The 71,365-nt window shown below is 47.1% G+C and overlaps 4 protein-coding genes across 10 annotated transcripts; 2 read left to right on the top strand and 2 right to left on the bottom strand.

The window, feature by feature from the left end:
- Positions 1-37,040: 37,040 nt before the first annotated feature.
- LOC109757950 (uncharacterized) lies at positions 37,041-42,809 on the bottom strand. Of its 7 annotated transcripts, none has more exons than XR_002231696.3 (7): positions 42,187-42,809; positions 42,011-42,107; positions 41,501-41,615; positions 41,313-41,405; positions 40,855-40,983; positions 38,716-38,810; positions 37,041-37,425 (listed from the first exon to the last, which is right to left on the bottom strand). XR_002231696.3 is itself a non-coding variant. In XM_040389079.2 (5 exons), exons 2-5 carry the CDS (start codon positions 42,038-42,040, stop codon positions 37,290-37,292), a joined length of 390 nt encoding a protein of 129 aa, XP_040245013.1. In that variant the 5' UTR covers positions 42,041-42,107; positions 42,187-42,809; the 3' UTR covers positions 37,041-37,289. The 7 variants fall into 7 exon arrangements, 1 of the variants encoding a protein (XP_040245013.1); XR_002231695.3 differs by having other exon boundaries at positions 41,501-41,612; XR_012184336.1 differs by lacking the exon at positions 41,313-41,405 and having other exon boundaries at positions 41,464-41,615.
- Positions 42,810-43,037: 228 nt separating this feature from the next.
- Positions 43,038-45,280, top strand: LOC109758008 (auxin-binding protein 4). The gene is made up of 5 exons (XM_020316856.3): positions 43,038-43,328; positions 43,752-43,858; positions 44,051-44,251; positions 44,382-44,449; positions 44,974-45,280. The coding sequence occupies exons 1-5, from the start codon at positions 43,187-43,189 to the stop codon at positions 45,074-45,076; spliced, it is 621 nt and encodes a 206-aa protein (XP_020172445.1). The 5' UTR covers positions 43,038-43,186; the 3' UTR covers positions 45,077-45,280.
- Positions 45,281-46,170: 890 nt separating this feature from the next.
- LOC109757996 (NAC transcription factor NAM-1) lies at positions 46,171-47,445 on the top strand. Its single transcript, XM_020316847.4, has 2 exons — positions 46,171-46,839; positions 46,964-47,445. The coding sequence occupies exons 1-2, from the start codon at positions 46,306-46,308 to the stop codon at positions 47,225-47,227; spliced, it is 798 nt and encodes a 265-aa protein (XP_020172436.1). The 5' UTR covers positions 46,171-46,305; the 3' UTR covers positions 47,228-47,445.
- A 3,293-nt stretch (positions 47,446-50,738) lies between these two features.
- Positions 50,739-57,364, bottom strand: LOC109757940 (uncharacterized). The gene is made up of 5 exons (XM_020316788.4): positions 56,567-57,364; positions 53,779-53,985; positions 53,141-53,170; positions 51,947-53,059; positions 50,739-51,514 (listed from the first exon to the last, which is right to left on the bottom strand). Exons 1-5 carry the CDS (start codon positions 57,059-57,061, stop codon positions 50,963-50,965), a joined length of 2,397 nt encoding a protein of 798 aa, XP_020172377.1. The 5' UTR covers positions 57,062-57,364; the 3' UTR covers positions 50,739-50,962.
- Between the last annotated feature and the right edge of the window lie 14,001 nt (positions 57,365-71,365).

Here is a 71,365-nt window from a genome sequence, read left to right as displayed (position 1 = left end):
TCTCTTACCGATCTACCGCTCTCATTTTGGGGCTATGCTTTAGAGACTGCCGCATTCACTTTAAATAGGGCTCCGTCGAAATCCGTTGAGACGACACCGTATGAATTATGGTTTGGGAAGAAACCTAAGCTGTGGTTTCTAAAAGTTTGGGGATGCGATGCTTATGTCAAGAAACTTCAACCTGAAAAGCTCGAACCCAAGTCGGAAAAATGCGTCTTCATAGGATACCCCAAGGAAACTATTGGGTATACCTTCTACCTCATATCCGAAGGCAAGATCTTTGTTGCCAAGAACGGGTCCTTTCTGGACAAAGAGTTTCTCTCGAAAGAATTGAGTGGGAGGAAAGTGGAACTTGATGAGGTGATAGTCACCCCTTCCGAACCGGAGAGTAGCGCAGCGCGGGAAGATGTTCCTGTGGTGCCTACACCGACTGGGGAGGAAGTTAATGATGATGATCATGAAGCTACGGATCAAGTTACTACTGAACTTCGTAGGTCCACAAGGACACGTTCTGCACCAGAGTGGTACGGCAACCCTGTCCTGGAAATCATGTTGTTAGACAACGGTGAACCTTCGAACTATGAAGAAGCGATGGCGGGCCCGGATTCCGACAAATGGCTAGAAGCCATGAAATCTGAGATAGGATCCATGTATGAAAATGAAGTATGGACTTTGACTGACTTGCCCGATGATCGGCGAGCCATAGAAAATAAATGGATCTTTAAGAAGAAGACAGACGCGGATGGTAATGTGACCATCTATAAGGCTCGACTTGTCGCTAAGGGTTATCGACAAGTTCAAGGGGTTGACTACGATGAGACTTTCTCACCCGTAGCGAAGCTGAAGTCCGTCCGAATCATGTTAGCAATTGCCGCATACTATGATTATGAGATATGGCAAATGGACGTCAAAACGGCATTCCTTAACGGATTTCTTAAGGAAGAATTGTATATGATGCAGCCGGAAGGTTTTGTCGATCCTAAGAATGCTAACAAGGTATGCAAGCTCCAGCGCTCCATCTATGGGCTGGTGCAAGCATCTCGGAGTTGGAACATTCGTTTTGATGAGATGATCAAGGCGTTTGGGTTTACACAGACTTATGGAGAAGCCTGTGTTTACAAGAAAGTGAGTGGGAGCTCTGTAGCATTTCTCTTATTGTATGTGGATGACATACTGTTGATGGGAAATGATATAGAATTCTTGGAAAGTATAAAGGCCTATTTGAATAAGTGTTTTTCAATGAAGGACCTTGGAGAAGCTGCTTATATATTAGGCATCAAGATTTATAGAGATAGATCAAGACGCCTCATTGGTCTTTCACAGAGTACATACCTTGACAAGATATTGAAGAAGTTCAATATGGATCAGTCCAAGAAGGGGTTCTTGCCTGTATTGCAAGGTGTGCAATTGAGCACGGCTCAATGCCCGACCACGGCAGAAGATAGAGAAAAGATGAGTGTCATCCCCTATGCCTCGGCCATAGGGTCTATTATGTATGCCATGCTGTGTACCAGACCTGATGTAAACCTTGCCGTAAGTTTGGTAGGAAGGTACCAAAGTAATCCCGGCATGGAACACTGGACAGCGGTCAAGAATATCCTGAAGTACCTGAAGAGGACTAAGGATATGTTTCTCGTTTATGGAGGTGACGAAGAGCTCGTTGTAAAGGGTTACGTCGACGCTAGCTTCGACACAGATCTGGATGACTCGAAGTCACAAACCGGATACGTGTATATTTTGAATGGAGGGGCAGTAAGCTGGTGCAGTTGCAAGCAAAGCGTCGTGGCGGGATCTACATGTGAAGCGGAGTACATGGCAGCCTCAGAGGCAGCGCAAGAAGCAATCTAGATGAAGGAGTTCATTACCGACCTAGGGGTGATTCCCAATGCGTCGGGCCCGATGACTCTCTTCTGTGACAACACTGGAGCTATTGCCCTTGCGAAGGAGCCCAGGTTTCACAGGAAGACCAGGCTTATCAAGCGTCGCTTCAACTCCATGCGTGAAAGTGTTCAAAATGGAGACATAGATATTTGTAAAGTACATAAGGACCTGAATGTAGCAGATCCGTTGACTAAACCTCTCCCTAGAGCAAAACATGATCAACACCAGGACGCTATGGGTGTTCGATTCATCACAATGTAACTAGATTATTGACTCTAGTGCAAGTGGGAGACTATTGGAAATATGCCCTAGAGGCAATAATAAATGGTTATTATTATATTTCTTTGTTCATGCTATAATTGTGTTATCCGGAAATCGTAATACATGTGTGAATACATAGACCACAACGTGTCCCTAGTAAGCCTCTAGTTGACTAGCTCGTTGATCAACAGATAGTCATGGTTTCCTGACTATGGACATTGGATGTCATTGATAACGGGATCACATCATTAGGAGAATGATGTGATGGACAAGACCCAATCCTAAGCGTAGCATAAAAGATCGTGTAGTTCGTTTGCTAGAGCTTTTCCAATGTCAAGTATCATTTCCTTAGACCATGAGATCGTGCAACTCCCGGATACCGTAGGAGTACTTTGGGTGTGCCAAACGTCACAACGTAACTGGGTGACTATAAAGGTACACTACGGGTATCTCTGAAAGTGTCTGTTGAGTTGGCACGGATCGAGACTGGGATTTGTCACTCCGTATGACAGAGAGGTATCTCTGGGCCCACTCGTTAATGCATCATCATAATGAGCTCAATGTGACTAAGGATTTAGCCACGGGATCATGCATTACGGTACGAGTAAAGAGACTTGCCGGTAACGAGATTGAACAAGGTATTGGGATACCGACGATCGAATCTCGGGCAAGTAGCATACCGATTGACAAAGGGAATTGTATACGGGATTGATTGAATCCTCGACATCGTGGTTCATCCGATGAGATCATCGTGGAACATGTGGGAGCCAACATGGGTATCCAGATCCCGCTGTTGGTTATTGACCGGAGAGGCGTCTCGGTCATGTCTGCATGTCTCCCGAACCCGTAGGGTCTACACACTTAAGGTTCGGTGACGCTAGGGTTGTAGAGATATTAGTATGCGGAAACCCGAAAGTTGTTCGGAGTCCCGGATGAGATCCCGGATGTCACGAGGAGTTCCGGAATGGTCCGGAGGTGAAGAATTATATATAGGAAGTCCAGTTTCGGCCACCGGGAAAGTTTCGGGGGTTATCGGTATTGTACCGGGACCACCGGAAGGGTCCCGGGGGTCCACCGGGTGGGGCCACCTATCCCGGAGGGCCCCATGGGCTGAAGTGGGAAGGGAACCAGCCCTTAGTGGGCTGGGGCGCCCCCCCTTGGGCCTTCCCCTGCGCCTAGGGTTGGAAACCGTAGGGGTGGGGGGCGCCCCACTTGGCTTGGGGGGGAAGCCACCCCCCTTCCCCCTTGGCCGGCGCCCCCCCCCCCATGTAGATGGGTTCGAGGGCCGGCGCCCCCACTCCAGGGGGCCTTTAAATAGTGGGGGGAGGGAGGGCAGCTGCACCACAGCCCCTGGCGCCTCCCTCTCCCCCTGCAACACCTCTCCCTCTCGCAGAAGCTTGGCGAAGCCCTGCCGAGATCCCCGCTACTTCCACCACCACGTCGTCGTGCTGCTGGATCTCCATCAACCTCTCCTTCCCCCTTGCTGGATCAAGAAGGAGGAGACATCGCTGCTCCGTACGTGTGTTGAACGCGGAGGTGCCGTCCGTTCGGCACTCGGTCATCGGTGATTTGAATCACGGCGAGTACGACTCCATCAACCCCGTTCATTAGAACGCTTCCGCTCGCGATCTACAAGGGTATGTAGATGCACTCCTTTCCCCTCGTTGCTAGTATACTCCATAGATGGATCTTGGTGATGCGTAGGAAATTTTAAAATTCTGCTACGATCCCCAACACCATGCACCACGTGCATCCGCAATATCCGTGGCACACCTGGCCTGCGACATATCTGTAACCGAGATAGTCGTGCGCCGTCGTGATCAGCGCGGCTCTCATGTAGAAATACTCGCCTTTGTTGGTGTCCCATATCTTGGCCGGTGTTTTCCATAACATGTCTAACTCCTTTTGAAGTAGCCCCAGATACATATTAATATTATTTCCCGGTTGTTTCGGCCCTTGAATCAGCATGCTCATGTGTATGTACTTCGACTTCATGCACAACCAGGGGGAGGTTGTACATCCATACAAACGTGGGCCATGTGCTATGTTTGGTGTTCTGGTTGCCAAACGGATTCATGCCATTGGTACACGCGCCAAGCACTATGTTCCTTGCATCACATGCGAAATATCGATATTCACCATTGAACGCTCTTCACTGGCTTGCGTCTGCGGGGTGTCTTAGCTTCGGATCATCTCCATCGTCGTGCTTTTTCCTCACCGCGTGCCAACGCATGAGCTTTGCTTCCTCGGGATCTACAAAATAGCGTTGTAGACGAGCAGTGATCGGTAAGTACCATACAACTTTCTGGGGAGATTTCTTTCCGGACTTCTTGTATCAAGAAGCATTGAAAACCGAACAGCTATTTTTTCCGCGTGCTCCTTCCGATAAATGATGCAATCGTTGATGCATGCATGGTATCTAACGTGCGGCAGATCAAGAGGGCACATGATCTTCTTGGCCTCATCCACACTAGTAGGGCATAGATTCCCCGCGGTAAGAACAACTTGAGAAGCTCATCGAGGCTAGTGTTGGTCCATATGTTTTTAGCCTTCGTCTTCAGAAGTTCGAGCGTGAAACTCAAGCGGGTCACCTCGGGATCGCAACCATCATACAATGGAGTGTTCGAGTCTACCACCAGTTGCTCCAGCTTAGCCTCCTCTCTAGAAGAAGCTCTATCAGTACTCATCTCCTTGCGAAGTAGGTCTCGAACAAGAGGGTCCCGCACGATTGAACTTAGTAGCGATGAAGTCTGCGACGTGTAGTCCATGTTTTCTCCCCCGCCATGTCCGGCCTCTTCTCCACCGCCATGTCCGGCCTCTTCTCCGCTGCCCCGTCGGCGTCCTCATCATCATCTTCTTCTTCTTCTTCTTCAATTATCCACCGAGTATAGCCATCCATGAAACTAGTCATGAGCAGGTGCGCCATCAAACGACCATCCTCATAGGGGTCAAGCCAAACTCCTCCTTTGCATCTTCGACGCGGACATAAAATCTTTGTCTGGTTATTTTCATTCATGTCCTGCACTGCCGATCGCAACCACCTTTCCACCATCGTTCCACTGACCATCATGAACGCCTGCATGGTAATAATAAATAAATTGATTATAAAAATACATGCATGCATCAAAGTCATACAAAAATTCGGCATGGCCTTCCCAAAAAATAGGACATATAGAGTTTGTCCGAAATTCGCCGAAGCGGAAATAAATCGACATTTCGGCAAAACATAGGCAACTCAAGCACAATTTGGCGGCAACCCATGCCACACTCACAATTTCCATCATATCGCCCGATTATGTCATGTCGCACACATAAACATATTTCCATTCTTGCAAAAGCACAAATTTTTAATCACCTATCTCGAGATCGAGCGCGGTGATGATGATGTCGATCAGTGTCGCCACACACCTAGCTAGGGAATGATCAAAACTGGACAAAGCTTACTTCTTGACATGGCTAGATCTAGTTAGGGAGGTACATAGGTCACTTCATTAAATGGGTAGATCTACCTAGCTAGTTGGGGAAGGAGGTGACTCTAACTAGTGGAGGGGGAGAGAAAGGAGTTGCATTAATGGAGGTGGTGTAGTTAGCTAGGAGCATTAAAGAGAGAGAAAGGGAGGTAGAAGAAAGAGAGTAATGGGGAGAGAAGTGATGAGGAAGAAGCAAAGTGAGGGAGAGAGGAGGTGGGAGTTAGGCGAAAGTGAAAGTAAGAGAGGATGGGGGAGGGGTAGGAAAAGGTGGATGTTGCACATTAGCAGCAGCGAGGGTTGGGAAACCGTGTTGATGCTAAAAGCGTAGCAGTAGCGCGCTCCTGCAACGAGCGCTACTACTATGTGGGGCCCGCCATGTGGCACGACTCAAACTTAGCAGTAGCGCTCTCCCCAGAAAATGCGCTACTGCTATCTACTTAGCAGTAGTGCGTGTTTAGGAAGCGTGCTACTACTATACCTAGCCTGTCGGCAACAGCGTGGCAATTATAGTAGTAGCGCCTTTTCCTGGGCCGTGCTACTGCTATGTAGATAGCAATAGCACCTTATTTTAACCAGCGCTACTGATAATCCTCTGTGTATAAGGTTTTCCCTAGTAGTGCCTACAGGAAATGGACCAAAAATGTAAGATTATGTTCACAAACCCCGAGGACTTGATGCCTCCCAGCCGTATTTTCTTGAGTTGATGAAGTCACAAATTCTAGCACCAAACAATTCCATGATGAAATGTTAAAAGGAAAGATGTCGATATTTCATGATGACACTCATCAAGTTGTGGCGCATGTGGAGCTGCTGCAGCATTGGCCACCACCACTAGTAGGTTGGGCAACCCTGTTGGAAGAAATAGGCATGCGCCCCACTATATTAATATAGCAAACACCCGATACAACCAACGATAGGTGCTGGGGCAGAAGCAGCACAGTCACGCCCAAAAGAAACGAAAGAGAAAATACAAAAGGAACAAATGCCGACAACAGCAAATCAATGAAAATGAAGAAGCCTCGTGACCGCTGCGCCCATCGGAGATCTCCCACCAAGATCCTAGACTCTGAAGTGTTGGTACCAATCAACACCTCCAAGAAGGGACGCGACGATCACGATGTTGCTGCCAAGGGTTTGCCCGGTACACGGTGAGTAGAAAGGAAGGGTAGCACCCGACGCCCTCCAGGAAGGTCCGGCGGCACCCTCAGGCGCCACTACGCAGGTGTCGGCCAGGCTGATAGGGATTCCTCCTGATCCCAACCTTCACCTCGGGTGCTCCGGAGCACGCCACCATATCGTCCACCACCCTGCGCCAACACGATCTTGAAGCTCCCCATGCAGTCTCACCACGGCATCGCGAAATGGGGCCTGCACAATGAAGAAGAGGAGCCGGGACTAGGAGCAGCAGCACCATCGGCACACGGGAGGGCCCAACCTCCACCGTCAACGACGGTAACTGACCGGACGCAACAGTAGGAGCATACCAAGCCCGTGGACCCAGGCCCAGCCGAGCCCTGTGTTGGGGAACGCAGTAATTTCAAAAAAAATCCTACGCACACGCAAGATCCATCTAGGTGATGCATAGCAACAAGAGGGGAGAGTGTTGTCCACGTACCCTCGTAGACCGAAAGCGGAAGCGTTATGACAACGCGGTTGATGTAGTCGTACGTCTTCACGATCCGACCGATCCTAGTACCAAAAGTACGGCACCTCCGCGATCTGCACACGTTCAGCTCGGTGACGTCCCACGAACTCTAGATCCAGCTGAGCGTCGAGGGAGAGCTTCGTCAGCATGACGGCGTGATGATGATGATGATGAACTTACCGACGCAGGGCTTCGCCTAAGCACTACGACAATATGACCGAGGAGGAAATCTGTGGAGGGGGTCACCGCACACGGCTAAGAAATCAACTTGTGTGTCTATGGGGTGCCCCCCTCCCCCGTATATAAAGGAGTGGAGGAGGGGAGGGCCGGCCCTATCTATGGCGCGCCCAAGGGGAGTCCTACTCCCACCGGGAGTAGGATTCCCCCCCCCCCTTCCCTAGTTGGAGTAGGAGAGGAAGGAAGGAGGAGAGAGGGAGAAGGAAAGGGAGGTCGGCCCCCACCCCAATTCGGATTGGGCTTGGGGGGCGCCCCCACCTTGGCCGCCTCCTCCTCTCTCCCAATAAGGCCCATATACTCCCCAGGGGGTTCCGGTAACCCCCCGGTACTCCGGTAAATGCCCGAACTCACCCGGAACCATTCCGATGTCCAAACATAGGCTTCCAATATATCGATTTTTATGTCTTGACCATTTCAAGACTCCCCGTAATGTTCGTGATCACATCCAGGACTCCGAACAAACTTCGGTACATCAAAACACATAAACGCATAATACCGATCGTCACCGAACGTTAAGCGTGCGGACCCTACGGGTTCGAGAACTATGTAGACATGACCAAGACTTATCTCCGGTCAATAACCAATAGCGGAACCTGGATGCTCATATTGGTTCCTACATATTCTACGAAGATCTTTATCGGTCAAACCGCATAACAACATACGTTGTTCCCTTTGTCATCGGTATGTTACTTGCCCGAGATTTGATCGTCGGTATCTCAATACCTAGTTCAATCTCGTTACTGGCAAGCCTCTTTACTCGTTCCGTAATGCATCATCCTGCAAGTAACTCATTAGTCACATTGCCTGCAAGGCTTATAGTGATGTGCATTACCGAGAGGGCCCACAGAAACCTCTCCGACAATCGGAGTGACAAATCTAATCTCGATCTATGCCAACTCAACAAACACCATCGGAGACACCTATAGAGCATCTTTATAATCACCCAGTTACGTTGTGCCGTTTGATAGCACATTAAGTGTTCCTCCAGTATTCGCGAGTTATATAATCTCATAGTCATAGGAACATGTATAAGTCATGAAGAAAGCAACAGCAACAAACTAAACGATCATCGTGCTAAGCTAACGGATGGGTCAAGTCAATCACATCATTCTCTAATGATGTGATCCCGTTCATCAAATGACAACTCATGTCTATGGCTAGGAAACTTAACCATCTTTGATTCAACGAGCTAGTCAAGTAGAGGCATACTAGTGACACACTGTTTGTCTATGTATTCACACATGTACTAAGTTTCCGGTTAATACAATTCTAGCATGAATAATAAACATTTATCATGATATAAGAAAATATAAATAACAACTTTATTATTGCCTCTAGGGCATATTTCCTTCAGTCTCCCCCTTGCACTAGAGTCAATAATCTAGATTACACAGTAATGATTCTAACACCCATGGAGTCTTGGTGATGATCATGTTTTGCTCGTGAGAGAGGCTTAGTCAACGGGTCTGCAACATTCAGATCCGTATGTATCTTGCAAATCTCTATTTCTCCCTCCTTGACTTGATCGCGGATGAAATTGAAGCGTGTCTTGATGTGCTTGGTTCTCTTGTGAAATCTGGATTCCTTTACCAAGGCAATTGCACCAGTATTGTCACAAAAGATTTTCATTGGACCCGATGGACTAGGTATGACACCTAGATCGGATATGAACTCCTTCATCCAGACTCCTTCATTTGCTGCTTCCGGAGCAGCTATGTACTCCGCTTCACACGTAGATCCCGCCACGACGCTTTGCTTAGAACTGCACCAACTTACAGCTCCATCGTTCAATATAAATATGTATCCGGTTTGTGACTTAGAGTCATCTGGATCAGTGTCAAAGCTTGCATCGACGTAACCATTTACGACAAGTTCTTTGTCACCTCCATAAACGAGAAACATATCCTTAGTCCTTTTCAGGTATTTCAGGATGTTCTTGACCGTTGTCCAGTGATCCACTCCTGGATTACTTTGGTACCTCCCTGCTAAACTAATAGCAAGGCACACATCAGGTCTGGTACACAGCATTGCATACACGATATAACCTATGGCTGAAGCATAGGGAATGACTTTCATTTTCTCTCTATCTTCTGCAGTGGTTGGGCATTGAGTCTAACTCAACTTCACACCTTGTAACACAGGTAAGAACCCTTTCTTTGCTTGATCCATTTTGAACTTCTTCAAAACTTTATCAAGGTATGTGTTTTGTGAAAGTCCAATTAAGCGTCTTGATCTATCTCTATAGATCTTGATGCCCAATATATAAGCAGCTTCACCGAGGTCTTTCATTGAAAAACTCTTATTCAAGTATCCTTTTATGCTATCCAGAAATTCTATATCATTTCCAATCAACAATATGTCATCCACATATAATATTAGAAATGCTACAGAGCACCCACTCACTTTCTTGTAAATACAGGCTTCTCCAAAAGTCTGTATAAACCATATGCTTTGATCACACTATCAAAACATTTATTCCAACTCCGAGATGCTTGCACCAGTCCATAAATGGATCGCTGGAGCTTGCACACTTTGTTAGCATCCTTTGGATTGATAAAACCTTCGGGTTGCATCATATACAACTCTTCTTCCAGAAAACCATTCAGGAATGCAGTCTTTACATCCATTTTCCAAATTTCATAATCATAAAATGCAGCAATTACTAACATGATTCGGACGGACTTAAGCATCGCTACGGGTGAGAAGGTCTCATCATAGTCAACTCCTTGGACTTGTCGAAAACCTTTCGCAACAAGTCGAGCTTTGTAGACAGTAACATTACCGTCAGCGTTAGTCTTCTTCTTGAAAATCCACTTATTCTCGATGGCTTGCCGATCATCGGGCAAGTCAACCAAAGTCCACACTTTGTTCTCATACATGGATCCCATCTCAGATTTCATGACCTCAAGCCATTTCACGGAATCTGGGCTCATCATCGCTTCCTCATAGTTCGTAGGTTCGTCATGGTCAAGTAACATGACCTCCAGAACCGGATTACTGTACCACTCTGGTGCGGATCTTACTCTGGTTGACCTACGAGGTTCAGTAGTAACTTGATCTGAAGTTAGATGATCATCATCATTAGCTTCCTCACTAATTGGTGTAGTAGTCACAGGAACTGATTTCTGTGATAAACTACTTTCCAATAAGGGAGTAGGTACAGTTACCTCATCAAGTTCTACTTTCCTCCCGCTCACTTCTTTCGAGAGAAACTCCTTCTCTAGAAAGGATCCATTTTTAGCAACGAATGTCCTACCTTCGGATCTGTGATAGAAGGTGTACCCAACAGTCTCCTTTGGGTATCCTATGAAGACACATTTCTCCAATTTGGGTTCGAGCTTATTAGGTTGAAGATTTTTCACATAAGCATCGCAGCCCCAAACTTTAAGAAATGACAACTTGGGTTTCTCGCCAAACCACAGTTCATAAGGTGTCATCTCAACGTATTTAGATGGTGCCCTATTTAACGTGAATGCAGCCGTCTCCAAAGCGTAACCCCAAAACGATAGCGGCAAATCAGTAAGAGACATCATAGATCACACCATATCTAATAAAGTGTGGTTACGACGTTCGGACACACCATTACGCTGTGGTGTTCCGGGTGGCGTGAGTTGCGAAACTATTCCGCATTGTTTCAAATGAAGACCAAACTCGTAACTCAAATATTCTCCTCCACGATCAGATCGTAGAAACTTTATTTTCTTGTTACAATGATTTTCCACTTCACTCTGAAATTCTTTGAACTTTTCAAATGTTTCAGACTTATGTTTCATCAAGTAGATATATCCATATCTGCTCAAATCATCTGTGAAGGTCAGAAAATAACGATACCCGCCGCGAGCCTCAATGTTCATCGGACCACATACATCAGTATGTATGATTTCCAACAAATCTGTTGCTCGCTCCATTGTTCCGGAGAACGGAGTTTTAGTCATCTTGCCCATGAGGCATGGTTCGCAAGTACCAAGTGATTCATAATCAAGTGATTCCAAAAGTCCATCAGAATGGAGTTTCTTCATGCGCTTTACACCAATATGACCCAAACGGCGGTGCCACAAATAAGTTGCACTATCATTATCAACTCTGCATCTTTTGGCTTCAATATTATGAATATGTGTGTCACTACTATCGAGATTCAACAAAAATAGACCACTCTTCAAGGGTGCATGACCATAAAAGATATTACTCATATAAATAGAACAACCATTATTCTCGGATTTAAATGAATAACCGTCTCGCGTCAAACAAGATCCAGATATAATGTTCATGCTTAACGCTGGCACCAAATAACAATTATTCAGGTCTAAAAGTAATCCCGAAGGTAGATGTAGAGGTAGCGTGCCGACGGCAATCACATCGACTTCGGAACCATTTCCCACGCGCATCGTCACCTCATCCTTAGCCAATCTTCGCTTAATCCGTAGTCCCTGTTTCGAGTTGCAAATATTAGCAACAGAACCAGTATCAAATACCCAGGTACTACTGCGAGCATTAGTAAGGTACACATCAATAACATGTATATCACATATACCTTTATTCACCTTGCCATCCTTCTTATCCGCCAAATACTTGGGGCAGTTCCACTTCCAGTGACTAGTCCCTTTGCAGTAGAAGCACTCAGTCTCAGGCTTAGGTCCAGACTTGGGCTTCTTCACTTGAGCAGCAACTTGCTTGCCGTTCTTCTTGACGTTCCCCTTCTTCCATTTACCCTTTTTATTGAAACTGGTGGTCTTGTTGACCATCAACACTTGATGATCCTTCTTGATTTCTACCTCCGCAGCCTTTAGCATTGCGAAGAGCTCGGGAAACGTCTTATCCATCCCTTGCATGTTATAGTTCATCACGAAGCTTTTGTAGCTTGGTGGCGGTGATTGAAGAACTCTGTCAATGACACTATCAACTGGAAGATTAACTCCCACCTGAGTCAAGTGATTATGATACCCAGACATTTTGAGTATATGCTCACTGATAGAACTATTCTCCTCCATTTTGCAGCTATAGAACTTATTGGAGATTTCATATCTCTCAATTCGGGCATTTGCTTGAAATATTAACTTCAACTCCTGGAACATCTCATATGCTCCATGACGTTCAAAACGATGTTGAAGTCTCGGTTCTAAGCCGTAAAGCATGGCACACTGAACTATCGGGTAGTCATCAGCTTTGCTCTGCCAGGCGTTCACAACTGGCTTGCACCCGTTGTATGTGAACGTAGAGCTTATCACACCCGATCATCACGTGGTGTCTCGGCACGACGAACTTTCGCAACGGTGCATGCTCAGGGAGAACACTTGTACCTTGAAATTTAGTGAGAGATCATCTTATAATGCTACCGCCGAACTAAGCAAAATAAGATGCATAAAGGATAGACATCACATGCAATCAATATAAGTGATATGATATGTCCATCATCACCTTGTGCCTTTGATCTCCATCTCCAAAGCACCTTCATGATCACCATCGTCATCGGCGCGACACCTTGATCTCCATCGTAGCATCGTTGTCGTCTCGCCAACTATTGCTTCTACGACTATCGCTACCGCTTAGTGATAAAGTAAAAACAATTACAGGGCGATTGCATTGCATACAATAAAGCGACAACCATATGGCTCCTGCCAGTTGTCGATAACTCCGTTACAAAACATGATCATCTCATACAATAAAATTTAGCATCATGTCTTGACCATATCACATCATAACAAGCCCTGCAAAAACAAGTTAGACGTCCTCTACTTTGTTGTTGCAAGTTTTACGTGGCCGCTACGAGCTGAGCAAGAACCGTTCTTACCTACGCATCAAAACCACAACGATTTTTTGTCAAGTGTGTTGTTTTAATCTTCAACAAGGACCGGGCGTAGTCACACTCGATTCAACTAAAGTTGGAGAAACTAACACCCGCCAGCCACCTGTGTGCAAAGCACGTCGGTAGAACCAGTCTCGTGTAAGCATACGCGTAATGTCGGTTCGGGCCGCTTCATCCAACAATACCGCCGAATCAAAGTACGACATGTTGGTAAGCAGTATGACTATTATCACCCACAACTCTTTGTGTTCTACTTGTGCATATAACATCTACGCATAGACCTGGCTCGGATGCCACTGTTGGGGAACGCAGTAATTTCAAAAAAATTCCTACGCACATGCAAGATCCGTCTAGGTGATGCATAGCAATGAGAGGGGAGAGTGTTCTCCACGTACCCTCGTAGACCGAAAGCGGAAGCGTTATGACAACGCGGTTCATGTAGTCGTACGTCTTCACGATCCGACCGATCCTAGTACCGAAAGTACGGCACCTCCGCGATCTGCACACGTTCAGCTCGGTGACATCCCACGAACTCTAGATCCAGCTGAGTGTCGAGGGAGAGCTTCGTCAGCGCGACGGCGTGATGACGGTGATGATGAAGTTACCGACGCAGGGCTTCGCCTAAGCACTACGACAATATGACCGAGGTGGAAATCTGTGGAGGGGGGCACCGCACACGGCTAAGAAATCAACTTGTGTGTCTATGGGGTGCCCCCTCCCCCGTATATAAAGGAGTGGAGGAGGGGAGGGTCGGCCCTCTCTATGGCGCGCCCAAGGGGAGTCCTACTCCCACTAGGAGTAGGATTCCCCCCTTCCCTAGTTGGAGTAGGAGAGGAAGGAAGGAGGAGAGAGGGAGAAGGAAAGGGGGGCCGGCCCCCACCCCAATTTGGATTGGGCTTGGGGGGAGCCCCCCCCCCCACCTTGGATGCCTCCTCCTCTCTCCCACTAAGGCCCAATAAGGCCCATATACTCCCCGGGGGGTTCCGGTAACCCCCCCAGTACTCCGGTAAATGCCCGAACTCACCTGGAACCATTCTGATGTCCAAACATAGGCTTCCAATATATCGATCTTTATGTCTCAACAATTTCGAGACTCCTCGTCATATCCGTGATCACATCTGGGACTCCGAACAAACTTCGGTACATCAAAACACATAAACTCATAATATTGATCATCACCGAACGTTAAGCGTGCAGACCCTACGGGTTCGAGAACTATGTAGACATGACCGAGACTTATCTCCGGTTAATAACCAATAGCGGAACCTGGATGCTCATATTGGTTCCTACATATTCTACGAAGATCTTTATCGATCAAACCGCATAACAACATATGTTGTTCCCTTTGTCATCGGTATGTTACTTGCCCGAGATTCGATCGTCGGTATCTCAATACCTAGTTCAATCTCGTTACCGGCAAGTCTCTTTACTCGTTCCATAATGCATCATCCCGCAACTAACTCATTAGTCACATTGCTTGCAAGGCTTATAGTGATGTGCATTATCGAGAGGGCCCAGAGACACCTCTCCGACAATCGGAGTGACAAATCCTAATCTCAATCTATGCCAACTCAACAAACACCATCGGAGACACCTTAGAGCATCTTTATAATCACCCAGTGACGTTGCGACGTTTGATAGCACACTAAGTGTTCCTCCGGTATTCGGGAGTTGCATAATCTCATAGTCATAGGAACATGTATAAGTCATGAAGAAAGCAACATGTATAAGTCATGAAGAAAGCAATCACTAAACGATCATCGTGCTAAGCTAACGGATGGGTCAAGTCAATCACATCATTCTCTAATGATGTGATCCCGTTAATCAAATGACAACTCATGTCTATGGCTAGGAAACTTAACCATCCTTGATTCAACGAGCTAGTCAATTAGAGGCATACTAGTGACACACTGTTTGTCTATGTATTCACACATGTACTAAGTTTCCGGTTAATACAATTCTAGCATGAATAATAAACATTTATCATGATATAAGGAAATATAAATAACAACTTTATTATTGCCTCTAGGGCATATTTCCTTCACCCTGAGATGACCGTAAAGCTCACGTCGTCGCGCTGCAGAAAGCACGTCGTCGGCGTCGCCGCCCCCAGTCTGAGCTGCTCCTCCTCCTCAATGCGTAAAAGACATCAAAGCCGAGCCGGAGCCAGCCCACTAGGACAAAGATGGGGCCCTAAGGGCCCAGAACTGGGTCGGGGGCGCGCCGCCGGCCATCTCGCGCCACCAATCCGCCCCGTTGCCAAGGAGCGGTGCTGCCACCTCACCAGCCGCCAGGTCGCCGAGCTGCCGCCAAGCCGAGCCTCATCGTCGTCGTCCCCTGCCCCGGGAAGGAGTGCCGCGCGTGGGTAAAGGAGGTTCCGCCGTCGCCGACACCACCTGGGCCAGATCCGGGGGCGCCCATAGGCGATGGCAGGGGGGAGGGGGTGTCGTGGAATTGTCACGGCAGATGTCCTCAGGTTAGGACTTAGTCGTGGAGCCATCGCAATTGGGAAGCTTGAAGGGGTTAAGTGGGACAAGGAACACGAGGGTTTATACTGGTTCGGCCCCTTACGGTGAAGGTAAAAGCCTACGTCCAGTTGAGGTGGTATTAATCAGGGTTTCGATAACCAGGGAGCTAAACAGCTATGCCCGGCTCTCGATCAGATTGTTGTCGCCCCTAAACCGCCGCCGGGTCGTCCCTTTCTATAGGGAGGTTGGCACCCAGCGGCCCATAGAGTCCCGGCCGGCTCATAATAGTGTCCGGCTCGGACTCTAAACAATACTTGCCTTACACTACAAGTCTACTATAACAATGATGATAACTATGGGCAATAAGCCATCGCCGGGTCTCAGCCCATCTCTGGCCCATTATCTTGAAACTTAGCTCCGGGCTTCTGGCAATGACCCTTAGTGTAACCCGGCCCTCCTGGCGGGTGACTCCCAGGTCTATATCCTCAACATTAGGCCCCAGATTGACTTGAGCCGGCTCATGTCAATCTTCAACTCTGCCGACATAAAAATCTCCGGCTTACCGTTCGTGTGAAGGCCATAACCTGGAGTGACGTCATTCTCCGGACTCCGGATAATCCGCCGTGACGTCATCCTCCATTAAGTCCGTTTTTTACTCCGCCAGATCCACAACGGATCTCTGCTTTTACTGTCTTTGTGAAAATCGAGGCGCCGTGAGGGGGAGATAACCACGCCGTGGTCTCCTTGAATCTCGCGCCCACTTATGACTTACCTTATAAATAGGCCGGCCCGGCACTCTCTTCTCACACTCTCATTCTTCTTCCTCGCGCTGTCGTTCCTCTGCCCGAGCTTCTGCCGCCGCCGCCGCCGTCGCGCCCCTGATCTTCATCGACCCGGCCGCTGCATCACCCTGACCCAGACCAGATAACGGCGGCGACCTTCGCTCTTCCTCAACTCCGGTGAGTCTTCTCTGCCTTGCTAGAACTGATCTGTGGTAGGGTTCCTCCCGTTCTTCGTGTTCGTCACCTTTGCCCAGAAACTCGGCAGTCCTCGTCACCACTGTAGTCGGTTGATCTTTATCCTTGCGTAAAACCACTGCGGTAGACGTTCGGAACTCATTTCATCTGCAAGAAATCCTCTTTTTACTGCATAAGAACTGTGTTCAACCTCAAGAACTTCTCCTGCCTCTGTTTTTTAGGTCTAGAAAATTTTCTCTGCTCCGACTATTTTGATCCAAAAAAGTTACGGTAGTATGTGAAACCTGTTTACCACACTTAGTAAAAACGCAACCATTGAATCTCGGCGGCTTACATGTCCGGTTTAAAGAGAACCATGCTCTGTAAAATCCTCCGACTTAACTGCAGTAAGCCGTAGATGACCAACTTAACCTAAAAGCCCCGACAGCTTAGATAACCCACCATATCAATATATATCATTAGTCCCCTTCATAAGCCGTCACTATAGTTTGAATGATAATCCCCGGCTTATAATTAACCCGGACACTTTTCTCTTCCTCATAGACCACCAACCGTCACCATGCCTCCCAAGGCTCCCATCACTTGCAACTGGATGAAATCCAACGTCACCGAAGAGACCCTGGCCAACTTTGTTAAGTCCGGATATCTGCCCAAGAAGGAAGTGATGTCCTACCGTGCCCCTGAGCCGTCCGAAGAAAGACCTCAGCCGAGGGACGGGGAGGTAGTGATCTTTGCAGACCATATGAGCCGGGGCTTCGCACCGCCCGGCTCAAAATTCTTCCGGGACGTGCTCAACTTCTTTGACCTTCGGCCTCAGGATATAGGACCCAATTCCATATCCAACATCTGCAACTTCCAAGTTTTTTGTGAAGTATATCTTGGAGAAGAGCCGAGTCTGCTGCTCTTCAGAGAGCTGTTTTATTTGAACCGCCAAACCGAGTGCGCAAACGGTCCAAGTCTAGAGTTAGGCGGCATCTCCATCCAACGGCGCAGGGACTGTCTATTTCCTTACGCAGAACCGCCAAGTCACCCCAAGGACTGGAACATGACTTGGTTCTACTGCCAAGACACGTCCCCGGCTGATGAGAGCCCGCTGCCTGGCTTTCGCCCAACGCGCCTGGAGCCGACTCATCCGCTATCCGACAAGCTGACTGCCGCGGAACGCCAGCCTCTGCTTCCAATGATCAATAAGATCAAGGCCCTGCTAGGCAACGGTCTGAACGGAATAGACCTGGTCCGGGTCTGGATCTCATGGCGGGTGATCCCATTGAGCCGCCGCCCCGGCTTAATGTGTGTGTACACCGGGCGAAAGGATGACCCGCAGAGGCACAGTCGCAACGACCTTCCAGAAGACGTTGCCGAAGAAGAGACCAAGGCTCTATTAAACGAGAGCCTGGCAGACTGTGGAAAAACCGGGCTAGCCCCGTTCTGGAAGACCAATCCAGCCCCAGCGGTAAGCCGCTGACTTTAACCTTTCCATTTTTTTACCTGTCATCTTACTAAGAACTCATTACTGTATTTCTCAGGCTGATGATAAATTCTGGCGGGTCAAGTATGACCATGAGGCGGCCAAGAAGGCCAGGAAGGCGAAGAAAGCCGCCAAGAGAGCCGCCCCTCGCAAAAAGGGAAACAGACCCACTGCTTCGGAGTTGCTGCAATTAAGCGATAGCTCCGAGTCAGAGGTAACCCTTAAACCTTTAAACTCTTGCCGTATTTATTGTTTGCTGCTGTCCACTTTACCATCATTTTGCTTATTGACAGGATGACACCGGCGCTAGTAACCCGGTGATTGAAGAGGTAACATTACTCCCCTCCGACTCGGAGCCTTTGCCACAGCTGAAAGTCCGAAGGGTAACCCGGAAAGTAAGCTTTTCTCATCCATTAGCTCATCAAGACCCTCAATTTCTTTTGAAGCAGCAGGTTCACGAAAGCCGGCGTCTCACCCGGGCCCGCAAGGACACCGACCTCTCCGCCGGGTTACCCGACGCGACAAGGAAACGTCGCACCGAGGTCTTTTCTCACTTGTACCCTTTTCATCCGTTGGCGGGTGTTATCCGTCAACCGCTTAATTCTTCTGACTCCAATTACCAGGAGACCTCCCCTTCTTCTGGTGACTCCATGCAGTCAAGTCTGCCGGCCTTCAAAACTGCACCCGGGTAATAACAATCACCTTACATTACCTGTCTGTATTTACTCTTTGTATGCCTAACACTTCTGTCTTTTCAGTGCCCAGGCAAAGCTCGCCAAAAGAGCAAAGAAGACCAGGTCAGCCGGAGTGCCGGACTTGCCTGAGCCGGAGACGACGGCTCAAGATCCGCCAGCCGCCTCCGAGGCCACCATTCCCATGGATACAGCGCCTGAAGCCCCTGCCCCGACCACCAAGACAACGACCGAAGCGTCAGCTAATCCGGAGGCCTCCGGCTCAACCCCACCGGCTAACGACCCGGACGTGGTAATTACCCGGACGGAGTGTGTTGAGCCGGGGAGGCCGACCGCACTGGCCCAATGCTCCGCGAAGGGGGAGCTGCTGCGACCCCACCGGGCGAATCTGGATCTCTCGGGCTACCCCGATTTGAGCATTGGAGAGCTCGTTTCTGGCTACATCAGCCAGGTTCACAAGAGCCGGGACGCGGAGATCGCCATGGTCAATCAGATCCAACAAAAGTCTGAGGTAACCTTCTGCTGTCTTCTTACTTTCCGCATAGTGATCCTTGTCATGCTAGCCCCCAAGTCTATAACTTATACTTGGCATAGGTTGTAGACTTAGAGTCCGGCTTACTTAATTGAACCAGCAGTACGTAGATAAACACGTTCAATATGCATTAGCCCCCAAGTGCCAAGTGTCTTTGCTTGGAAAGTGCTTGGGACTTATACAATGACTGTTTAATAACCCGGAAATATATGCAGGCTACTGGCAAGAAATTTGAGTCGGACCTTGCGGGTCTCAAGAGCCGGTTAAAAACTCAAGAGATGGAGACCCGGAAGGCGAATGCCAAGTTTGTCTCCAGCATCGCCGCTCAGGAGAAATTGAAGACTGAATTCGACGCTGAGCGGAAGGCCTGGGCTGAGGAGAAAGCCGCACTGGTGACCCGGGCAGAACAGGCGGAGAAGGCCCTCACTGAGAAGACCGCTGAGCTCTCCGGTCTAAAGCACCAGGTTTCCCAAATGGTGGCTGCTATCTTCGGTAAGTCGCCTCACCGGCTTTCATCAAGTCTGCACATGTTACGATTTACCCTTGTCACCGGCTTACCTGACCTTTATTAAACAGGTCCCAGGAGTGCCAACCTCAACCAGAGCGTGGTCACCAAGCTAAAGGCCGTGTACACCCTGGTGGAACAACTCTACACCGGGTCACAGCGCGCCTTAGCTGTGGTGGCCCTATCCAATGGGGTGCCAACCCATCTGGCTGAAGTCCTGCACCGGCTCGCAGTTTTGCCATAGCGAATCCAAGAGCTACGTCGAGCCTCCGCAAGATCCGGAGCAATTGCCGCGCTGAGCCGGGCCAAAGCCTTCCTGCCGGAGCTAGACCCGGCAGACATCGCCCTGGGTTACCCCAGCCTGAAGGAAGACGGCTCCACCTTCGACCAGAAGGATTTTGCGGCATGCGTGAAGGCTGTACGCCCGGTGGCCACCATCATCGGGAACGACACCGACTTAACCAAGTATCAGCCGGGGTACAACGCGGAGAATCAGAGGATTCCAACCCCTCGCTATGAAGCTCTTAGCCTGATTCCTCCGGCTCGCCAACACACCTACGCCCCCGAGATTGACCCGGCCGGGTTAATTGACGAAGAAGCTCAGTTCGAAGCTCTCAGCGGCATCAACTGGAAGTCGTCGACCTTCGAAGCCTTGGGATCAGCCGGAGCAGAAGATGAGCCGGGGACTTCGACTCAGCAGGCGTCATAAACCGGCTAGCGGCTCACCAAACAACGCTCCACCCTTGAAACTTTGAAAGATTTTTGTAATAGAATAAGTGCAACAATTTATCTCTGCCGTGCCATCATGCACGTAATGAATGCTGAAATCCTTTGAAGTCATTCTTTTGATGCTCCTCCGGGTCATAATTATCCTTCATGCTTCTCAACCTTTAAAAAAGTACCTTCAAGCATCTGCATAGAAAGGTAAATCACAAGTCTCAAGACGGCTTACCACCCTCCGGATTAAATGACCCGGGTAGCATGGTTGGTATCTTAACTCTAATGGACTTGTCTTGATGACATCCAGGATGTTCAATTAACAAGATAACTCCAAAATTAAGCCGGTCAAGCGAAACCCGGCCATGCACACGTTGTCATAATCAGAGTAGACTTTGCGATAAATCGGACCTTAGGGGCTTCCAGTTCGAATACGACCAGAGACCCGGCCCGAAAGGGGTTTAAGCCAAGATTCGGATACGATCATATAGCCCCCAATGGGTGTGGCGATGCCAATCAAGAGGGTACCGACAGCTATGTTCTCTTGGGTTCGAATACGACCCATGTTTGAAAAGGAAGCCCCCAAGTGATTCTGAAAATTGTTTAACGACGCTGATTCGAATACGATCCACGTCGGTTCTCAGAGGGGTTACACTATGATTCAAATATGACCAAAGGAAACCTCCCAATGAGCTCGGCACTTTTCCAATCAAATGGGTATCGACAGCTATGTTCTCTTTGGTTCGAATACGACCCATGTTTGAACAGGAAGCCCCCAAGTGATCTTACTGCTTACGGCTAGACTCAAATGCGATCATAAGCCGGATCCTCCTTTCAAATTAGTATGACACGTATATTTGGAGGAGAAAAAAGGACAGAGGTCCTGCTTTATTGCTTATCATAATATATATATGTCTGAGATAAATATGTACACCACAAGAGTCGGTAGCTCAAGTGTAATAAGGCCGAAGCTGAGCGATATTCCACGGCCGACGGGTCTCCTCCTCAGATTTATGCGAATCTTTACGCTCCCGAACATCAATGAGGTAATATGACCCGTTGTGCAAGTTCTTACTGACCACAAAGGGCCCTTCCCAAGGTGGGGATAATTTGTGTGCATCTGTTTGATCCTGGATGAGCCGGAGCACAAGGTCGCCTTCCTGGAAGACCCGGCGGCTATGATAACGGCGCAGGTCTTGTTGGTAAATCGCTGAACGGGCTGCTGCCACATCACGCTGTTCATCCAACAAGTCCAGAGCAACTTGGCGCGCCTGTTCATTGTCCGTCTCAACATAAGCCGCCACACAAGGTGAATCGTGACGAATGTCGCTAGGGAGGACCGCTTCTGCCCCATAAACCATGAAGAAAGGCGTGAAGCCAGTAGACCTGTTAGGAGTAGTGTTGATGCTCCATAAGACGGAGGGCAACTCCTCCACCCAACAACCCGGCGTCCGTTGCAAAGGGACCAAAAGCCGGGGTTTGATGCCCTTCAGAATCTCCTGGTTAGCTCTCTCAGCTTGACCATTGGACTGGGGATGAGCCACTGAAGAAACATCAAGCCGGATATGCTCTCATTGACAAAACTCCTCCATAGCGCCTTTGGACAGATTAGTGCCATTGTCTGTTATGATGCTGTGCGGAAAGCCGAAGTGGAAGATCACCTTTTTCATAAATTGAACCGCCGTGGCTGCATCACACTTGCTAACTGGCTCAGCTTCCACCCACTTCGTGAATTTGTCCACTGCCACCAAGAGGTGGGTCTTCTTATCCTTGGACCGTTTAAAAGGCCCGACCATATCAAGCCCCCAGACCGCAAAGGGCCAAGTGATCGGGATCATCCTCAATTCCTGAGCCGGCACATGAGCCCGTCGGGAGAACCTCTGACAACCATCACACTTACTGACCAAGTCCTCCGCATCAGCGTGAGCCGTCAACCAATAAAAACCATGACGGAATGCCTTGGCCACAAGGGATTTTGAGCCGGCATGATGGCCGCAATCCCCTTCATGGATCTCGCGCAAGATCTCTTGACCTTCCTCAGGGGAAATACAACGCTGAAATACCCCTGAAACACTGCGATGATGCAACTCGCCGTTGATAACAATCATTGACTTGGCCCGCCGGATTATTTGCCTGGCCAAAGTTTCATCCTCAGGCAACTCTCCCCGGGTTATATAAACCAAGTACGGCATTGTCCAGTCTGGTATGACATGAAGAGCCGCCACCAGTCGTGCCTCCGGGTCAGGGATAGCCAAGTCCTCCTCTGTAGGCAACTTAACCGAAGGGTTATATAGGACATCCAGGAAAGTGTTAGGCGGCACCGGCTTTCGCTGAGAGCCGAGCCGGCTTAAAGCATCAGCCGCCTCGTTCTTCCTGCGATCAATGTGCTCCACTTGATATCCCTGAAAGTGCCCAGCAATGGCATCAACCTCGTGGCGATAAGCCGCCATGAGGGGATCCTTAGAATCCCAAGTGCCTGATACTTGTTGAACCACCAAATCTGAGTCCCCAAAGCACCGTACCCGGCTTAAGCTCATCTCCTTAGCCACCCGAAGACCGTGGAGTAAGGCCTCATATTCAGCCGCATTGTTAGTGCAAGGAAACATCAATTGTAGCACATACTGGAACTTGTCACCCCTAGGGGAAGCCAATACAACACCAGCCCCCGAGCCCTCCAGCTGCCTGGACCCATCAAAGTGAATAGTCCAATAGGTGTTATCCGGCTTCTGCTCAGGCACTTGCGACTCTGTCCAATCATTAATAAAATCCACCAAAGCCTGAGACTTAACAGCAGTGCGTGGCACATATTTGAGGCCATGAGGCCCAAGCTCAATAGCCCACTTAGCAATTCTCCCTGTAGCCTCTCGGTTCTGGATAATATCCCCAAGAGGGGCAGAACTGACCACAGTGATGGGATGACCCTGAAAATAATGCCTGAGTTTCCGGCTCGCCATGAACACACCATATACAAGCTTCTGCCAGTGCGGGTATCGCTGCTTGGACTCAATAAGCACCTCACTGACATAATAAACCGGCCGCTGAACCGGATGCTCCTTACCCGTCTCCTTACGCTCCACCACCATAGCCACACTGACGGCTCGTGTGTTTGCCGCCACATACAGTAGCAAGGGCTCCTTATCAACCGGAGCAGCAAGGACGGGGGGCTCTGCCAGCTGCTTTTTCAAATCCTCAAAGGCGGTATTAGCTGCGTCATTCCAGACAAAGTTATCAGTTTTCTTCATCAACTGATATAAGGGCATAGCTTTCTCACCCAAACGGCTTATGAACCGGCTTAAAGCAGCGATGCGACCCGCCAAACGCTGAACATCATTTATACATGCCGGCTTAGCTAGGGAGGTGATAGCTTTGATCTTCTCCGGGTTAGCCTCAATTCCTCTGTCAGAAACCAAGAAGCCCAATAGCTTGCCCGCAGGAACACCAAAAACACATTTGGCCGGGTTAAGCATCATCTTGTAGACCCGGAGATTATCGAAGGTTTCCCTTAAGTCATCTATTAGGGTTTCCTCCTTGATGGACTTAACCACAATATCGTCCACGTAAGCGTGAACATTGCGCCCGATCTGTTTATGGAGACAATTCTGTACACAACGCTGGTAAGTCGCTTGCGCACACTTGAGCCCAAAGGGCATAGACACATAGCATAAGGCTCCAAAGGGAGTGATGAACGCCGTCTTCTCCTGGTCCTTAACTGCCATCTTAATCTGATGATACCCGGAATAGGCATCCAAGAAACTTAAGCGTGCACAACCTGCCGTAGCATCAATGATTTGATCAATACGGGGGAGAGCAAAAGGATCAGCCGGACACACCTTGTTCAAGTCCGTGTAGTCCACACACATCCGCCAGGTGCCGTTCTTCTTAAGTACGAGCACCGGGTTAGCCAACCACTCTGGGTGAAAAACCTCAACAATGAACCCGGCCGCCAAAAGCCGGGCCACTTCTTCACCAATAGCCTTCCGCCTCTCTTCGTTAAACCGTCGAAGGAACTGTCTGACCGGCTTAAATTTTGGATCAACATTGAGAGTGTGCTCAGCGAGTTCTCTAGGTACACCTGGCATGTCAGAAGGTTTCCATGCGAAGATGTCCCTATTCTCACGGATGAACTCGATGAGCGCGCCTTCCTATTTCGGGTCCGGATTTGCACTGATGCTGAACTGCTGAGACGAGTCACCTGGAACAAAATCAACAAGTTTAGTCTCATCAGCTGATTTAAACTTCATTGCTGGTTCATTCTCCGTGGTTGGCTTTTTCAGAGAGGTCATATCTGTTGGGTCAACATTGTCTTTATAAAATTTCAACTCTTCTGTGGCACAAACAGACTCTGCATAAGCCGCGTCACCTTCCTCACACTCCAGAGCCACTTTCCGGCTGCCGTGAACCGTAATGGTCCCGTTGTGACCCGGCATCTTGAGTTGTAAGTACACATAACACGGTCGTGCCATGAACTTGGCGTAAGCCGGCCGGCCGAATATGGCGTGGTAAGGACTTCTTATCTTGACCACCTCAAAGGTCAACTTCTCCACCCTGTAGTTGTTCTCATCACCGAAGGCCACTTCCAGTTCGATCTTGCCGACTGGATAAGCCGATTTACCGGGTACCACACCATGGAAGATAGTATTTGACTGGCTGAGGTTCTTATCAACTAGCCCCATACGACGGAAAGTCTCATAATAGAGGATGTTGATGCTGCTGCCTCCATCCATGAGTACCTTTGTGAACTTATAGCCTCCCACTTGAGGAGCCACCACTAAGGCCAGGTGGCCCGGGTTATCCACCCGGGGAGGGTGATCCTCCCTACTCCACACTATGGGCTGCTCCGACCACCGTAAGTAGCGTGGAACCGCCGGCTCAACAGCATTAACAGCCCTCTTGTGAAGCTTCTCGTCTCGTTTGCACAAACTAGTGGTGAACACGTGATACTGTCCACCGCTAAGCTGCTTTGGGTTGGTCTGATAGCCCCCCTGTTGCTGTTGATGACCCTGACCAGACTGTTGATTAAAGCCCCCTTGACCGTTCTGAGGACCGGAATTTGACCCGCCGCCCGGGCCATGAAAGCCGCCGGCGCCTGAGCCGCCACCCGGACCATTGTAGTTTTTAAAGGCCTTCATGATAGCACAATCCTTCCACAGATGAGTCGCTGGCTTCTCTCTAGAACCGTGTCTCGGACAAGGTTCATTCAACAGCTGTTCCAGAGAAGGTCCTGACCTGCCGCCTCGGGGAGGGGGCCTCCCCTTGCGTCGCTGGCTATTACCTTGAGAGTTGGTGTTGGCTACAAACTCTAGGCTGCCATCGGCCTTGCGCTTGCCTCCTCCTTGGTTCCCCGGGCTAAACTGAGGACCCTTGCCGTTGCCGTTCTTCTTTCCCTTCCCTGCCCTTTCATCATCTGAAGGGGGATCCTTGGTACCATCGGAATCGGCGTACTTGACAAGAGCTGCCATCAGTGTACCCATATCAGTACAGTCACGCTTAAGCCGCCCAAGTTTCATCTTTAGGGGCACAAAGCGACAGTTTTGTTCCAACATTAAGACTGCAGAGCCGGCATCCATCTTATCCGATGAATGTATGATCTCCTTGACCCGGCGAACCCAATGGGTCGTGGATTCACCCTCCTGCTGCTTACAGTTAGTCAGATCCACGATTGACATAGATTGCCTGCAGGTATCTTTGAAGTTTTGAATGAACCGGGCTTTCAGCTCAGCCCAAGACCCGATGGAGTTCGGCGGTAACCCTTTCAACCACGTGCGGGCAGTTCCATCTAACATCATGGTGAAATATTTGGCCATGGCCGCCTCGCTGACTTCCAGCAATTCCATAGCCATCTCATAACTCTCGATCCAGGCTGCCGGCTGTAAGTCTGCTGTATAGTTAGGCACCTTCCTAGGTCCTTTGAAGTCCTTGGGTAGACGTTCATTACGGATAGCTGGCATCAAACACGGGACACCCCCGGTTCTAGTAGGGATACCCGCATCAACGGACATCGTCGGATAAGCCGGGGGGGTCTGGTAGGCCATCACTTGAGGCGCCTGCTCCGCCTCCTGGCGTGCTTGGTCTGCTACGTAGAAGGCTCCATTATGAGCCGGGCCATGACCAGGGGGCGGGTCATGGCGTCGGACATTACTTGAGCCGGTCGCCGAGACCATGTGTCGGCTGTAACTCGGGCTCTGCCCTAGACGAGGGGTTGAATGGATCCTATCCCGGCTGTAGGAGTACGCCTCTTGCTGCGCCAGTGCTGTCTGGAGGAGTTCTCTGACCCGGCGGGTCTCAATAGCCGTCGGAGAGTCGCCATCAACGGGCAGAGCCGCCAGTCGTGCCGCTGCGGCGACCATGTTCTCCAGCGGGTTATTATAATGGCCCGGGGGTATTGGCACATACTGAGGCGGGGCGGGGGGCCCCTGGGGAGGCCCCATCACTCGTGGTTGAATAAGGGGTCCAGATCCGGGTGCTACGACCCCCGGCGGGTGACTAGACCCTGCACCCGGTGTGTTGAAGAGGTTGCGCGGATCGTAAACCGGCGGGAGTCGAGATTGAGCCTTTTGATGCCTCCTTCTCATGACCTCATTGGCCGCGTTCTGATCCATCGTGAGTTGGAAGGACTGCGCCTGAATCAGCTGAGTCCGGGCATCGAGAGCCGCCCGCTCCGCAGCCAGTCTGATCCCTTCCGCTGCAAGGTCCTCTTTAGCTTTTATCAGATCCAATTTTAGCTGTGCCACCGCCGCATCATGCTGAACTTGATCCGCCGAGTCGACCGTTGCGGTTAACAGGGCCGTCATCTTATCCGTGAGATCCATCAGCACCTGAGCCGGGGAAGGCACCGGGTTTTCCGATCCGGAAGCGGGGTTCTGAACAGGCTGCGCACCAGCCATAAAAACTCCAACCTGACTTGGCGGCTCAAAAAGGTCCGGAATACTGCTGCCATCGGAATAACTCATGAGCCTGCCATCTTGAAGTTGGTACAACGAGTTTGACTCATCAGCGGCCGACTCGCCGTCAGAGCCGGCGGCCGCCTCATCCCCAGACCCAGATGGATCAGAGGGCCCTCCGTGGATGCATCCCACAAAAGCGCGCTTTAAGGCAGGCCGGGCCCGGGCGGGTCGTGTGCGCTGAGCCGTTTCGATGAGACCGGCGCGGAGTTCTGGCTCGGGGCCCGGCTCTCCAATCTTGCCGATGAAGACATGAATTCCACCGAAGGGGACCCGGTACCCGTACTCCACTGAGCCGGCGTCGGGGCCCCAGTCCGCATCATCGATGTAGAGCTTGCCGCGACGACTCTTGGTCATCCGGCCCACAGCGTATCCCTTGAGCCCTTCGAAGATGCCCTTCAAGAACTCAAATCCACCGTGCGCCAGCCCCACGGTGGGCGCCAACTGTCGTGGAATTGTCACGGCAGATGTCCTCGGGTTAGGACTTAGTCGTGGAGCCATCGCAATTGGGAAGCTTGAAGGGGTTAAGTGCGACAAGGAACACGAGGGTTTATACTGGTTCGGCCCCTTACGGTGAAGGTAAAAGCCTACGTCCAGTTGAGGTGGTATTAATCAGGGTTTCGATAACCAGGAAGCTAAACAGCTATGCCCGGCTCTCGATCAGATTGTTGTCGCCCCTAAACCGCCACCGGGTCGTCCCTTTCTATAGGGAGGTTGGCACCCAGCGGCCCTTAGAGTCCCGGCCGGCTCATAAGAGTGTCCGGCTCGGACTCTAAACAATACTTGCCTTACACTACAAGTCTACTATAACAATGATGATAACTATGGGCAATAAGCCATCGCCGGGTCTCAGCCCATCTCTGGCCCATTATCTTGAAACTTAGCTCCGGGCTTCTGGCAATGACCCTTAGTGTAACCCGGCCCTCCTGGCGGGTGACTCCCAGGTCTATATCCTCAACAGGGGGCCGAAGGGGAAGGTCGCGCGCCGCCCTGGCCACCTCCCGGGAGGCAGCGCTAGGGCGGGGGCGGGGGCGGTCCTGTAACAAAGCACTAGCTATCGTTGGCCAAACATCTGTTGGGCAACCCTATTAGTGGATGGATCTTTTTCGCTTAATGATGGCACAACAACAGCAGGTATGGTGCTTTGAAGGAGTGACTATGACGGTTCGGTGATTTTCGTGGCCTACCGTTTTATTTTCAACTGTAATGAGGTGGTAGAGTCGGAGATCCATGCATTAATGCAAGGTATGACACTCGCCATACAACAACGGACTTGCTGGTCCTCGTTCAATCTGATTCTTATTGAAGCTCTATCCACCTTTGTAACGCCCATGATGCGGCTATATCTCCCACGTGTCGAGGCACGACTTAGAGGCATAACCGCATAGTGGTTTTGTCGCAAGAAGGGTCATCTTCACACAATCCCATGTAACGAACAAGAATGGGATAAAGAGTTGACTTACAATCGCCACTTCACACAAAACATAAATATCATCATACATCATCCAAAATACAAGCATATAGACCGACTACGGTCAAAATCCAGATGAAAATAAGACAACCCCAAATGCTAGATCCCCGATCGTCCCAACTGGGCTCCACTACTGATCATCAGGAAAAGACACATAGTAACGACCACGTTCCTCGTCGAACTCCCACTTGAGATCGACGCCATCATCTGCACTGGCATCGTCGACACCTGCAACTGTTTATGGAAGTATCTGTGAGTCACGGGGACTCAGCAATCTCACACCCGCGAGATCAAGACTATTTAAGCTTATAGGACAAGGAGGTGCAAGAGGTGGAGCTGCAGCGGCAAAAGCATATATGGTGGCTAACTTGCGCAAAAGGGAGCGAGAAGAGAAGCAATGGAGCGGTCGTCATCTAGTAATGACCAAGAAGAGGTCCTGAACACCTACTTACGTCATTCATAACACAGACCGTGTTCACTTCCCGGACTCCGCCGAGAAGAGACCATCACGGCTACACACGCAGTTGATGTGTTTTAATTGGGTCAAGTGACAAGTTATCTACAACCGGACATTAACAAATTCCCATCTGCCTCATAACCGCGGGCACGGCTTTCGAAAGATAATACCCTGCAGGGGTGTCCCAACTTAGCCCATCATAAGCTCTCACGGCCAACGAAGGATAAACCTTCTCCCGGAAAGACCCGATCAGTCTCGGAATCCCGGTTTACAAGACATCTCGACAATGGTAAAACAAGACCAGCAAAGCCACCCGAATGTGCCGACAAATCCCGATAGGAGCTGCACATATCTCGTTCTCAGGGCACACCGGATGAGACATCCTACGAGTAAAACCAGACCTCGAGTTTCCAGGAGGGGGCCCCGCAGTCTGCTCAGTTCGGACCAACACTCGAAGGAGCACTGGCCCGGGGGGGGTTAAAATAAGATGACCCTCGGGCTCGCGAAAACCCGGGGGAAAAGGTATAGGTAGCAAATGGTAAAAACCAAGGTTGGGCCTTGCTGGAGGAGTTTTATTCAAGGCGAACTGTCAAGGGGGTCCCATAAATCACCCGACCGTGTAAGGAACGCAAACTCAAGGAACATAATCCCGGTATAACAGTAACTAGGGCGGCAAGAGTGGAACAAAACACCAGGCATAAGGCCGAGCCTTCCACCCTTTATCAAAATATATAGATGCATTAATTAAATAAGAGATATTGTGATATCCCAACATATCCATGTTCCGACATGGAACAAACTTCAACTTCACCTGCAACTAGCAACGCTATAAGAGGGGCTGAGCAAAAGCGGTAACATAGCCAAACAACGGTTTGCTAGGAAAGGATGGTTAGGGCTGACATGGCTAAAATGGGAGACATGATATAGCAAGTGATAGGTAGCGGAGCATGGCAATAGAGCGAACAACTAGCATAGCAAAGATAGAAGTGATTTCGAGGGGTGGTCATCTTGCCTGCAAGATTCTCAGAGTTGTCGAAAGCTTGATCCTCGTAAGCGTACTCGACAGGTTCCTCGTTCACGAACTCGTCTCCCGGCTCTACCCAAGACAATAATACAAACAAACGGAACCACAATCAACAACGAGAAATGCACAAGCAACATGATGCAAGACATGTATGATATGCAAGATATGATATGCGATGCATATGCGTGCTCCGGAAGGAAAAAGATGAACATGGCAGTAACTTGGCAAACCAAGCATGCCACTGGAAAGTTGAGGTGATTTCGGTCGAAATCGATATAAAGATCACCGGAATCGGATGCACGGTTTGCAAATGGCAAGCAAAACAAGAATGACACTAATCTGCGATAAACAGCAAGATAGCACCTAAAATGCAACAAGAAACAAAGCTACAGCACCCCAACATAGAAACAAAGCACATGCCAGTAATCTAAAGCAGATGCTTGACAAAAGATGAACACTGAGCTACGGCTAGTTCACAACATATCAAGCTCAAACAAGCATGGCAAAAGTGCAAAAGATTACAGGTTCACAGACTTAGTGAAAAACTGGACATGGCAGAAATCAGCATCAGGTAGCCATGTTCAGAGCACGAAATCAACATGCTACAGGAATTAACATAGCAAAACAAGGTATGGTAGTGTTCTACTAAATGCACTTGACAAAAGTCCCTTACTGACCATAAGCCAAAAAGGACCAGAAGAAATGATGGCAAGCATGTAAACATAGCAAGTTTCGTCATCAGGTTCCAGACTTAGCAGAAAACAGAGCATGGCAGAAATATTGATATGTAGGCCTCTTTATGAGCTTGATGCACTCACTATAGAGCAATGCACGACAAACCAAGCATACCTACAGCAAGATGGCATGTTTATGAAGCTATCTATGGCAAGAACAATTACATAGCATGTATGGATCAACTACAATAAGCTTGGCAAAATTGCAAATCATGTTAAGAATCTGCCAGAAATATTTTATAGCAAAAGTAGAGTAAGATTGAGTCATGCTATGGTACTCTAAAATTGCAAAAAATTGCAGGAATGGATCAACTACAACTATATCTACAAAACATCCTTACTGAACATCTCCAAAATATGCATGTATCTCTCTGTAGCATCAAGTTTACATGGCAACAAAATTACAGCAGACAAAGACTTGGAGAAATCACTTGTCCCTGAAATCAGAAATATTACGGGGCCTACTTTGCATGCTTGTGCTAGTCACCACAGAGATCACAAAAATACATGGACTATACCACTGGAAAGATGGCATGGCATACTTCAAAACACATGTAGAACTCATGCTCAAAAGATGCACAAATTAAATGATACAAAAATGACAAATCTCTAAGTTCTGAAAAGAACCAGAGAATAACAGCAACTATCCCTCTTCCAACGAAGATTTGGGCATCAATATGACCTCTAATGAACATGGTGCTATTGAACAAAATGAAGAGCATCACGAGGCGAACAATTTGACATATTATACGCGCGAATCGGAGCTACATGCAAGAAGTTACGGCATCGGGAACAGGAGCACATGCGGATAGAATTTTGGGACTTATAAGAAATAACGAGGACGAGAAAGTCAACGGGAACATTACCACTCGATCGGATCTGGCTCGTCGCTCGAGCCCGAGCTCGTCGGCCGGAGGAGGAGCAGGGGCCGGCGGTCGGCGGTCGCCGGCGGAGGAGGAGGGGCCCGGAGGGCGGCGGTCAGCGGCGCCGGTGGCCGGAGGGGAGGCCGGCGGCGGCGGAGATGGCTGGGCCGGCCGGCGGCGATGGCGGCGGCGGCGGGGCCGGCCGGCGGCGATGGCGGCGGCGGCGGGGCCGGTGGCGGCGGCGGCGGGGGCAGGCACGGAGGCGGGCGGGGGAGGAGACGGGCCGGAGGGCCGGGGACGGGCCGGCGGGCCTCGGCGGCGGCGCGGGTGACGTGGCGCGCTCCGGTTGGCCGGGCGCGCGGCGGACGTTGTCCGGCCGGAGCGGACGCGTCCGGCGCGGCGCGGAGGGAGAGGGTTAGGGTTTCGTCTGAGATTTCGTTTTTCGGGATGCCCACTTATAAATAGGTAGAGGGAGCTAGGCGACTCCAAATGAGGTGCGGTTTTCGCCCACACGATCGTGATCGAACGACCTAGAGCATGGAAGAGAGTTTGGTGGGTTTTGGGCTGGTTTTGGAGGGGGGTTTTGCTGGACACTCAAATGGACATTGCGGAGGCCCGGTTAACCGATGGAGTACCAAACGACCTCCGAATGGAACGAAACTTGACCGGTAGTCTCCGGGTGGTATATTAAGACCACTTGACAGGCCTCGGTCCATTCCAAGAAAGTTTGACACACGCACACGAAAGAAAACTAGAGGGGTGCACCGGAGGAGATAGGAGCGCCGGATTGAAAAACGGACAACGGGAAAAAAGCTCGGATGCATGAGACGAACACGTATGCGAATGCAATGCACATGATGACATGATATGAAAATGCATGACATGGCAAAATACAAAACGAAAGACAAAACCCGACAACGGAGGGAAAAACATATCACATAGCCGGAAATGGCAAGAGTCGGAGTTACAATAATGGTAAGTTACATGCGGGGTGTTACAACCTTAACCGATGATACTCTTTCCTAGTCGGTGTATGGTCATCTAGCTGCTAAGATTAAGGCCCTTATCGAAGGGAGGGGGTTTGTTCCATGGAAAATTAGAAGAGAACAAAATAAGGTAGTATATCGATTGGTTGTTTACAGTCGTACCGTTTTGCATAGTCGTTTGGATGAATAAATGTCCTCAATGTGTTGAGGAATTGTTGCCTCTGAATTGTAAACCCTACTAGAAGGGCAGTGCGTGCTTTGCTACGCCGCTTATGTTCTTAGGGTTGTACATGTTTTGTTTTTACGTGGTAATTTTTTTTAAGTTATGAAAATTACTTACATGCTAGTTGGTTTGGCATGTGGGGGAAACAATGGATGTTTTTTATCAGAGATGCCGCACCTATGAGCAGACTTTACGAAATCATAGCTACAAATGGATGTGTCAATTTATGGTTTTAAATTGCGGAAAGAGTGGCCTAACAGTGAAAATCTAGGAAGTGATTGGTAGGAAAGTGTTTTCTATGACCAATTCGTAGTGAATCATCCGTGAGTGTATCATTTTTCTTTTTTATTGTGGTGTTTGGGTGAGTCTTTTTGACCGTGTGACTAGAAGGCGTCTTTTAATTAATACAAATACATTAGAAAATTATATATGTTGTTGGCCGCGTGTGTTATGCTGATGGTAAACGGCATTTCCTTTTTGTCAATGAGGCCCACATCACCCAGGCACTTACCAAGGGACCTATTCATCGAGAGATCCTATTCATCGAGAGATCCCACCACGAAGCCCAGGCCAACGACACAATCAATTTGTAATCCAAATTGAAGACCTCACTTGAATGAGGGGCTTGAAAATTAGCGAGTTAGAGATTTCATTGGTCCACAACTAAGGATTGACTAAGTCAAATCAAGGATTAAAATTATATACCTCAATCGAATGGGAGAGCTCTAAAGTTAAGGAGCATAGTGTATGAAAATTGAATGAGAGCTCCTTGTGAAATTATTGACCCGGTCAAAATTGGATGACCAATTCCAAATTGGAGACCTCAATTGATTTTGAGGCCTTTAAAACTAGAGAGTTTATTGTTATAGAGGATTACATTGGAATGAAACTCCCCTTTTCCTTGCAAAATATATATTCTAGCATCAAAGATGGTTAGGAGGTGCGTCTGCACATGGCAGCGTGAACGACCACGGTTCTGGGACTGGTAATGTTGATGAAAGTCAACAGTGATGTTCTATGATTGATCTTTCTATTTAGGCTTTGTATGTTGATGTCCTTGTTTAGGTGAACCATGTGCTTGAACCATTTGTTATGTCTACTTTCAAGTTTGAACCATTTACTATGTTTCAATTCGAACTTGAATTTCAAATCAAATTTAAAAAATAATGTATTTGAAATGAGTATCAAGTATGTGTGTCAAAAATAACATTATTTAAATTATTATGATGAATAGTATATGCATGCATGTGCATTTATATGGTTGTTCAATGAAAACTAGAAAAAAAATGATTTTGGGGGGAAAAATACGAGAACCGAGAAAACACCTCACCTATTAAGTTTTCATAAATTTTATGAACATCCCACAAAAATAGTTTTACGGGATTTTTTTACAGGGATCGTTGACATGCTCTTACCTCTTCTTTACTGTAAAAAATCAACATGCATGTCTGACCCATACCCACTTATCATGATCCAGATGCAGACCTACAAAAATTGCAATATGCATATGTCTGACATGTTTATGCACTGTAGCCTTTTCTCAAAGTAGTGCTAGTGGTAGTATATTACGTTAGAGCATCTCTAACTGCACGCATATGTTCGGACCGTGTCCAACCGCAAAACTATCCAACATAGTTTTGTATCGGTCCGCGACGTGGTTCGGACGTACTTTCTTCCGTAAATCAAAGACAAATATGATGGGCCTTGCGGGCGTCCGAACAGCACCGACGCCCGTTTTTTACCACACTGGCCCACCTAAACCCTCTCCTTTCGCCCGCGCGCGCTTTCAGCCTGAAATGATCAGCGTTGCTCCAAAGCATAGTAAATGGGAGCGGACACGACCGCTCATTAGCGCCAGCCATAGAAGCAGCGCGTTGACCGAGAGAACGCCGCCCGCATCGCTTCCTAGTGCAGGCGACTGCTCCGCATTTAAACGACACGACGGCCGACCATCGTCCATCCGTCGCCCACAATAATGGCACGCGGTTGCCGAGGAGGCAACTCCGGCGCCTCCCGTCCGTCCCTCTTCCGTCCATAATTGCTATATAAACTGCTGCCTCGGTTATAGCCGCAGTCATCCATCTTCGATCCCTCTCCGCACCACTCCCATCATGGATTCCTCCCGCGCCAAAACTTTCTGGGACGGGATGATGTCGGAACAAAAGAAGGAGATGGCCGTCATTGATGTCGGCTGGCTAGCCGGCAGACAGCCGAAGGACGACGATGTCCCAATGAAGGACGTGACCGACGATGAGTCGGCGCCACCCTCCTCCTCCTTCGCGCCACCATCGCCGGTGCATTGCACCATGATCATCGGCGAGACTCGTGCCCCTTACATGGACATGGTGCGGGAGGAGCAGTTCTAGGAGGAGCAGTTCTAGGAGGCGCAGACCGACGCCGCCCACAACCACCAACTCCTACAGGAGCACCTGCGGGCGGAGCTACTCCGCCGACAAGGCGATCGCGCCGGACGCGGGCGTGGCAGAGTAGGCGTCGTTGCTTGACTCCTACCACTCTGCCCGCGAGATCCGCCTCGCCCGTTGGCGGTGCCGCCAGCGGGCGACGGAACTGGCGGCCGCCTACAAGGAGTGTGACGAGGCCGGCGAGACGGTGTTCGGCAAGACCGACAACGAGGACGACATCGCCGGCTGCCCCCCTCCCCCCCACACCACCACCACTACTAAGTCGGCACGCCCGCGGGCGCCGCCGACAGCGAGGAAGAGTAGTGCACACCGCTCCTCCCATCCCTTCGACGCCAAGTTTGGTGGACTCAACACCGGGGGCTGATTAGTCGCTTGGCAATGACATGGAGGCGGACAGCTTCACTTCCCGAGGATTCGGAGGTGAAGCTTCATTTTTCGCAGCTCATGGCCGGAGACGAGGAACGGGCGCCGACGATCTTTTAGGTATTATATATCTAGAGTCGAATGAGCACCACTTTTAGTTGAAGTATGTCTGAAATGTAATGATTTTCGTTATATTTATATGAAATCTAATGAAAATTCGTTGTATTTGCATGAATTGTGTTTGGTTTGCATGAAAATCCAGTCATATTTGTATGAATTTTGTCCAGTTATTTGAATAGTGTTTGTAATGTATGCGAGGGTGTTCGTAGACCGGTCCCTTGTCCGTAGACGAATGCATGAGGAATTTATGGGTCGCCCTCAGGCTGGTCATAGTGGGGAGTAACTTAGACTAGTAACATATACATGTTACTAGTCTATGTTACTACCTCTATAATGAATAGTATCATACTCCCTCCGTTCCTAAATATAAGTCTTTGTAGAGATTTCACTAGATGGACTACATACGAAACAAAATAAATGAATCTGCACTTAAAATACATCTATATACATCTGTATGTGGTCCCTAGTGAAATCTCTACAAAGACTTATTTAGGAACGGAGGAAGTAGATTAGTACTATAGGTGGTCTCATTTATTGCCATGCATGACACATAGTAGCATCATATTTGTTATGTTACGGTATTTACCTATGTTACTATAACCATCTCTTTTTTTTTAATTGCCTGCCACGTAAGCATGTTTACGAGTTCTAAGTGCATGATACTATTTTATGTTACCCCACTATGGCCAGCCTGAGTGCCAGGATCACATGTCTGCAACACTATTAACTAGATCGGAATCCGGGTGCCGGTCCAAACATCTTGATCAAGCAGGGAATGCTTAGTCGATAGTAATCCAGGTTTATCATGTGTATTCATATATGATAACAATACAATGAAGGAGAAATATTAAATTGTGATAGGAGCGAGACATAATGGTGCTCAATACCGGCATAAAACTACTCCCTCCGTTCCAAAATATGTTGTTGAAGAAAACGTTACAACCAGGTGAAAACAAAGGAATTTACATCGCTATCCCTGTTTTGAATCGCTATCCCCATCGTCGTCTTCCTCCTTTGCTCCCAGGATTTCAAATCGCTTCTCCTCGTCGCACATCACAAGCACCAGCCCCAGGGTGCAGCAGTTTGATCCACGGCCATGTCCTGGGCGTGGTCCTGTTGGGCATGATCCGCTCCTGGAGTACTCCATGGCGGCTGCTCCTTCTCCTGAAAATCAATTGATCACTTGAGTAATTGAGAAGACCAGAAGCAGTAATTGAGTAGCAGCAATGTGACTCAGATTGTTTCATAGCAGCAGCAATTTGACATACTCCAGCAGTAGTAATTGAATACATCAGCAGAAACAGTAATGCAGTAGTAGCAGCAGGCAACAACAATAGTTTGACATAGCAGCAATAGTTCATCATCAGCAGTTTTACATAACAAATAGTTCAGAGAAGAGAATGAATGTTTGAGTTAACTGAAAAGGTTGGCAGTTAATTTTAATTAAAGGGAAATGTGTACCGAAGAGGGTGCACTAAAGACAGCGGGGAGAGAGAGAGAGAGAGAGAGTTTAATGAAGCAAGATGAGAAGAGAAGAGAAATTTTAATTACTGATAGTGCTCAACAGCTACTCCAACAGAGAAATGAAGATGAGAGAAGCTCTAGGGGACAAGAGAGGAGAACCTTTACTGAAATTCTTTGTACTCCTCAACAACTATTGCTAGAGTACTCCATAGCTCCAGAGAAGAGAGTACTCCATATATTAGGCCAAAATTCTTTGTACTCCCAGCATATTACTCCAGCATACTATACTCCCAAAAATTTTGCACCTCGACAACCGTATTCAGAGAAGAGAAGAGCTCAACTACTGAAATTACTGGAATACTCCTCTTGTAAGCAGAGAAGAGAAGAGAAGCTGCACTGCTACTGTTAAGGGAGTACTCCTCTAGAGCTGCACTGCTACTGTTAAGCAGAAAAGAGAAGAGAAGAGAAAGAGAAGAGAAGCTGCACCAGATCAAGTTTTTGAATAACTATTGCACCAGATTAGCTACTGCTCTAGAAAATCACTACACCAGATCAAACTTTTGAACCAGATCAAGCTACTGCACTAGATCACCTTCTCTGAATAACTACTCCATTAACAGAAACAAGCTAGTCCAAAATTAACAGTACTATGAATACTGTAATTAACTGTACACCTTCTCTGAATAACAGTACACCAGATCAGCTAATCCATTAACAGTAGCTTCATGTGCAAAATTAGCACCTTCTCTGAATATTTACTGCAAGGAATACTATACTTAACAAAACTATAGCAACACTGCAATAATTACTGCTAGGAGTACTGCACCTAATCTTCAGATGGAGTATGTTGAAGAAACTCTCTTCCTCCACTAACCACTATCTTTTTGGAGTACTCTAACTACTCCAAGATGATACTGCAAGTCTCCAAGAAGCTAGTCCAAGATGCTCCAAGATACTGCAAATGCTGAGTCTGGAGAAGAGACGCCCTACCATGTGTGGACTCGTGAGGATGATGACAACATGAGGACGACGGCGCCGCCGCAAATCCGCCGCTCCGCTGCTCCAGCGCAGCTCCACATCCAGTGCTGCTCCACATCCAAAGGGAATTAAAGTGATTGCTCATAATGGATTAGACCAGGATAATAAATTCACACCAAAAACACAACATAGCCAAAGGGCAAGGCAACATAGATATACCAAAAGTATGGCAAACATGACATATTTAGTCATTACCACAAAATGACACAAAGTGCATGTCTAAAGTAGTGATTCAATAATCCAGCGTCTGGTATTTATCAGGGAAGGATGTAATCCAATACAAATCATCAAAGTATAGTACTTCAATAAAAACCATCAATATTTAATATAAAGCAGAATATCTATATTAGTATCCAGGAGTGGTCCAGTGGATTAAGTATAAGGCATCAAGATTTACGATATAACACAAGCCAGGCAAATAATTGGTTTGCATACAAATCAATACAAAGCGTCAAGATTCATGACATAGGAAGGGCAACTTGCCACGCATGACCTGTCCTAAGTCATGTTTCAGCTAGGACAATGCATGCAATGGCTAAGTGTGTCTCGGATTTTGCAAATTCAAAGGACAGTACAACACACTTGACGCAAACGAACCATCCAAAAGGTAGGCAAGAGTCAAGTAGTCACCCATATCCATAATTCTCTAAGGTCCATACAACACATGAATCAGTTTCTTCACCCAATCAATAAGGACTATCGATTATGGAAGCACAAAAGTCGTGTTTGTAAAATGCCGAATTCACCTGCAGACAGGGGGGCAAGCCCACATAGACCACTCAAGACAGGAGCAAGGTAGTCCATAAATATCAAAAGTACTACCCTATGTACGCACAGTGTACGAATCCACCTAAGAATTTTCTTTTCAACACCCTTTGATCTTGATAAGAAGACCATGATCTAGAACGTAAGTAAAAGAGCATTACTGGTAAGGAAAAGCCATCACGGACAAATCTGAAGATCCTCATAAAGCATCATTGAAATTATAACCTGGAATTAACCAAAATCATGGCATCGCTGAAAGTATATATGTACCCAAAATCCAATTATCCATGTGAAATCATAGAGAATCAACCCTCAATCATAAAACAATTGTCTTTGTTCATTTTTTAATTCCAATATGACAAAATCTACACAGAATGACCATAGCCATGGAATAGAACTATTAAATAGCTATCTTATACACAGAATGACCGAAAGATGTCCAATAGATCCTGCACTCCTCCACCTCCCAGCTTCCCAGGATCATTCAAAACATCATAAGCCCGAGCTGACTTCTTGAAGTGACACGTGACATACTATTAGTTAGCCAGGTCAACCAGAAAACAATTTTTTTTAAACATGGTAACCGCCTAAAGCATCAGTACTCACTACCCAGCAAAGCTTGACCGACCCAAGCATCAATAGTCATCTTTAGTTCAGCTAGGTTGATATATGGCAATGGGAATCAAGTAAGTTGTGTATCTAGTATGCATCAGTATTCAGTAGTCAACTTTTTCTGCAACACTAAAGAAACTGGACTTGTAGTAAATTTTTCTCACCATCAAGGATCAATGCACTTTTTTTGAAATATCAATTTAGAAACCAAATGCATCACCAGAAAGATGTAAACATATGGTTGAATATAAATATATATGGCATGTTTGGATGCTGCCCGAGCCAACCCTCCCAATCACGGGCGCACCAAAAAATTGGCGAAGCAATCGGCCGCCCGCTTCTCGCCAAATAATTGGCGTGGAATTGAACTGAGATGTGGAGCTAGCCTGGGCACGCCAAAGAATCGGCGTCCATCCAAACGCATAGCGACCACTCAGTCAATGACCATTTTTTTACTGCTTATTACTTAGTTACTTAGTTATTAAAAAAACTCCAGCTGAAGAATAAAAAAGATGATGTATATAGTCGAAATAAGATCAGGAAGTCAGATGCATACATGCTGTATTAAGAATAAGCTAGCAAGCTAGGTGGGAAGGAACATTTAGATTGTAATGACATAATAAGATGAAAGCAGAAATAAATATTATGCAAGAACTATACAGAAATTACAGAGCAAATAATTTAAGCTTATAATGACATACTAAACCACAATACCAGCTCATCTTCCGCGAGCAGATCGCCGGTTGCATCCAACATGGCCAACATCACGAGAGTGATCCACCGCTCCTCCTCGCTCAGGATGCATGAAAATGTGATTGGCGCCTTAATCACCCTTGGCCGGATCTGCCAATTAAGCAAATGACACAATTGCTGAAGCAACATACCATAAGATATCAAATATGAATTTAAGTAACATGGGACCACTTTAATTAACCCTCCATTTAAGGCCGTGAACTTTATTTGGTGTCATACACAAAACTATGGCAGTAAGATCCTTCACACACAATACCTCATAGTAACTCATGGAAACAAATCAATCAATGGACTCAAGATTTAGAGAATTAATTGTAAGGAGAAAGAAATGGGTGAATCAATGAATGATCACCTGAGTGTACATAGCTGCAAATACTCATGAACTGATATAGCTAAACGCATCAAACAATCTTTCTTACCTCCACATTGATCAACTATTGACAGTCTAAAATCATAGCTCAAGGAAGTAAATAATTTGTGCACAGAGAATATAAGAAAGCAGATCGTGTAATCTGAAATAGAACAACAGAATATTTATGTCAGCATGGGTAGTGAGGAAAGAAATCTCACACATATGCAACAGCAATAAAACCATCAAGTTAGCCACCTGGCAATTAGTTGTCCACACATCTTATTGTCACCTTTGTTAACCAAGCCTTTGAGCAGGCACATGATGATTGTCTCAAGCTTTCTTCTGTTTCATGCCCTAGCTAGAATTTCTGCTAACATAAAGAAAAAAGAGATCACCAGACAAGAAAAAAAGAACAAAGAAAAATGAGACAAATAAGCATGTCAGAGCAGCGCCCAGCACTCACGGCGACATGGAAGTGCTCTCTGAACTACAACCCAGAATAAAAACATGCACAGTTTTCTCTAAATGTTAATATATGCATGGTTTGACAATTCTAACCCAAACAAATAACTCAAAATCAACCCATCTGGATCATGGACAACACATTTAAATCCTAATTAATCAGCGTAATCATTCTTAACAGTAATCCACAACTACAAAACCAAGAAAAACCTTAGTGGACCTAACAGGCATGAGTGATTAGCAAAAAGGGGAACGGGATTGACAGAGATAAACACAGAAGAGTGAGAGACATGAGATCCTCACAATAGCAGCACCATGTACAACGACTTGCATCAACGGCTTGCCGCTCAGCTGGCGGACAACACATCCAGCTCTCACTACATTGAAGACTGTTGGTTTCCTGTATGGAGCAGCAGGAAAAGGGGATCAGAACCATGTGTGTATGGAGGTCTGTGAGAGAGAGGAAACCGATGCATTACCTGCGTGCACGCAAAAAACAAGGACGATGGCAACACGATGATGAACCCTACGGAGCAGCGGCGTGAGCATGTGCTACTCCGGCCGATGGCGACGGCGCCCATCATCGCTGTCGTGCTCGACCTTATGCACACGCACGGCTAGGGTCTGTACCCTGCTCGTGCCCTCGCTCGACGGCCCCGCTGCTCCGTCAGTTCCGACGCCTCGTCGCCGACCGCCGGAGAGGAGAACGAGAGGACGCGGAGGAGGAGGGTGGTCCCGACAGATCGAGGGAAAAGAGCACGAAGAGAGGGGCAAGAGATCCACGCCATGGCCGTCGCCTGGCCCAGCTTGAGGTCGAGGATGGGTGCCCAGGCGAGCGGCGGCGGCCGGCGGCGGGGCAGGGAGGCGGGAGTGGGTTAGGGTTAGGAGGGAGAGAGAGGCGAGGCGCGAGGAAGAGGAGAGGGGGCGACGCGAGCGCGGGCGGAGCAGACGGGCGCGCCATGGGTCGTCGGCTCGACGAAGGAGATGATGGCGGCGGGGCAAGGAGGCAGGCGCTGTTCTAGGGTTTGGAGGGAGAGGGAGGCGAGGCTGGAGGAACGGGAGGAGGTGGGCGGCGCGAGCGCGAGCGACGGCTAGGTTTTTTTTTCCATGGGAGCCACCCCGTTTTATACGTGTGTGTGTGTGTGAAATGACAAAAATGCCCTCGGCGGCCATCCAGTTTTACAGGCGGTGGCACGCTGGAGCGTCACTATTCATTGTAGCAGTAACTTTTTTTTATCCAACGGCCAAGGTCTTCCAGGAGTGAGATCCGACGGTCCACAACGCATCAAAAAACCGATCCGACGGCCGAGATTGGCTGAGCTCTAAAAAGGGTTCTCCCAACTAACATAGTAGTCTGATTCACAATCGGCGACAAGGTGCGAAAAAACCGAAGAGACACGTGAGAAAGAAAGCGCTAGAAGGGTTCTCCCAACTAACATAGTAGTCTGATTCACACGTGAGAAAGAAAGCGCTAGAAAGATGGCGAGTGGACACACAACAGCTGCGTCCGTCCGTGGGCCCCGCTTCGCCGGCGCCGGCCGCCGCGGCGCCCTCCTCCTCGCGCTGCTCCTCGCCGCCGCGGCCGCCTTACTCCCAGTAGCCGAGCCTTCCTGCCCCCGAGGTTTCCCTTTCCCCTTTCAGTTTACTTCTGCAGTTCTTGGAACTCCCGTTCTCGTCGACACTTCACATTTACTCGTATTAGCCAAGATCATATTTAAAATTTACAAACTGATCTAAGTTCCGAGTAATTTTGAAGGTTAGCTATGAGCTTAAGATAGCAATGAGATATCAGTCAGTTCGAGCCAGTTCAGCACCAGATCTAAGTGTCTTACGGTACCTTTGTCTAGCAAGTACACCGGAGCACTGGATAACAGTCAGTTCAGTTCTAGCAACTGCTAACTAAATGCATCGAGTTCTAGTCATCTAGTGTATCTACCTACCCAAGCTAATCTCTGTTCTAGCAAGTCTTTCTAGTGTATGCAGCCAAACTGAGTTACTGATCTCAGTTCTACCAAGTGCTAACTATATCTACCGTCTTATCCAGACAATTCAGTCGTGAAAGATATAAACAAAATGCACCAGAGCAACTATGGAATTGGAGGATTCTCGCATATAACCGTTGCCGGTGCGCTAGCTCACGGCATGAAGGAGGTAAGCAATCAATCCAGGAACCAGACTGTACTTGAGTTTCTCCCATTTCGTGTTGCTATGAATTTATGCAGACCTTTACTTGCATGTACTCATGTATATACATGGTTTCTTTGGTTCATCTGTATTGGAAAATGTGCCGATCTAAGATGGAGCTGTTCTTTCTTGTTTATTATGTGAAATGCTTTCCTCTAGGTGGAGGTGTGGCTCCAAACAATTAGTGCCGGCCAGAGGACACCTATCCACAGACACTCGTGTGAGGAGGTCTTTGTTGTCCTCAAAGGGAGAGGCACTCTCTTGCTGGGGTCGACCTCACTGCCGTACCCGGGAACGCCTCAGGAGATTCCTGTCTTTCAGAATAGCACATTCACAGTTCCTATAAATTATCCACACCAGGTAAAGATGATGGATGGCTATCGCTATTATTTAGCACACTCGTAGTCATGAAACCATCGCTAGATTTTAAGATTATGCATGGGAATCCATTTGCATGCTAGTGCTTACACCATGCTCCTTTTGATTGCAGGTTTGGAATTCTGATGAACATGAAGATTTACAGGTGCTTGTGATCATATCGCGCCCACCTGTGAAGATGTATGTATACCTTGCTTGAATGTCTTATCCTATAGTAGTTGACAACATAAACTGAATTGATTTGCTCATACCCATCACTGTGGAGTAACTTGTGTTGGGTGCTATACACACATGTTGCCAAAACCAACTTTATCCCCAAACCGCTGCTTGTTCAGTACTGAAAAAAAAACAGTTTCAAAGGTGGGAAAATGGCATAGTGTTTTATTTTGGACAATTTTCTTCCTTTAAAATCCAACATTTGAAGTTCGAACACAATCTAAGTACCAAGAACCTTTTCATACGTCCTCATAAGTACAACAAAACATCGATGACTTAATTTCCAAATCTTACAAAGTAAATACCCGTAATTTGAAATGAACATGAAACACTGTCACAGATCGCTCGACAGGTCCTCCACGAATCTTCCTCTGATGTTGTGTCCAGTTGTCACACATTTGACATGTTAGTTCGATATGAACATTGCATCTGTGGATGTCAAATACTACTCTAGTGTTTTTTGATATCTGAAATGTTGCTTGTTGTAGATTTTTGTATGAAGATTGGAGTATGCCTCACACAGCGGCGAAGTTGAAGTTCCCCTTCGTCTGGGATGAGGACTGCTTAGACGCACCTAAAGATGAACTGTAGGTTGGAAAGTGCTCACATGGCAGCGCATCGGCCTCAGTCAGCGTACTGATGAAGTGCGGTGTACAGCTTGCCTGCCTCCTAATAATGCGCATGTCTGTGACATCCTTTCTCTTGGAACAATATTTTCATCACGGATTATGTACTTGAGAGCATGAAGCAGCCTTCTGCAGCAAGAACTATTTCCAAATTTTGAATTACCACTGTATTCTTAGTTTCTTACCCCTTCATCCCATAATATAAGAGCGTTTTTACACCAGTGTAGTGTAAATAGTGTAAAAACGTTTTTATATTATGGGACGGAGGGAGTAGCCTGCAAGCGTCGCTGATCTTGGTCAGAGGGTCATTGTTCAGCAGATTTGGTGTTGAATCCTGAACACAATTTTCAACTCTGTATCCTATGGCGCACATGAGTGGATCTAATTCCTTCAACTTGGTAAACGGCCACGAAGCAATTACAGTACTTACTATAGAACATAAATTAGTCAGAGTGGTATCCTGAATGATATATAGCGAAAAGAAGTCACGACTGATAAGGGAAATGATTCTCTTCAACTGACCGATCTTATGTGAACACCCGCCGCCTCCATGTCCGTCGGATGGACTTTTAATCATACGGTCGGAGCCAAATTTTCCATATCAATGTTGTACAACTGGTTCATTGTTTCAGAAAGAGGTTCTGCAAATAGCCCTTTGTTACAAACCGACTAACCCGCAGAGGCTGGATCCTGCGACACAGCCTATGTTGCAAGAAAATCATGCAACACGACCCATGTTGCTAAAAAAATCTGCAATATGACCCATATTGCAAAATAATAATCTCACAACACAACCTGTCAACCTATGTTACAAAAAACATAACATAACCTCTGTTGGGAATGTCTTCGCAACAAAACATCCGTTGCAAAGTAGATGAACGTTTGGCTGATCGGTCGTGTCAGATCCGATGGCTTGCGAGGTGGCGGATCTATCCGCCGGTCTACGCGTAGCTGCCCCCAACTAATAACCTGAAGAGAATGGCATAGCAAAGCTTAAATGAGTACACCCGCAAAAAAAAAAAGCTTAAATGAGTGACTTCTTGGCTCCCAAGTAATCTGGGCTCTCAAGTAGTGGTCGAGTCGGCGATTCGATCGGCTCATATTAGCTGTGCGCCTTTGCCAAATCACACCGGCACGGGCACGGGAACCAAGGAACCATTCGTTTGCGGAGCAGAGCAGAGCGGTGCGGAGGGCATGGAAGCCTCGCGGTTCGGCTTCGGCCGCGACATGGCGGCGGCGTTCAAGTTCGACCCCACCGACGCCGGCATCGTCGCCTCCTACCTCCTCCCCCGCGCGGTCGGCCTCGACGAGCCCCACGGCCGCGAGCACGCCGTGATCGACGACGACCCCATGAGCATCCCGCCGTGGGACCTCATGGAGAAGCACAACCACGGGACCAGCGACCAGGCCTTCTTCTTCGGGCCTCCCAGGAACGGGGGCCGCGTCACGCGCGTCGTGCCCGGCAAGGGCGGCGGCACGTGGCAAGGCCAGAATGGCAGGGTCGGGACCGTCACCCTGTTCTGCGATGGCGCCCGCGCCGGCGAGGTGGACATTAGCTACAGGAGGTACGACCTCACCTACAAGCGCGCGGGCGACAAGGCCCCCAGCGGCTGGGTCATGAGCGAGTACCAGATCACCTCGCCGCCGCTCTTGAGCACGGTGCTCACCCGCATCGGATTGATCGTCGCCGCCAGGGAGCAGAGGAAGCGACAGCCGGCCGACCCGGAGGTGAGTAAGGATCGACGCGTTGCGTGCGTGCGTGCGTTGGGCGAACTTTTGGGGGCGAATTCGTCCCTGATTTAGTGATTTGGGGATCCGTTAACTGAAGGTGTTGGTTCTTCTTCTTCTCCAGGCGTTTGCTCAGCAGGGCCCTCACAAGGTGCTGGCCGTCGCAGCCGCAGCCACCGCTGCCGAACATCAACGGGTTTCACCAGCGCCAGTGCAGCCAGGCCCTGACCCGCAAGCCGACGATGGTGCTCTCTACCATGGCGATACTAGCGTCACCGGCGTGGGGGAGAACGGCGGGCACTACACGGTTCCGCTTCTGCTCAACGGCCAAGAGTACTACAAGGACAAGAGCCGCGTCAAACGCAAACGGCGGCGATATGGGGCATGACCCATCCTGATCGAACCTGAATCCAATCGGGAGACGCCCGCCCGTACATTTGGATCACGGAATAGCATGTATGTCATCCGTTTCTAACATTGTTTCTGTGGATCCTTGGTTCTCGACATTCCTGGTTTATTAATCGGGAAGGATATATGGCCTGAATTTGAGACACGATATCGATCATGTTGGGTCCTGGGTCATGTTGATGGATTGCTTTTTGAGACCGTCATGTTGGGTTATGGGACGTGGTTTGGCGTTCTTCTTTTGGGATTAAATAGCACACTAGCCTATTACACCTGATTAATTAGCTACCTCTGCATATGTGCGTAGTCGACGGTCTACACAGAGGCTAATGAACATTGTTGGTTTTCTTGATTGGAAGCCGCTGACGCTGTTGGGACTTGTGATATAGGCACTTGGACGTACCTGATTGTATATCCTGCCCTGAGGGTGCGAACCTCGTTAACAAATCTCATGTTGGTGCTTGTGTGATTGGTTGTCCAGGACGGTGTTCTCCCTAAAATATTATAGTACTCCCTTCCTTTTTTTAGTCCGCATATAAGGTTTGGTCAAAGTCAAGATTTGTAGAGTTTGACTAATTTTATATTAAAAAAATATAAACATTCACAATATGAAATCAATATTATCAGATGCACCATGAAACGTATTTTCATACTATATAGTTTTAGTATTGTAGATGTTCATATTTTTTTATATAAATTTGGTCAAACTTTGTGTAGTTTGACTTTGACCAAATCTTATATGCGAAGTAAAAAGAAACGGAGGGAGTACCAAGTATCATGAGAAAGATTTTCTAAGAGGCGACTTAAATTATTTTAGAGGAGTTGACGGTTGTTCATGATGTAGAGGAGAAGTCCGAAGCTACGTTGCTTGGGTTTTTGTGTTCAGAAGATGATTTAGTACATGGGAGGAGCGTCCATAGTCACGTCCTAAGGATATAGTCATGTAGGTAAACCTTGTTAACAATTCTCGATGTCATGCTCATACTGATGTGATTGCTTGTCCTCGGCGGATCAACGTTTGCCATGAAATCTAAGTACTAGCTCCGTCCTGATTTACTGGTTCTCTTCGTATTTTGTGCCAAAATTTGATCATAGATTTAACTAACAAAATGTTAATGCATGTCATAAAAAATTACATTGTTGGATTCGTATTTAAACATAGTTTCCATTTATATAATTTTTTGTGACATGCATTAACATTTTGTTCATTCAATCCATGGTCAAAATACTAATGGCCAATAATCCAGGACAAAGGTAATAGTATCATGAGCAAAAGTTTCGAAGAGGCCACATAAATTACTCTAGACGAATTGGCAGTCGTTTATTGTGTAGACGGGAGGTCCGAAACTATGGTGCTTGGGTTTTTGTGCTTGGAAGACGATTTAATATATGGGGACAAGCCCCCGCAGTCATGCCCCGAGGATGTAGCCATGTTGGCGAACCTTGCTAACAAATCTTGATGCCATGCTCGTGCTTCTGTGATTGTTTGTCTTCGACGGATCAACCTTCGCCTCTCATGAGCAATATTTTTGAAGAGGCTACATAAATTATTCTATAGGAGCTGACAGTTGTTCATGGTGTAGATGAGAGGTTTGAAGCTATGGTGCTTGGGTTTTTGTGTTTGAAAGACAATTTAATATATGGGAAGAAGCCCCGAAACTATGGTGCTTGGGTTTTTGTGCTTGAAAGACGATTTATTATATGGGGACAAGCCTCCGTAGCCATGCCCCGAGGATGTAGCCATGTTGGCGAACCTTGCTAACAAATCTTGATGTCGTGCCCGTGCTTCTGTGATTGTTTGTCTTCGACGGATCAACCTTCGCCTGTCATGAGCAATATTCTTGAAGAGGCTACATAAATTATTGTATAGGAGCTGACAGTTGTTCATGGTGTAGATGAGAGGTTTGAAGCTATAGTGCTTGGGTTTTTGTGTTTGAAAGACAATTTAATATATGGGAAGAAGCCCCGAAACTATGGTGCTTGGGTTTTTGTGCTTGGAAGACGATTTAATATATGGGGACAAGCCCCCATAGTCATGCCCCGAGGATGTAGCCATGTTGGTGAACCTTGCTCACAAATCTCGATTCCGTACTCATGCTTCTGTGATTGTTTGTGTTCGACGGATCAACCTTCACCTGTCATGAGCAATATTTTTGAAGAGGCTACATAAATCATTCTATAGGAGCTGACAGTTGTTCATGGTGTAGATGAGAGGTTTGAAGCTATGGTGCTTGGGTTTTTGTATTCGAAAGACAATTTAGTACATGAGGAGGAGCACCCATAGTCATGTTTATGAACCTCGTTAACAAATCTCGATGTCGTGTTCGTGCTTTCGCGATTGTTTGTCCTCGACGGATCAATGTTCACCTTGAATATTTTAGCAAGTAGTATCTTGAGCAAGATTTTCAAGGAGGCTCCATGCTCGTTCTTGTGTGATCATAGAGTGGTATGCACTCGCAATTGCAAGATCAAAAATGAAAAAAAAGGATTGAGTGCTTTTCCACATATGTAACATATAATTGACTTTAAAGTCTAATATGTCAAGTGGAGATCCAAGAACACCAACTCCTCAAACGGAAGGGCAGTGTCCGAGGCCACTATATTTGAGTGTTTGGCTTGGTGCAATGAAGGTGCATCTTGAGCTCGATAATCAAAACTCTTTATTGAAGCATATTTGTGATCAAAGTGACTACAGTGAATGAATTTTGTTAAACTTCATACACTAGCCAATGCAACCAAAAGTCCGAACTAATGGAAAGGGCTAGTACAATCCACATATACTATAACACCCCCTCTCACGTGTTACGGGGAAGACAAGTCAACACGTGTAAAGCGATGGCGCGCGAAACTCACGTATGACTCAAAAGGCCTATACGTGGACACAAAAGGGGCATCAACAATTTTTTAGATAAATTGCGAAAGACAGGACTTGAACTCAAGACCTTAACTATGATACCATGTTAAGCTTCATGCACTAGCCAACGCAACCAAAAATCCGAACTAATGAAAAGGGCTAGTGCAATCCACGTATACTGCAACAAACTTCCCCTTATGTCTTCTGCTCACTCCACCCTAAATGCGCCTCCGTGCGTGCCTAGCTAGTCGTCAACCATGTAATCTAACTCATGCTTTTCTAAAATGATACGCAATTGCAAAAAGGAAGAAAAGAGAACGATCTTCGTCCTCCTCTGCTTTCTACCTGCTCCCCTCTATTCTTCCCCAAATCCCTTACCCCTGCCGCTAGGCTATCTCTTCTCCCAGCCTCTCTGTTCTTCCCCAAATCCCTGACCCCTGCCGCTAGGCTATCTCCCTCTTCTCCTCCGATCAGGGACATAACAGCATAGCCCAGGGAGGAGACGCCGCAGTGAATCACGCTAGTGTGATTCTGTGAGCCCACACACTGTGTTCCAATGGAACGCACAGTAGCAAAGAAGGCTACAGCCGAAAGAAAGACACCACAAGGTAGCAAGACCAAATAACATTCTCACCTGGTGTTGAAGTTCCAACATCACATGAAAAAAATTGGATTATTCACTCTGCAACCAGAGCAGCTGACCATTACGGTCCTTATCGCAGACAAGAATCATGCATGTCCCTGCGCTTGCGGATAAATACAGATGATGGGAAATGAAATGAAGTCCACGATATCATACCAACTATCCACGTTAAAGTTACACAGGGCAACAGCAGATTTCTACAGATGAATTTTCTCCCACTCTCATAGGCTTCTCTCCACAAAATCCCAGATCCTCTCCTCCATATAGATCCGGTCGTCTAGCTGGCGTGGCATGTGCCTCTCGTCAGGGAAGAGGAGAATCTCGTACGACTTGCGTTCCGCCATCAAACTGTTGATGAGCCTAGCCGTGTGCCTGAAATGCACGTTCTCGTCAATCATCCCGTGGATGAGGAGCAGCTTCCCCCTGAGATTCTTCACATGGTGCATGATTGACCCGTACTCGTAAGCATCACTATGCTCTGAGGGCAGACCCAGGTACTTCTCTGTGTAAAAGGTATCGTACCCGTCCCATGCAGTCACTGGGGCACCAGACACGGCGCAGCAGAATGTGTCGGAAAACCTTGATAGGCACATTGCCGAGAGAAAACCACCATAACTCCAGCCATACAGACCAATATGTCCAGGCTTCGCAAGGCCTTGCTTTATTAACCACTCAGTACCAGCTAGTTGATCCTCAGCATCGACACGACCAATGTTGTACTTAAGCTGTCCCTCAAAATGCAAACCTCGCCGTGCAGATCCCCGGTTGTCCATCTGCCAGAATATATATTGTCACGAGACCAGTGATAGATATAGGTCATGCCTGGGATGCAAGCTATATGCATCTATCCAATTATGTAATGACATTATGTTCTTATTATTCCATGGTTTGTAATTGTTAGGAGCACAACAAACACAGCAGGTGCATAATAACAGGATTCCGGATTTAAGCCATCACCCTGTTTGAAGATCAACCACTAGCATCAATAATTTTACTTTTATATACAAATGTGCTAGAAAAGGTTGGCATTCTAAAAATAAATCTAGCAGATTCCCTAAAAACTTCCTTCACTTTGTTTGCTTGTACTTGATTATCTAGCCTACGCAAATTGCTTGGGACAAAAGTCTCTGTTGTTGCTGTTGTAAAGAAATGCTACCTAACAAAACCTTGTTGAACGAAATAATACTAATAATAATGATGTTTACCTTCCAGACTAATATTCCCTTACTTCGCAGATACTGAGCCCTCATGTCAACAGTGCTAATCCATGAATCACTAACGAGCTGGACACTGGGACCACCATAAACATTAACAAGTGTTTTGTAGGGAGGCGGTCCATATTTCTTCTCATCAGGAAGATAGAGAGTTCCATAAAATGAAGTCCCATCCTTTCCTGTAAACTGGACCATCTCTGGAGACAGCTGCTGAAACTTTTTAAGTGGCTGAACTGTTAGTGGCTGCTCATACAGAGGCATTATTACACTTCCATCAAGCAAAGAACACAACAGGATCACAGGTGGTGATTTTACTGAGTCATACACATCAATAAACCTTAGCAACTGATGGTCAAGAATTACTGAATGCCGTCCAGTTCCACGAGTCAACCTCTTAGGGGCTTGTAATGGACGGCTCCAATCAGGAAAGAGGTTGGTGCAGTACAGATTTGTCTCCAATGGTCCATCCAGTGTTCCAGTAAAATATATAAGTCCAGAACTCTCATTCACACCAGCAATTTGGTCGACCAACCAGTCACCTTGCGTGATTGGGCCTAAGCACTCACCATTCTTGTCATGAAGATACAAGTGTCTAAATCCTGTCTTCTCACTGGCCCAAATAAACCCACCTGGATGTTTACTACTCACTCCATTGTCTAGAGGAGTGAAACAATCATGTAATGTTATCCATATATCATGCTCTTCTTCAAGTAAGACTTCCCTTTTACCGGTGGCAATATCAAACTTAAGTAGCTTAAGTTTTGTGTGAGCTCTATTGAGAACTTGAACAGCAAGAGCATTATGATGCATCCAGTTAACCCTAGCTAGATATTCTTCATCACCATGTGCTCCATTTGGTTCTCCACAAAGGAGATCCATCCAAGTTACCTCTCCTCCACCGGAAGAAACAACTCCAAGGCGCACTTTAACATTAGCTGCTCCCGCAAAGGGATAAGCATGATCTTCTTGAGCATCTAGACCAACAGAACTTTTGCCCTGATGCATAATTCTGTATAGTGGAATGGCAGATGAATCTACTTCAGTAAATGCAAGGTGTTTACTATCAGGAGACCACCAGAATCCCATCTTCCTTTCCATCTCTTCCTAAATTGAGTAATGCAAAGTATTAGATAGCAGTCACCAAAACAAATTTCATATTAATGCTAATGGACCACCCTCTAGTACCTGAGCAATATACTCAGCAAGTCCATGGACCTGAAAAGAGAGAACAAATACAAATGTTAGATTTGGAGTTTTTCAACACTTACCAAGCATATACAGTTGTAATAATACCGTTAGCAAAAGAACATGCATGATGTACAGTTACATTCATCAATGATTGATGACGATGAATTATTGGTGGAAGGGGGTGAACACTCTTTAGCAGGTTAAGAACATGAATTAAGTTTGCTAGTTACCAGTTAAGTCCAAACATAAGCGAGCTGTTTGGCCCTGGATTTAGCCTATTTTTGTGGCGGGCCAAAAGTTAAACTGGATTAAGAATGTCTTGCTAACAAGAGACTGACACGGAACATCTGACCACAATACTAGCTTATACAATACCAAATCAATACCATTAGATTCATCACTGAATATATTTTCACATCATATAGATATGTTATTGTAAATGTTCATATTGTTCTCTATAAACTTGGTCAAACTTTACAATGTTTGAGTTCCGTCAAAGCTAATATGTAGAGTAAATAAAAACGGAGGGAGTAACATTCTGCTGCCTGCTGAACAAAACTGGACATGGTAACACACAGCAACAGCAAACATGCTCCTATTAAAATACTATTTGCAACAGAACAGCAAGGAACTACCTTTCCACTTTCTCTTGCACCATAGGTCAATTGCCTAGTTTCGCCATCATCAAAACCAAAGTTATATGTCTTGCACTGCAGTTCATCATCCCTGACATATGCAATCATGGTCCCATCTGGAGATAGATGTGGGTCAATAATTGGTGATGTGGAAGAACTTTGTAGCTTGAGTACTGGTTCAGAGCCAGACAGGTCCTGAAAGTAAACCTATTGAAAAAGGAAAAGCTAGTTATACATCTCTTGTGAAATCTAGTGTCTTCAAAGTTGTACAAGTATTTTCAGAAATATCATACCCCCTATCAATACAAGTATATACATGATATATGCATGTTAGCACTAAAGTAACCATAAATGAAAAAGAAACAGCATAGTTCCCAAGTTTCATTCTTTAGACCAAAAATAAAATTACTATTAGAATCATAAGACAGCAGCTACCTAGTAAAACAAAATTAGAATTGGATAAAATGACTAGCAAGGAAAAAAAACTGAAAAAATTCAAGAACCAGAGAGTACTCATGTAAGAAGACAGAATCATTAAACAATGGTTACACAATAATTAGGAGCCGTATTTCACAATAATACTGCAGAGGAGACAAATGTTGTCTATGAGTGGGACCACATACTCCTAAGAGTATAGAATCATTTTCCTAAATATACTCCTACACGTCCGGGGGGAGACACACACACACACACTCACTCTACACGTCAGAGTACTTACATCTGCATCTCATATACTATAATGTGGTATGACTACCATATCATTTTGAGTATGGTCGTATAGAATTTCTAAGATATTCCAAAGTGAACTCGGAGAAAAAATTGCAAGTGAGCCCTATAGTGTTTAGTATATTTTAAACTTTGTGCATTGTATTACTACTTCCAGTCCTGAGGTCAATAGTTCTTTCACGCGAGGGGTCGATAGTTTGATTTGCAATGAAATATTTCATTTTCCTTTGGGGGGAGGCGGTTACAGTTGCAGTTTTTCTGCTGAATCGAGCACCGACCGGAAGGCTGCCCAGATTGATGCCATTTGAGGGGTGGCACGGGAGAAAGCCCACTGTCCATCATCGTCGCACCTTTCGATCTCTGGTATACATCAAGCCAACTCAGATGAACGTAACCTGCGATGCCATCCTTGATGAAGAGGCGAGCTGGATTGGGAGGCTAGCAACTCAGATCATCTCTGCAGCGACTTCATCATCACAAAGACCAAGCAAGTTGCTCTTGCCGCGCCAAGTACAGCTGCGGGGGGGGGGGGGGGGGGGGGGGCACCTTCTCCTGTTCCTGCACCATCCCCTGCTCCACAGCCATCTCCAGCATTGCTGCCGGCGACACCAAGCCCAACGTTGTACACACAACCTGAGTTCGTGTCATCGCCGCCCAATGACGTGTCTCATGACGACACACCACTGCGCTACCGAGGCATTGATAACGTGCTCAGCAACGCCCCTGTTCCTCAGGTGGTACGCAAGCTCCTCGGCGACACATGGCTTCGAGAATTAGAGCATCCCTACTTATTTTGTCAGCACCAAAGACTAGCTCACAGACAAACTACCAAAGGCATTAGGGGCAAGCTCGCTTCGATAAGCTTAGTGTAAGGATTCGAATTGTCAAGGAAACATACAGGGATTTTTTTGGTGTGTGTGTAGTGCTTGGGGAGGGGGGGGGGGGGGGGGGGAGCTAGTCAATCTGACTTTTGCCTGATACTGCCAGCTGCTCCAGCGGCATGGTCGGTTTAGCAACCAACTTGCTACGTGCTATACATAGCTCTTCAGGGCAACAATACAAGCTACAGCTTCAGAAAATAACACTCCTGTGTTCAGCTCCTTCTAGTCTGATTCTAACACAGATTACCAAATAAGTAGTATATACACTACTGAAATATTCTTATATGCTACATACAACAGCTACATACTATCCGGTATGAAAGATACTACCTACAATCTACAAAACACATGTTGAACATGTGGTGTTATCATGTTAGTGTGATGAATCATCGGTGTTATTATGAAGGGATTTTTTCATCCTAAATATTGATCTAAAAAGGACATATGAATTCTGATAGATGCAACTGCAGGATTAATAACATTCAATCCATTTTTTGTACAGTTGGTTAAAAACATATCTGTCAAGCCTGGACTGGCATCAGAAGACATGGCATGAGACGACAGGGTGATTAGCGCCAAGTAGCATATCAGGAAAGACTGCACGCTGGACTGGCTAATTTTATACTTGCAAGTGAGATAGAGTGAGGGAATGGCTATACAGCCAAGGCACTGATGTGATGTGACAGATTATCACTGGAGAAAATAAAAGTGAATTCTCCCCAATTATCTGCTTCCTCTCCAAATTCTTCTTCCACACCTCACATCACTTTTTCTTGTTCTGTGTTCTATTCCAATCCCATCATAGGCAGGTTTTTAACAATATTGAACAAGGCAATACAACATTTTCCCTCATACGCAAACAAGATGTCAGCAAGAACTACTCTATGTACGATAACTTGGCACAATTTCTATATGGTAGTGAGTTTTCCTCTCCTGCCAAGTGGGTCGGTTGTGATTCTCATCTCCTAACATGCATCATATATTCATCATATCAATGTTTTATCATATGTATAGCAAGGCAAATCAAACTATCGACCCCTAGCGAGAAAGAACTATTGACCTCGGGACCGGAAGTAGTAATACAATGCACAAAGTAAAGCTACCAAATTCAATCAGATTCAATGAGGCAACGCGTTCATGCACTGAACAAATAGCAGAAGGTTGGAAGGGAAATTACGAACCCCTGAGGGGAGAGGCACGACAATGCCCGCACGAGAAGAGGGGCCGCCAGAGCGACGGGCACGCCACTCGTACCGAGTGACCCCAAGGCCACGCTCCCGGGAACGCTCGCGGCGTAGCCGCTCCTCGGCGGATAAATTGCCCTCCTCGAGCCCACCGCCGTCAGGGGGAGCGAAGAGTAGCTCCTGGCGGCCCTTGGCGGGGTCGAAGGTGAACACCTTGCGGTGGAGCGTTCCGTCGGGGCTGTACAAGAACGCCACTCGCCGGTCGTCGGGGCTAAAGCTGAGCGCCACCGGCGCCCCGTAGCCAGGCAGGGGGTGCTGCACGATATCCTCCACCCGCATGCTGAGACACCCACCGGATTCCTCAATGCCTCCGCAGTCACCGCTGCTACCGGCGACGATGGAGCCGGCTAGGGGCATCTCCGTCTCGCGGCGCGGCTTCTTGCGGTTGTACTGATCCGACCTCTCCGCCCCCGCCACGTCAAGCGATCGCATCGACCGCGAATCAACCGCCGGTAGCTCGGGACTGGCCTCCAGAGATCGCGGTTTGTTTCTTGGGGTTCTTTCCAGGCCGTAATACCGTGATCTTGCGGACGGAGGACAAGAGAGGCGGGATCTCTCCGCCGGGAAGCCAAGAAACGCCGAGCCTTCCCCGCCAGAGAGGTCGGAGAAGGGTCGCCGGAGGGGCGAGGAGGCCGCCGCTTCGGGAAGGGGAGGAGGGGAAGTGATTTTGCGTTGGAGTTTGGTCGTTGGTTGTTCCAAGGAGCCTATCCTTATACTACTAGTATTTGTAAAAAAATGTTCGGCCTATTTCGCATTTTGGTTGGATTATAATTTTGTTAAATGGGTATTGTTGTTGACTTGGTTCTCTGCAATCGTACTATCCTCGACATGGATAAGGGCGTCTTCAATTCAAAGGATTCTTGTAGTAGAATTTTTTCCTATGTTAATCGATTTATTCATTGTTTTAAATTTTATAGGAATTTTTTCGAAGAATTTCCTTGTACAACATATGTTTCATAGAAATGTTGGAATCCACTTAGGGCTCTTTTGATTCAGAGGAATTTCATATCATAGGATTAGAATCCTTACGATTTTTTCATGCATAGACTATTTGATTCGTAGAATTGAAATCCATAGAAAAAATTCAAAGGATTGCTTTGCACTCTATTTTAAAGAAAAAAATCATCCACTCAAAATAATTGTGCAATTTCTTTGTGTTTTTTTTGGCATCAAACACTCTCTAGTCCAAATTCATATGGTTTGCTAATTCGAGTGAACATGACACTTCAATCATGTATTTTTCTATGGGAAATGATTCGCGCAAATGTTCGTTGGGAACGTCAGTCCAACGAACGCCCCACAGACCGTTGGATATAGAGCACCGACCCTAGAGATGGTTGAGTCGCCACGCCACGTTTTTAGGAGCGTTCGCTATAACCTGTTTTCCGACGAATGTTTCCCTTAGTATTCCTTATCCACCCTCACAAATGTCACTCACTCTCTCATTGTCCTCCCCAATCCAATGCGCCATGACGATTCTCTCGGGGGGGGGGGGGGGGGGAGAAGCAGCCGGCACAGGTGGTATTCGGTGGCGAGTTTCTACCGGAGTGGCCTTTGGAAGAGGAGGCTGGCGGTCTTCGAGTACTCGTGCAAGAGGCTGACGCTAGGCGTCGTCTGGATAGCGGCGCAAGAAGCGACGGGGTCGGGCACTCGGAGGACCTCGAGCAGCCACGCCCCACTCCCTTCATCGGTGAGCTGAGCGGAGAGACGTCACAGTGGTGCCGGTTGCCCAAGACTGATGAGGACATTCCTACCAAAGTTACACCATAGCCCTTGCTACTACACATATTGGACCAATTACTAGAGTTTGTGCACACCTAGTTACTAGAGTTTGTGCACACCAATTAAATTATCAGGTATATTTGTTTCTTGGTAATGTTTCTAATGCTAACGAGAATATGTTACTGCCTAAATTGGATATATTTGCGTTGCTTAGGAATTAATGGCCTAGCATGGAGGATGAACATGTTGGAAATATGCCTTAGAGATAATAAATTTTGTATTATTATATTTTCATGTTAATTATTAAAGTTTATATTTCTATGTTATAATTGTATTGCTTCTTGCATCTGAGATTTAGAGGAAAACCCAAATACATGTGTGGAAATGTAAACATCAAATGATCCCTAGTCATGCCTCTAAGACTAGTTCATGTATTGATGATGACCTTGTTTTCCTGGTCATGAGAATTGTTTTTGTAACAAGGATGCTACCAACAGAGAACACATTGTTACCGGAACAATGGTGTTGGATAGAACCAACTTATGAACTACTGAGAGATATTATCGTTGTTATGTTGTCAATATTTTCATATAACTTGTTCATGATTACTTAGTTCCTTAGACCATGAGAATATCATATGCCAACAAGCCGGATGGTTACTTTAGGTTTACCAAATGTCACTTTGTAACCAGATGTGAATAAAGGTAACTTACAGGTGTACCAAAAACATATGCCACGGTATCGATGATTCAGGAATGGGATTTGCTCCTCTCATGATAGAGATACTCTTTGGGCTTACTCGTGTTATGGTATCATTATCGTCTGGCCATACACTTGTGGTGGTGATCACCGGATACCGGAAAGAGGACACGAGTAAAGAGAACGAAACTAGTAATGAGGATCACTGGTATAGTGATCAAGGAGTTGATCACGAGGATACTAATTATCTCAGCTCGGGTTTTGTAAACATATCGCGCAACAAAAGCGAATAGTATTCATAAATAAAGGTTCGCTCGAGAACTTCGTGAATATACGGGAGTTAATAAGGGTGTCCAGATCTCATTGTTAACTATTGTTGGGAAGGTGTTCTAGGACATGTCTGCTTATTTTAGAACCTGTAGGCTCACACGCTTAATGGGTGTAGGATCATAATTAGGTCTACAGGGTGGTGATTAGACTACTTGACCAAATAAAACCTAGCATTTTCCCAATTTTAATTGTAGGCAAGTTTTAGCAATAATCACAAGCCCAGAAACACCCTACAGATGCAAGTCTCGATAGTAGGTAGTGGAAAGTAAAGACATTGCATATGAACGTAAAGGAGGGGACCGAAGATATCAAATGCAATGAAGAGATAATGATTATTGGCGTGGTTCCGATAGGTGGTGTGCTATCGTACATCCACGTTGATGGAGACTTCAACCCACGGAGGGTAACGGTTGCGCGAGTCCACGGAGGGCTCCACCCATGGAGCTTCCACGAAGAAGCAACCTTGTCTATTCCACCATGGCTTACGCCCACGAAGGGCTAGCCTCACTCGAGGTAGATCTTCACGAATTAGGCGATCTCCTTGCCCTTACAAACTCCTTGGTTCAACTCCACAAGTTTTGGAGGCTCCCAAGTGACACCTAACCAATCTAGGAGACACCACTCTCCAAAAGGTAACGGATGTTGTTGTTGATGATGAACTCCTTACTCTTGTGCTTCAAAAGATAGTCTCATCAACACTCAATCACTCTCTCACAGATTTGGCATGATGGTGGGAAAAGGACTGGAGTGGAAAGCAACTTGAGGGGTCTAGAAATCAAGGATTAAATGGTTGGAGTGGAATGCCTTGATCTCAACACAAGTGTAGGTGGTTCTCTCTCAGAAAATGGATATGGGAAGTGTAGTTTTGTCCTGGTTGTTCTCTCTGAGAGTAGGTGGTGTGGGTAGGGTGTTTATAGTCATCACCAAAGATCTAGCCATTACAAACTTTATGCACAACTTGGTGGCACCGAAAGTAAATCTCGGTGAGAGCGACTAGTGCAAAAGATTCAGACGTTAGACGTTTCGGGGAGACCGCATGAATCCACTCGGTGGCTCTGATATGTGATGACCTAAGCACTTGCATAGTTTCGGTAATTCCGATCAATTTCACTCGATGATTCCAAAATGAACATGATTGGCTACATAAAGTTTGCGAGTGCACTTCGGTGGGACCGAGTTCCTAGCGTTTAGGGTGCGGCTCTGTCTTGAGTATCTCGGTGGGTTCAAATGTGTATGTTTCGATAATTCCGATCGATTTCACTCGGTGATCCCAAAATGAACATGATTGGGTACACAAAGTTTGCCCGTGCACTTCGGTGGGACCGAGTTTCTAGGGTTTAGGTTGTGGCTCTGTCTTAAGTATCTCGGTGGGTTCAGATGTGTATGTTTTGGTGGGACCAAGAATGAACATAGGGTTTTGGATAGATTGGATATTGAGAATGTGGTTGAGGGTTTTTGGAGCAATATCTTCAAGCACTTGAGCAAATGACTCATGATAAAAAAACCTCACCCCCTTATAATAGTATTGGCTTTCCTATGGACTCAATGTGATCTTTGATCACTTAGCCAAAAATGTAGAGTCTTGGAGCTTTTGCCATTGTGTGTCCTTTGCATTTGAGGGGTCCACATCCAGATGTCCTTGCCATACCTACGTTGAACTTTCCTGAAATGATCTTTGAATAGGCATTAGTTCAATGACATATATGTTGTTATTAATTACCAAAACCACCAGGGGATTAGTTGCACTTTCAATCTCCCCATTTTTGGTAATTGATGACAACATATAGATCAAAGCTTCGACATTGGATATAATCAATAAATAATATTGTCGCTTTGAGGAGTATGTGATAATCAAGAGCTACCCCTAAATTAGTGCATTATTTAAAATTTGCGTTTGAATGCAAATGCACAATCGATTAGGATCATGGTCACTCTTCCATGTCGCATACATCTTGGTGGAGCACACAAGATGATATGAATGAAATACATCAAGCACTCATAACCAAACATAAAGTGAATGATCATAGCAATAATCACAAAAGATGGATGGCTGACATGCATAGCATTAGAGTACGGTATGATCAATCACAAACATAGCATAGTCTCACAAATAAGCACCAAGAAAGTAACTGAAGTAGCACAAGCACGAAATCGAACGAGCAAAAGCGAAAGACACACTCTCTAAAAGCCCTAAGATCTATATTTACTCTCCCCTTTGGCAATAAGTTACCAGAAATTTCAAATAAATACAGAGCTAAATGTCGCTCTGGGCTCGATCTTCGGCTCCTGGCGATGAAGTCCTCTGACTTGCAGCTCCTGTGTGCGTCAATGGAGTGGAAAGAAGTGTGTTGGCGAATGCCTCTAATGACGCCTGCATGACAAGAGGTGTAGAAACTGGAGGGGCAACTGATGGTCTAGCAGCTGGAGCAAACACTATGGCTCGAGTGTCTGATGTCACAACAACAACAACAACAACAACAAACCTAGGCTTGGTCTGAAACTGAGTCGTGGTTGGAAGTGTAGTACCATCATCATCATCATCATCACTAATGCTCATCTTTGCTTGATCAACATCTTCCTTGAGCTTCTCAAGTGTTGTCTGGATCTCAGTGACCCTTATATCCAAGGCGTGTAACTTATCTTCCATGATCCTCTCAAGTTTCTCTTGGTTCTTCACGAGGTTAGCTAGACTTCGCTCAATCCTTTGAGATGCTTAAAGAAGATATGTCATCTTGTCAGCCTTGGTCTTGAGCACTGGAGCAGTCGAAGAGCTAGGACTAGTAGTGGTGGCAGCTCTAGTAGCCTCTGTCTGAGTCTGTGTTCCAGTCGAGGTGGGATGATAGGGATCCATATTCCACTTTGCAGTCCTCTTTCTCTGGCTATAGCGGCAGGTGAGGACGGTCAAGCAGATAAACATTGCTACCAACTTGAGAGTTGTCCTCTTCACTATCTCTACTATGAGATCCATTACCTTGAATCTCGTGAAGATGTCGATGAGATACAACATGTTGATGGAGTGGCCTCGAATCATCTTGTCATCTCCAGACTTGGTCATAAGAGTGTGCCTCAAGATGGTGTTAATAGTGGCCAGCCCTGGCAGAAGGTAGTATACCGATCCAAACATATGTTTTGAAGCATAGTCTGGAGGGATAGCAATGTACATGTTGGCCATGGAGTTGTGATCCATCTTGGGCTTGTCGTAGACATCAAGATCATTCTCACCATCCTTGGGATCACCAATCAAAGTAGCCCATTCAGCTATCGAAGACTGACATTTGATACCTTCAGTCATCCACACAATCTTACCATCTGGATAAAAATGTGCAATGGAGTAAAATTGCATGATGAGCTCATCATTCCATGCAGTCAACTTTCTTCCAATGACTCATCAATCTCAATTGCCTTGAAGTTCTCATGCACATTGGGAAAGTTGTCAGGATATGCATCAATGTATTCCCAATCGACCCATCTCATGTCACTGACTGTCAGGCTCATATCAAGGAGAACAGTCTCATAGAAGTCTAATTGCTCCCTGGTGTGGAATGTGTAGTCGACGATAGTCCTCCTCCTAGCAGCATAGGGATTAGTGGATCTCCATAATGTAAAAGCATATGTTCCTCTTGTTTGGAAAACGTAGCATGTGATGTGTACTAAGCAACTTTATTCTTGTAGACACGTGTTGGGCCTCCAAGCACAGAGTTTTGTAGGACAGTAGCAATTTTCCCTCAAGTGGATGACCTAAGGTTTATCAATCCATGAGAGGTGTAGGATGAAGATGGTCTCTCTCAAACGACCCTGCAACCAAATACAAGAACTCTCTTGTGTCCCCAACACACCCAATACAATGGCAAATTGTATAGGTGCACTTGTCGTGGAATTGTCACGGTAGATGTCCTCGTGAAAGGACTTAGTCGTGGAGCCATCGCAACTAGGAAGCTTAAAGGGGTTAAAGTGGGACAAAGGACACGAGGGTTTATACTGGTTCGGCCCCTTGCGGTGAAGGTGAAAGCCTAATCCAGTTGATGTGGAATTACTAGGGTTTCGATGACCAGGGAGCAAATCTGCTATGCCCGGCTCTCGATTTGATGTTACTTGCCCTAAGCCGTCGGCGGGTCGTCCCCTTATATACACGGGTCAACGCCCCGCGGCCTACAGAGTCCCGGCCGGCTCATAAACAGCGTCCGGCTCGGTGTCTAGTTAATCTTGCCTTACAACACAAGTCATGCCATACGGCGGTGTATCACTATGGGCCTTAAGCCGCCTACGAGCTTTAGACCCTTTATTGAACCGCCATCTTCAAGCTTGATATTGGGCTTCATATAATAAATCGTCATAGCGTAACCCGGCCCCTCCTGGGCGGGTTACACTGGTAGTTATATCCCCAACATTAGGCCCAAGATTGATTTGAACTGGTTCATGTCAATCTTCAATACCTTAAGAAAAAGCCTTCTGCCTTCTGTCTGTACAAAAGTTATAACCCGCCATGAGGTCATCTTCTGGATTCACGATAACCCGCCATGATGTCATCTTCCATTAAATTCATATTTTATTCTGTCATATCCCAACGGATCTTTATCTTAATGACCATTCCGAGAATCGAGGCGTCTGAGTAGCTGGATAACCATGTTTCGGCCTCCTCGTTTATCGCGCCCGCTCTGTCAGTCTTTTCCTTATAAATAGGCACGACCTTTAGGTCTTTCTTCATTCTCCCCCTTTCTGTCGTCTTCTTCCTCTCGCGACTCCACTGCCGCTCGAGCTCCGCCGCCGCCGCCGCCGCAGAGCACCTCATCCTCGTCGACCTTGGCCGCCGCATCAACCTGAATTGACCAGAGAATGGCGGCGATCCTCCGCAGTAGATCTGTATCTGTAAGTCTTCATCTTCCCGCACTTCAGATCTGCATTAAGGTTTTCAAGTTCTTCCGTGTTCTTCATCGTTTCTTCGCGGTTCCTCCACCGCAGCTTCTTCTGATCCAAAAAGAACATATAACTTGTGCAGTAACTGTTTCGCATCCATTTCAGATGCTAGTAGATTCCTTTCTCTAGTTCAGAGGCCTCATTAGAACTCTCAGACTCATCTGCACCAGATTTTTAGGTCTAGAACATTTTCTTTTCTGAACGACCGTTTGATCCAAAATAACAACTGCCATCTGTGAAACTTGTTTGTATGACACTTAGGCAAAAAATTGTATCTGTTAGATCCACCTAGCCATGGCGGCTCTTATTGCCGGCTTAAAAAAGGTAATGCTCAATTAATAATTCCGACCCCTCATGGTGGTTTAAATAACTTAACTGCTCATGATGCTCATGGCGGCTTGAATAATCTGGTATAATTAGCCATATGTCATTAGGCCCCTTCGTAAGCCGCCATCTTGAATATGATTTGAAATATTTTCTCCGGCTTAAATTTGAGCCGGAAATTTTTATTTTGTCATAGGCTTCCATCTTCATAATGCCGCCCAAGGCTCCCAAAGCACCCGTCACATGCAACTGGGTTAGATCCATCGTCACAGATAACACCTTGAATGAGTTTGTGAAGACTGGTTATCTGCCGAAGAAGGAGGTCATGTCCTATCGTGCTCCTGATCCGACAGAAGAAAAACCTCAACCCAAGGACGGGGAAGTTGTCGTTTTTATTGATCACATGAACCGGGGCTTTACTCCACCCGGCTCGAAATTTTTCGGAGACGTCTTGCACTTTTTTGACCTGCGACCTCAAGACATCGGACCCAATTCCGTGTCAAATATCTGCAATTTTCAAGTGTTCTGTGAGGTGTACCTTGGAGAAGAACCCAACTTGCTACTCTTTAGAGAGTTGTTTTATTTGAACCGTCAAAATGAACGTGCCAACGGGCCCAGCTTGGAGCTTGGTGGAATCTCAATTCAGCGACGGAGAGACTGTCTCTTCCCGTATGCCGAGCCACCGAGTCATCCTAAAGATTGGAACCAAACGTGGTTCTACTGTTAAGACACGTCTCCGGCTAATGAGAACCCTCTGCCCGGCTTTCGCACCCTGCGCCTAGAGTCAACTCATCCCTTACCAGATAAACTGTCTCCGGCTGAACGTCCAACACTTGCCCCTACCATGAGCAAGGTCAAGGATCTTCTGGGGAATGCCCTAAACGGCATTGATCTGGTCCGGGTTTGGCTTGCCTGGCGGGTTATTCCTTTGAGCCGCCGCCCCGGCTTGATGTGCGATTACACAGGCCAAAAGAATGATCCTCTACGGCACAGCCCTGACGACTTACCTGAGGACGTCATTGATGATATGACCAAGTCCCTTCTGAATGAGAGCCTAATAGACGGCGGGAAAGTGGGTTTAAGTCCTTTCTGCGAAGCTAACCCGGCTCCAGCGGTAAGCTATTGACTTGAGCATTTTTACCTTCAACTTTAACAATTTCATCTTTACTCAAAACCTTCGTTGTAATTCACAGGCTGATGATGAATTTTGGAAGGTCAAGTATGACCATGAAGCTGCAAAGAAAGCCAGAAAAACCAAGAAAGCCGCCAGGAAAGCCGCTGCTCGGAAGAAGGGGAGCAAACCTAGCGCCTCGGATATGCTTCATTTGGAAGAGACCTCCGAGTCAGAGGTAGCTCTTGACTCCTTAGGCTCCTTTTTTAACCATCTTATTGACACTGATTATCATCAGGAGGATACAGGAGCGAGTCATGTAGCAATTGAAGAGGTAACTATAATTTCCTCCGACTTCGAGCCTTTGCCGAGACAGAAAGTCCGAAGAGTAACCTGGAAAGTAAGATTTTCACATCCTTTAGAAAGATGCGGAACTCTCCTCCGGCTTGCCCGATGTAAAAGAAAACGCCGGACTGAGGTCATCTCCGATTTACATTCTTCTTATCCTTTGGCGGGTTTCACTCGTCAACCACTCAATTCTTTTGACTCAAACTATCAGGGAACTTCACCTTCCTCCGGCGAATCAATGCAGTCTAATATGCCGGCTTTCAAAACCGCTCCAGGGTAATGATAATCTGTTTATCTTGTGCTTATCTTACTCATGTTTTTGCACTAACCTTTTGATTTTTACACAGCGTACAAGTCAAGCCCAGCAAGAGGGCGAAGAAGAATAAGCCGGCCGAAGAGCCGATCTTGACTGAACCGGAGCTCAGAACGGCTGCTCCTGACACCTCCACTCATGAGCCGCCGCCTGAACCAGCCCACGATATTCCAACGCCTACTGTTGATCCGCCTGCCGAGCAAGCCATTGACGATTCTGAGAACCCGGAGATCCCTAGCCCGGCCAAGGCGGATGACCCGGACGTCGAAATCATCAAAACTGACTTTGTTGAGCTGGGGAGACCCACCGTGCTAGCCAAGTGCTCCGCCAAAGAAGAACTTCTAGAACGCCGCAAAGCCAAGCTGGATGTCACTGACTATACTCATCTGAGTATTGGAGAAATCATCTCTGGTTATATAAATCAAGTGCACAACAGCCGTGACATGGAAATTGACATGGTGAAACAGATACACCAAAAATCTGAGGTATAACTCTTGTTGTTATACTTTATTTATCCTTACTATACCAGCCCCCAAGTCTATTGCTTATGATGAAATATGCTGTAGACTTAATACCAGTTTAGTAATACATGCAAGAAACCCGGCTTATCCTGTAGCGCCCAAGGGCCAGCTTAGACAGCATGTTTGAACCGGTCCTAATCATGTTTTGATCAAGTACTTGAACAACAATATGCATTAGCCCCCAAGTGCCAAGTATCTTTGCTTGCAAAGTGCTTGGGACTTATTTCCATGAACCGCCACTGTTAATAGAGTTCTTCAGCATACATTAGCCCCCAAGTGCCAAGGATCTTTGCTTGCAAAGTGCTTGGGACTTAATGTTGCATTATGATGACCCTGACTGTAACCCGGAATTTACACAGGCCACCATTAGTCAATTTGAATCGGAGATTTCTGACTTGAAGAATCGCCTGGAAGCTCAGGAGAGTGAGACCCAAAAGGCCAACTCCAAGTTTGAATTTAGTGTATCTGAACAAGAGAAACTGAAAAAGAACTTTGAAGCAGAGAAGAAGGCCTGGGCTGATGAAAAGATCGCTTTGATCAACCGGGCTGAGAAAGCGGAGGCGACTCTTGCAGAAACAACCGCCGAGTTATCCGGTTTAAAACACCATGTATCTCAGATGGTCTCAGCAATCTTTGGTAAGTTACTCTGCAAGTGTTAGATATTTTAAATCTTTTTCAACAAATAGCTCAATTGTCATCAACTCACCTGACTTTGTAATGCAGGCCCCAGGAGTTCCAATCTTAACCAAAGCATGCTGATAAAGCTGAAGGCGGTTTATACACTGGTGGAACAACTCTATACCGGGTCACAACGTGCTTTAGCCGTCGTGGCTTTGTCGAATGAAGTTCCCACTCTCCTGGCAGATGTATTAAAACGGCTTGCCGTGCTACCTCAGCGGTTCCAGGAATTAAGACGAGCTTCTGCAAGAGCCGGGGCCATAGCCGCATTAAGCCGGGCCAAGGCGTGGCTACCGGAGCTAGACCCAGCCGACATCGCCCTTGGGTATCCAAGCCTGAAGGAGGACGGCACCCCATTTGACCAGAAGAATTTCGCTGCTTGCGTGAAGGAAATACGCCCTGTGGCCACCCTGATCGGTAACAACACAGATCTTACCAAGTACCAACCAGGTTATGACGCCGAGAATCAGAGAATCCCAACGCCACATTATGAAGCAATCAGCCTGATCCCTCCAATTCATAAGCATAACTTCGCCCCTGAAGTTGATTCGCCCGGGTTAATTGATGATGAAGCTGAATTTGAAGCTTTGAGTGGCATTGACTGGTCATCATCAACCTTCCAGGACAGGGAAACAGACGGAGGAGTGGAAAGGGATGAACCGGAAGCTTCAGGCCAACAACACATTTGATCCATCAGGCGGCCCATAGTTATGCCTTGCTGAAAACAATGCCTCATTATTTGGACTCGGGGAGTCATGTAATAGGGTAGAAAAACACTTAATTTTGTCGTGCCATCACGCACGTGTCTGGCGCTCAACACTGTTTAAGCCGCCATCTTATATTCCTCCGTATTATGCTGATCCTCTGCTTTCCTTATGTTTAAAGAGCTGCTTTAATTGTCCTGCATAGAGAACAAATCACAATTCCCTTGGCGGCTTACCGCACGACGGGTCATATATTTTACATATAACCCGGAATATGAACAAAAAAATCATAAAGAAGCCGGTTCTCAGTTATATCTTTAAGACATAACCATAACAGCATACCTGTGATCATTTGATTACGCTGCCGGTTTATGTGACCCGAACACTGAGGGTGAGAATCCAATTCTGTAAAAAACTGGCACATATGATGTTTATTATGTGCTAACAACTTTATTGATCAAGGTTAAGCTGGTGGAATAGAAACCACCCCATAAACGCTTTCAAATATGATCAAAAAGGTCTCAAGATAGTCAAATAATTGTGATTGCAAAACTTTTACAAGAAACAGACACAATTTTGAGGCTTCTGATTCGAATACGATCAGTAAACCGTTCCAAAGGGGTTAAGCTAAGATTCGAATACGATCATATAGCCCCCAGTGGCTTTGGCGTTGCCGATCAAGAGGGTATCGATAGCTATGTTCTCTTTGGTTCGAATACGACCTATGTTTGAACAGGAAGCCCCCAAATGACCTTGAAAGTGTTGGAAATATGCCCTAGAGGCAATAATAAATGGTTATTATTATATTTCATTGTTCATGGTAATTGTCTATTGTTCATGCTATAATTGTATTGTCCGGAAATCGTAATACATGTGTGAATACATAGACCACAACGTGTCCCTAGTAAGCCTCTAGTTGACTAGCTCGTTGATCAACAGATAGTCATGGTTTCCTGACTATGGACATTGGATGTCATTGATAACGGGATCACATCATTAGGAGAATGATGTGATGGACAAGACCCAATCCTAAGCATAGCATAAAAGATCGTGTAGTTTCATTTGCTAGAGCTTTTCCAATGTCAAGTATCTTTTCCTCAGACCATGAGATCGTGCAACTCCCGGATACCGTAGGAGTGCTTTGGGTGTGCCAAACGTCACAACGTAACTGGGTGACTATAAAGGTGCACTACGGGTATCTCCGAAAGTGTCTGTTGGGTTGGCACGGATCGAGACTGGGATTTGTCACTCCGTGTGACGGAGAGGTATCTCTGGGCCCACTCGGTAATGCATCATCATAATGAGCTCAATGTGACTAAGGCGTTAGTCACGGGATCATGCATTGCGGTACGAGTAAAGAGACTTGCCGGTAACGAGATTGAACAAGGTATTGGGATACCGACGATCGAATCTCGGGCAAGTAACATACCGATTGACAAAGGGAATTGTATACGGGATTGATTGAATCCTCGACATCGTGGTTCATCCGATAAGATCATCGTGGAACATGTGGGAGCTAACATGGGTATCCAGATCCCGCTGTTGGTTATTGACCGGAGAGGCGTCTCGGTCATGTCTGCATGTCTCCCGAACCCGTAGGGTCTACACACTTAAGGTTCGGTGACGCTAGGGTTGTATAGATATGTGTATGCGGAAACCCGAAAGTTGTTCGGAGTCCCGGATGAGATCCCGGACGTCACGAGAGGTTCCGGAATGGTCCGGAGGTGAAGAATTATATATAGGAAGTCAAGTTTCGGCCACCGGGAAAGTTTCGGGGGTTACCGGTATTGTACCGGGACCACCGGAAGGGTCCCGGGGGTCCACCGGGTGGGGCCACCTATCCCGGAGGGCCCCATGGGCTGAAGTGGGAAGGGAACCAGCCCCTAGTGGGCTGGGCGCCCCCCCATGGGCCTCCCCCCATGCGCCTAGGGTTGCAAACCCTAGGGTGGGGGGGCTTCCCACTTGCCTTGGGGGGCAAGGCACCCCCCTTGGCCGCCGCCCCCACCCTAGATGGGTTTGGCCGGCGCCCCCCCTCCCAAGGGGGCCTATATAAAGGGGGGGAGGGACGGCAGCCAGAACACAGCCTTGGGCGCCTCCCTCTCCCCCTGCAACACCTCTCTCTCTCGTATATGCTCGGCGAAGCCCTGCCGGCATCCCGCTACATCCACCACCACGCCGTCGTGCTGCTGGATCTCCATCAACCTCTCCTTCCCCCTTGCTGGATCAAGAAGGAGGAGACGTCGCTGCACCGTACGTGTGTTGAACGCGGAGGTGCCGTCAGTTCGGCACTCGGTCATCGGTGATTTGAATCACGGCGAGTACGACTCCGTCATCCACGTTCATTGGAACGCTTCCGCTCGCGATCTACAAGGGTATGTAGATGCACTCCTTTCCCCTCGTTGCTAGTATACTCCATAGATGCATCTTGGTGAACGTAGGAAAATTTTAGAATTATGCTACGATTCCCAACAGTGGCATCATGAGCCAGGCCTATGCGTAGTTACTATGCACGAGTAGAACACAAAGAAGTTGTGGGCGTTGATGTTGCCAATTCCTCTTGCCGCTACTAGTCTTTTCTTGTTTCGGCGGTATTGTAGGATGAAGCGGCCCGGACCGACCTTACACGTACGCTTACGTGAGACAGGTTCCACCGATTGACATGCACTAGTTGCATAAGGTGGCTAGCGGGTGTCTGTCTCTCCTACTTTAGCCGGAACGGATTCGATGAAAAGGGTCCTTATGAAGGGTAAATAGAAATTGGCAAATCACGTTGTGTTCATACGTAGGTAAGAAACGTTCTTGCTAGAAACCTACAAACCACGTAAAAACTTGCAACAACAATTAGAGGACGTCTAACTTGTTTTTGCAGCAAGTGCTATGTGATGTGATATGGCCAGAAGATGTGATGAATGATATATGTGATGTATGAGATTGATCATATTCTTGTAATAGGAATCACGACTTGCATGTCGATGAGTATGACAACCGGCAGGAGCCATAGGAGTTGTCTTTATTATTTTGTATGACCTGCGTGTCATTGAATAACGCCATGTAATTTACTTTACTTTGTTG

Source organism: Aegilops tauschii, chromosome 5, assembly GCF_002575655.3.
Source record: "Aegilops tauschii subsp. strangulata cultivar AL8/78 chromosome 5, Aet v6.0, whole genome shotgun sequence".
In the NCBI taxonomy this organism is placed as follows: domain Eukaryota; kingdom Viridiplantae; phylum Streptophyta; class Magnoliopsida; order Poales; family Poaceae; genus Aegilops; species Aegilops tauschii.
The sequence above is the reverse complement of the archived record's forward strand: the minus strand, read 5'-3'. Positions and strand labels throughout refer to the sequence as shown.

Excerpts from the sequence above, each read along its gene's own strand:
- LOC109757940 (XM_020316788.4), bottom strand. The coding sequence starts at position 57,061 with ATGCGATCGCTTGACGTGGCGGGGGCGGAGAGGTCGGATCAGTACAAC. Across the intron at positions 53,986-56,566 it reads TCGTGCCTCTCCCCTCAGGG|GTTTACTTTCAGGACCTGTC; the intron begins GTTCGTAATTTC and ends CTTTTTCAATAG. Across the intron at positions 51,515-51,946 it reads AGGGAATATTAGTCTGGAAG|ATGGACAACCGGGGATCTGC; the intron begins GTAAACATCATT and ends ATATTCTGGCAG.
- LOC109757996 (XM_020316847.4), top strand. The coding sequence starts at position 46,306 with ATGGAAGCCTCGCGGTTCGGCTTCGGCCGCGACATGGCGGCGGCGTTC. Across the intron at positions 46,840-46,963 it reads GACAGCCGGCCGACCCGGAG|GCGTTTGCTCAGCAGGGCCC; the intron begins GTGAGTAAGGAT and ends CTTCTTCTCCAG.
- LOC109757950 (XM_040389079.2), bottom strand. The coding sequence starts at position 42,040 with ATGCAAGTCGTTGTACATGGTGCTGCTATT. Across the intron at positions 40,984-42,010 it reads TTGTACATGGTGCTGCTATT|ATCCGGCCAAGGGTGATTAA; the intron begins GTGAGGATCTCA and ends CTTAATTGGCAG. Across the intron at positions 38,811-40,854 it reads TGCTCGCGGAAGATGAGCTG|CACTGGATGTGGAGCTGCGC; the intron begins GTATTGTGGTTT and ends GATGTGGAGCAG.
- LOC109758008 (XM_020316856.3), top strand. The coding sequence starts at position 43,187 with ATGGCGAGTGGACACACAACAGCTGCGTCCGTCCGTGGGCCCCGCTTC. Across the intron at positions 43,859-44,050 it reads TAGCTCACGGCATGAAGGAG|GTGGAGGTGTGGCTCCAAAC; the intron begins GTAAGCAATCAA and ends GCTTTCCTCTAG. Across the intron at positions 44,450-44,973 it reads TCGCGCCCACCTGTGAAGAT|ATTTTTGTATGAAGATTGGA; the intron begins GTATGTATACCT and ends TGCTTGTTGTAG.